The 66,666-nt window shown below is 42.1% G+C and overlaps 1 protein-coding gene and 2 pseudogenes across 2 annotated transcripts; 2 read left to right on the top strand and 1 right to left on the bottom strand.

Moving 5' to 3' along the window:
- Positions 1-30,469: 30,469 nt before the first annotated feature.
- ZFP62 (ZFP62 zinc finger protein) lies at positions 30,470-42,288 on the bottom strand. Of its 2 annotated transcripts, XM_025040669.1 has the most exons (3): positions 39,142-40,604; positions 35,447-35,590; positions 30,470-33,805 (listed from the first exon to the last, which is right to left on the bottom strand). In XM_025040669.1, exons 2-3 carry the CDS (start codon positions 35,502-35,504, stop codon positions 31,092-31,094), a joined length of 2,772 nt encoding a protein of 923 aa, XP_024896437.1. In that variant the 5' UTR covers positions 35,505-35,590; positions 39,142-40,604; the 3' UTR covers positions 30,470-31,091. The 2 variants fall into 2 exon arrangements, with proteins under 2 accessions (XP_024896437.1, XP_015453674.1); XM_015598188.2 differs by lacking the exons at positions 35,447-35,590; positions 39,142-40,604 and adding an exon at positions 42,177-42,288.
- A 17,821-nt stretch (positions 42,289-60,109) lies between these two features.
- On the top strand, positions 60,110-60,228 carry LOC112472000 (annotated as a pseudogene).
- A 5,410-nt stretch (positions 60,229-65,638) lies between these two features.
- LOC102881236 overlaps positions 65,639-66,666 on the top strand; it is a 22,653-nt pseudogene continuing 21,625 nt past the window's right edge.

Below are 66,666 nucleotides of genomic sequence, written 5' to 3'. Positions count from 1 at the left end.
AGCGTGGTGCTTGGACTGCCTGGCCCCGCGGGACTTCAGCGGGGAGAGGGCGGAGCGAGGAGCGCGGGTGTGGGGGCGGAGCCTGCGCCGGGCAGCCTGACCTAAGGCTCTGATCTAAGGTCGCCTAGCAACCGCCCGTCTTGACGGGTTCTGGAGGAGTCCGGCGCTGTCCCGTTTCCGATGGCCTCCTCTCGCGGAAAAACAATTCAGAAAGCACTAAAGCCTGTGTTCACCGATCAAGTGTTGGGAACTCTGTGGCAGTGCCAGAGGAGAGTTGTTATTTTTTGTCCATCGCTTACTTTTTCTTTCTTCACTTCTCGCGGTGGCAGGACCTTCCTTCAGTGTAAAAAGAGAAAAGGCAAGAGTACTTATAAAATGAGTGCCCCTCTCTCCCCAACGACAGCCCTTAGCTGTCCACGCGCTGTGCGAAGCACGGATACCGTCCCCTGAACAACAGACAAGTTTGCCCGCGTTTCCATGGCTAGAAAGCAGTAGGTATCTCCCATTCAGGGGTGGCATGGCAACCACATCTGAAACACACTAGTGCCACTATTGCATGCCACCTGAGATTCGTCTCTAAAGAAACTTTTGCTCTCCTTCAAACATTGGACTTCCGAGTTCCAATACAGTCCTGGTTGCTTTTTTCTAAATATATTGGGCTGACTTGCTCTTGACTTCAAGCTAAATCCAAGGGGAATTACTACTAATTTTTGCAGTTTCTATGTCATCCATGTAAGTGATTAGAACACTAAGAGCATCTTTTGTTCTAGTATTTGGTATTAAATGCCAGACCTGACATAGGGCTCCTGAAATCCTTGTAATTTCTGGGTGATAGGAGTGTCTTTTGTTGTAATGAGGCAACTGGGTGGGCTCCTGGATGGCTCCTGGACACTGGCAGGCGGATCACCAGAAAGACCAAGACTTATTTAAAAGCTTGGAGTTTTCGGCTCCCGCCACCCATTCTTTTAAGAAAGGAGAAAGGCTGAAAATGGAGGCGGTGATCAATCCTGTCTACTAAGAAGAAACCTCCATTAAAATCCCGATACTATGAGGTGTGGAGATGTTCAAAGTGGGCGAACACATCCATGTACAAGGAGGGTAATGCGCCCCCAACTCCACTGGGAAGGATGCTACAGACTTCTCCCTATGTACCTCTTCATCTGGCTATTCATCTGTATCCTTTATCTTTTGATAAACTGGTAATGTAAATATGTCCCTGAGTTTTGTAATCTGTTCTAGCAAATAACCAAGTCCAATGAGGAGGGGATCATAGGAACCTCTGATTTGTAGTCAAGTGGGACAGAAGTTGTAGGTAACCTGGGGACTTACTTGAGATTGGCATCTGAACGGGATGGGGAGGAGCAATCTCTTGGGACTGAGCTCTGCTCTTAACGCTGTGGATCTGATGCTAGCTGTCTCCAGGAAGATGGTGTCAGAATTGAGTTAAATTGTAGGACACCTAGCTGTGTCACAGAGAATTGATTGGTGGGGGAAAACCCCACATACTTGGTGTCAGAAGTGAAGTATTCTGCATGAATAGTAAAAGAGACACAGAAAGAAAGACTGGGTTTTTCTAGAACATGTATTGGGCTGACTTGCTCTTGACTTCAAGCTGTAACCAAGAGGATCTACTACTAATGTCTGGAGTTCTTATGTCATCCATTTAATGACATAGAATCTTACGAGGACTATGGATGGATTTGCATCCTCCATCCCCCTGACACACGCGTGCGCGCGCGTGCACACACATACACACACACACACAGCACCCCCTTTGAAAACTGGAGCCTAGGCTTTAGTCTTCTGGCATATCTTCTATGCCCATGATTTCTCCAGATTACTAGCAGTGACTAACTTGCATATTTTCAGCACTGGGAATGTAATAGTTGCTAGATCAGGAGTCTTGAAATTATTTTGTTATTTGGAAAGATGTCATCATTAGAAACTGTCAAACAAGCTCAGAGTCTGGAGGCTTGGCTAGAAATAAATGATAGATTTATTCAGGGGTCTTAAAGTTTGCACACTGGGACCGCTAGGCCAAAACCCAGAGGTGTTCCAAAGAAGAGAGAAAAAGCATTCTTACAGTAAAAGTGCATTCTTGAAAATAATCAGCCCTGCATTCTTAGCCCTAGGCTTGGTCCAGGACAGTTATCAGATGTTAGACTGGATAATGGAAAACAGGTGGTCTAGAGGATGAGTGCCAAGAGATCTGGTCACATCCAGTGGTCTGGATAATGGATGTCAGGTGGATGTCAGGTGGCCTGGATATTTGAGTCCTTCAAGGGGTTACCTGGAGGTCTGGTATGTGTCCAGATATGTATCCAGGCATTAACACAGGACTAGAAAGTTCAAAAAGTTTAAGTTCCCAGACTACTTAGAACAAGCATAGAGTCTCATTCTAAGCTTCATGCCTTGACTCATGCTAATAATTTTAGCAGCTTGGTTAAAGTGACTCCCTTTTATATATATTCTTTATCTTTACTTTTTTCTCAAAACATTTTGCAAACAAAATTTGTATTGCTACTACACTCAAACATAACAAGTCCACAGATATCTCATCCTAATTAATAGCAACTCCACTTAGGCCTAAACTCCCAAGAACCATCCCCATACTCCTCTTTCTCACACCCTCTACCTGATCTGTCTGGAAGTCCTGTTGACTCGACCTTCAAACTACATCTAAGATCCTACACCTTAGCATCCCCACAGCCACCTTCATCCCTCACCTGAACAACCAGATCTCTCTGCTTGCCATCCTCCCCCAGCCCCAACCTTAGTAGCCTAGTCTGTGTAGCAGCTAGAGGGATCCTGGCTTTTCTGTGCTCCCTACTTCACTTGGAATAAAAAGTCAAAGTTCTTACAGGAGCCTACAGAGCCCAACATTAATTAACTAGCCTCTTGACCTCTGAATTGCTCTCCCTTTGCTTACTCTGTCTTAGCCACACTGCTTTCATTGCTGTTTCTCGAACCCACCTCAGGGCCTTTGTACTGACTGTTCCCTCTGATTATAAAGCTCTTCCAGATATTTGCATAACTCACTCACTTCTTTCATATCTTTTCTCAAATATCACCTTTTCAATGAGGACTTCTCTGGCCAACCTATTTAACCCTGCCCTCACCCACAGCACTGCCAGTCACCCTTACCTGTCTCCATTTTTTCCTTAGCATTCATTTATCAACTAACATATTTATTATGTTTACTACTCATTGTCTATCTTCCCTTACTGGAATGTAAGTTTCATGAGGGGGAGGTATAGTTGGCTGTTTGATTTCTTACTGACTCATAAATACTTAGAACAGGGCCATGTGTGTGGCCCATAGTAGGTCCTCAACAAACATTTGTGGAATAAACAAACGAATGAACGAAAACGTGAACGACTATTTTCATGATAACATATTCCCATCCAGGCCTCTCTCACATGCAGATGCACGAACATAGTTATAAGCATAGTATACGTATTTTGCATGATGATTTTTATCATCCCACCATGGATACTGTCCATGTTTTTAAATATTTTCATAGTTATAACCATTATTGCTTTTTAAATGTACTTAGATTTTCACATATTTGTTATAATAAGTCCAACAATACAAAGTTGTGTAAAGAAAAAGTTATCTTCTCTCCTCTAATCCCACCTTGCTAAAGGGAACTACTTTTAAAATTAGCAGATATCCTCCCAAATATTTTCTATATACACACATACGTATATAACAAGTGCCATTGCACAACTCAAAGATAGGTATGCCTGAATTGTACCTTTATTTTATAATTCAAATCAGTTTCTATTTTCGGTCTCATTCTCTCTGATGGCAAAAACTAAATCTAGTTAGTTCACGTAAATGCTAGCACTTATGATTGCTTCTTTATTAGTGATCAGATACAATTTAATTCCAGTGAATTAAAAATTTACTAATGCCCGTTCTTTTCTTCTTTCACCTTCACATAATTATCAGTTTTTAAAATGTAAAAGAAATGGACATTCATTACAGAAAAATATTAAGCAATAAATAAGCAAAATGAAAAAATAAAAACCATCTGTAAATCCAGCAGCCAGAAATAATCAAGCCTTCCAGATTTATTCTGTTCATATATATGCGTTTTGGGGATCATATTATAACTAGCTTTTATTGCTTAATATATTGTGAACATTTTTCCATGTCACAAAATATACTTCTATAGCGTTTTTAATGACTGCGTGGTATCCCATTATGCAAATGCACCATAATTATTGTCCCTGTTTTTGTATATTTGGGTTGTGTCCAACTTTTCATTTGTGCAGAATTACTTGTAGTTAAATCTCTGTGCACATCCCTAATTATTTCCTCACGATAAAATTCTGGAACTAGTGTTCAAAGGTTCACTCATGGTTGAAGGCTTGTGATGCATGCTGTCAGCAGACCTACAGAGAGGTGGCAGTGCTTTGACACTGGTAGGGAGGAGGGTTCCCTTATCCACACCCTACCAGCTCTGTCTTATCATTCTTTGTCATCATTGTTAATCTGATAGGACAGGGGTTTTGCATTGTTGTTTTAAGTTATGTTAATTACTAGTAAAGATGAACCCGTTTTTAGGCATCGCTTTTGTGAATCACTTACTCATATCTTTCGGCCATTTATACATTCTCATTTATCTGCAAGAACTTTTTGTAGAATATAAAATAAAATATTATTACCTATGTTGCACATATTTTGCCAGTTTGTTACTGGCCTTTTGATTTTGTCTGTGTGTTCTTTTGACATTGCAGTTCACGCCACTAAGCCAGAAGTCTGGTCTTCTGCACATGCTCAGCCTTACAATAAACTTGAAATAAATAGAGATTTTTATATGAGTTACTCCACCTGGAGGATCAGCAGGCAGAGTCTCCTGGACCAACATTTAGATTCGGGGTGGCCAAAGGGGCTGTTTACACCAGGTAGATCCCTCCTCCTCATGGCTGTCAGAAGCAGCAGGAAAGTGGCCTTCTGCCTTTTAAAACTCACTTAATGGCCAAACCTAATTGTAAGGGAGTTAGATTTCCAACCTCTCCAACTAGACAGAAGGTAGCCAGAGACCAAAAAGCTGATCCACAGTCCCCACCAAACTAATATACTGGGGCTTTCCTTTCTGATTTGGCAGTTATCTATTCCAGCACCCGGCAGGAAGAATCTTTTCCCATCGCCTTGTTTTTCAATGTTTTCTTGGCCTTTTTCACAAACATTTTTTAGATACATATTTTTTTTTTCAGGCTTATTTTTCAGATGATAATTATTTTGAATTTGTTTTGAAAACTAGACAGTATTTTGTAATTTACTGGGCTTCTCCTTACCCTGGCAAGTATTCTTTGTACTGATTTTAGTTCAGAGTCTGTAAAAGTATAAGAGGCAGTTTGTGTATTGGCCTGGATTGCATTTTAAAATTCTGACCCATAAGAAAACGGCCCTATTTATTTTCTCCTTTTATCTTATTGTACCTCTTAGCAATTTCTGACACAGTTGTCTGTGTTCTCTCTTTCCAATAACTCTCCCCAGTGACCCCCATGCCACCACCTCCTGGGTGTCCTCCCTCTCTGACCACTCTGTCTCAGCCTTCCTCACTAGCTCTCCTTCCTCCCTCTTCTTCTCTACCCAAATTTCTTTCTAGGTGACCCCAAAGAAGTCACAAGGTCTCCACTGTCACCTCTGTGCCAGAGATACCCAAATAAGTCCCCCAAGACCCTTCTCTGTTCTCCAGGCCCATATACCCAGCTACCTGCTTGACTTCTCACCTTGTCCCCTCACAGATACCACAATTCAGGTGTCCACAACTGAACTCACAAGATGCCCCCCAGCTCCTCTCCCAGCTTTCTCCTTCTCATTGAGTGGCTCTATCATCCAACTAGTCGCTTGTGCCACAACCAGAAATCTTTCATGAAGTCCGCACATCCTGTCAATCAACACACCCCACAAAGTTTGCCTCCCAGTGATTTCATGACTCTGTGCTCTTCTGTCCATCTCTTCCCAAGCTGGCCAATCATGACATGTCTTGCCCGGTCGTGGGAATTGGGGGACAACCAGCTTCTTCCCATGATTTGCTGAACACGGAGAAAGTTTCTTTCAAATGCCAAACCTCAAGCACGAATGACAGTAGTTTCAGCCTCTCTACTTAAAGGACAACTGGGCCAGCCATAAAAGTCTTGAGTCACACTTCCTCAGGATTTGTTGGCCTTGCTCGACCTCCTCGCCTTCTGATACTTGTTGATACTGAGGAGAAATCTGAAACCAAGTTGATGTTTCCCTTCAAGAGAAACTTGGATTTTCTGTTCTGGATGCATATGAAGGTTTTCCGTTATCTACAAAGTTCCATAAACTTTACCAGAATGACTTAGTTACAGTAGTTTTTCCTGGACACATTGTACCCTTTAAACCTGCAGGTTTAAGTTATATTTTATTCCATTTCTGCCACTTATCGCAGCATTTCCTTTGGCAAGTTACTAATCTCTCTGTGCCTTAGTTTTCTCATGAGTACAGTAGGGATGATAATAGTATCTAACCTTATTTATTTATCGTAAGCATTAAATGAGGTCATGCACATCAAGTCCTTAAGATGATACGCAGCATATGTAGTAAGTGCTCAATAAATGTCAGTTACTATTCTCATGATTCATTCAGAAAAGTTTCAGTGTAGTACTTTTTTGACTTTCGCTTTTGTTTCATTTGTTCTGTTCTTTAGGAACACCAACATGTTGGGACCCATTTGACTATCTTCCAGCTCCCTCATTTTTATGTCCTAGTTCCCGGTGTTTTCAGGGAAATACAGGTTAATAAAATTCCACTCCCCCGTGTTTTCCTTAAATTTAAGCTAAAGCTATAACATTATGCAGCTATTTTCTTCTGCCCTTCTAAAGTATATGATTCAGTGGTTTTTAAACATATATTCACAGAGTAATACAACCATCATCACTAATTCCAGAACCTCATCATCCCAGAAAGAAACCCCATAACCGTTAGCAGTCACTGCTGATTCCTCCTTCCCCTCTCCCCGGTCAACTACTAATTGACTTTCTGTCTCTATCAGTTGGCCTGTTATGGATACTTTGTATGAATGGAATCATACATTATGCATCTGGCTTCCTTCACTTAGCATAGTTTTCAAAGTTCATTCTTGTAATAGCATATATCAGCACTTCATTCCTTTTTGTGGCCGAATAACATTCTCTTATATGGATAGACCACATTTAGTTTATTCATTCATCAACTGATGGGCATTTGAGTTGCTTCCACTGTGCATCTGTTTTTGCCAATGTGATATAAGAAGTGAATGAGAAGACAGGACCACAGTCTCCACATAAAAACCTACTGAATCCCCAGATGAAGGAGGAGGCATTTGCGGGGAAGTTAGATTTTCTGGAGGGTATAGGTCAGTGACGTCCAAGATTTTGGGAAATCCCACTTTTAAATAATATGTTATCCCTAGTAGTATACACATAATTATCACACCATGTTTCTTCTGTGTCAGGTGGAGACAGGCCCGACTATGAGCATGTTCTGACTTTCTCCTTGTCTTCTCACTTGCCTCTCCCTTTGGCTGGACCCATATGCTTTCCTGAAATGCCTTTTTCTCTTCATGTGTGATTCTTTAGTCATCGTACCATTTTCTAAAATCTACTCTCTTCAGCAATTCCAGGAGGTGAGGGTGAACTTTTCTGGAACACTGAAGACAGATATCTCCACCCCCTTTTTCATGTTTCTTGTGGCTTTAAAAATAATTTTTTTTTTTTTTTTTGCTGGAGTTACACTGCAAATATAGGACTGAAGAGGATGTGACAAGCTCAGACATCGCCATAGCTTAGGTATAAAGCTGAAGACTTTTTACAGGTGTCGTAAAGAATCTGAGTAAAACCCAAAATATTAAGCAGGGACTTAGGTTGAAGGTCGGATGATGGGTACAGAACATTTGGGAATTTTAGTTCAATCATGGAATGGAAGTTGTTTAAGTACACTTAAAATCGTAGTACCTTTTTGCCTCCTTTCACAATGCGTAGGGCTAGTATCTGGTCTCCTGTTATTTAATCCTGGTATTGTTACTTTAATCGTTTTAATTTGAGACATTTCTCCCCAACTATCTTATGAGCTTCTGAAAGGAAGAGACCCTGTTTACCTTAAAACACTCCTAATTCTGCATTGTCCAATTCAGTGAATATTTACCTGCAGGCTCAGATCCTGGCCCCTCTCATTTCTGTGGACTTGGGAGACTCAGTTTCCTCTGCCAAGGTGAGGGTAATAAAAGCTATACTTCACCCAGTCAAGTATTCACGAAGATCAAATTAAACTGAGAGTGTGGGAACCCTTTTAACACTGGAAAGAGCTATGTAAATATGGCATTTAGAAGTTTACAGATAGCAGTCAAAGGGCAAGCATGCTGGGTTGCATTGAGCTTTCAGAGGGTCACTCAGTGCCTCTCCATTTGAGAAGAGAGATGGTCCCAGCCCCCCTCAGAAAGCTGCCTCCAGTCTCACCTGGCCTCTCCCTTTTTCAGGGCTCTCAAAGTGCGATTATGCGATTATGCCGTAGAGAAAGCCAGTCTGCTTTTAAACACCTTTCTTTAACAGTATCATAAGTTGTGACTCTCACTGGGTTTGTGGGCTGGTTTTTAAATACAAATTTGCATTTAACCCTGGAGCATTTGCTCAGCTCAGTATTTCTGTAAATCACCTCCGTGGGTGAGGGTTGTCCAGTTACCTAGTGAGAATTTGAAACCTTAGATCCGATGTCAGGAGCCTGAGGTTGTCTTGTACTGGGCCTCCAGTGTTGGGGGTGGTAGGGAGAGGGGAGGAGAGGGAGAAGGGTGGGAGAAGGGAGCAGTCAAGGAAGCACAGTCCAAAATAGGAGCGTCTTTTGCCTTCAGGATATATCAGGTCACAGAAAGAGAGGAAACTCATCCTCAAGAAAGAACAAAGAAACTTCCAAAAAACTGTAAAACTAACAAGTAAAAACCTGAAGACAATTCAGAAACGCTGATATAAAGAAGTGTTTAGAGGATATAAAATTAATTAGAAATGCCTCCTGGGGGTAGGTGAGTCACCATTGTTAACCTAATAATAAAGTGACAGGCAACAAGCATTTATTTGAGATCACAGATTGCAACCTGTGGGCATAGATTCACGTAGAAACCCAAATTTTGTCCCAATATGAGGTGAAGTCAGGTTTTTTTGTGTGTGTGTTTTTTTAATTTTTTAATTTTTATGAGAATAGGAAGAAATAATTACATGAATAAAAGAATTCCTGTTGGTGCTGATAAGCTGAACTATTCTTTAGGTAGACATGGCTGGCTACCGATTCTATCTTTAGAAAGAGATTCCATAATCAACAGTCCTTGTGGTCAGGATGTCTGCTTTCCTGTTAGTTTTACAGTTTTTTGTAAGACAGTGTTGCTTTGGCCCAGTCCAAAGGTTATTTTTTCCATTTCAAACAGTCCAAAGTTTCAAGGAGCCAGACATGCAAGGAAACCCTCTGGAATGGCTGCCCTGGCTTTATCTTAAAATGGCTCCACTTATGTCAGCTTTTCACACCAGGAGGGTCTTTTCACACCAGAAGGGAAGCAGAGAAGAATGCCTGGTTTGGGGGTCATAAGTCCTTTACTTCAAGCAAAACCAAGCTTCAGTGGGCATGTTTGTACTTCTTATTCTCTGAGCTGGGTCTGGTGTCAGGTGCTTGGAAGCTGGACCTGCCATGACCGGCTTTCACGCACCCTGACTACACCCTCTAAAACAGTTCACCATACAGGAGCTGTTGAAAAGTACTTTGGAGAAAACAATTACAACTGTTACCCACCAAAGCATAATTATAATTTTATCATAATTTCTTTATCTTTTTCGAAATGAGTTTTAGCTAGAACAACCATTTTTAATTATTAGAAACATTTTAAATAATAACCTTTATTAATCATATAAAAGGAAACACATGTATTCATCTTTCAAAGTACCATCTCTGATCTTTTGCAAGCTTCACTGTTTTCTACCTTATTTGGGGACAAAGTCGTGGTTCACATGTGCCTCTCCTCAGAACCAACGTAAAACTCCTTCAGAAGAATGTAAGTTAAAGGCAATGCAACACCCCCAGTAAATAGTCTTTAGGTATTGTCTGGAAACTTTGCAAGGCAATCTGAAAAAGGGAGGGTGTGGGGAGAGGTTGTAGAGCGCCAGCTTTGGAAGTTAATAATCCTTCCTGTGCCTGCCACTTCCAACCTGTGTCACTGCTGTGTGGTGGTCACCTCTGTGTTATGTCAAACACTGATTCATTCCTAATGACCATTAAGGGACTGTCCTCTTCAAGTGATTGACTCTTCTAAGTAAATCAGACCCATTTGTGATCACATCTGGGGGAATATCAAGCTTACTTGCTTGCACTGCGACATGCCTTCTTGAGTGGGTGCAAAACTATTGGAATTTCAGCAGAGAATTGGGTGTGTTCTATGAAATGGATCAGATTACTCAGCTGCAACCCAGAGTGAGGAGACTTCTAAGAAAAAAATTTTGATTTATGTTTTTTCTGGGCTTTGTCAATGCCTGGAACACCACAGGCACTCCGTTTCAGGGAAGAGATCTGGGGTGGGGGAGTCTGAGGAACACAGAGACCCCAGATTCCTTTCCCCTCTCTTGGCCTGGGTGCCACCTCTTCCTTCTCCCCCTTCAAAGTCGTCTGAAGTCTTTATACCAGCCCAGATGCCACTTCCTCCTTGAAACCTCTCTAGCTGTCAGGGCTGCTGCTGCTTCGCCTCGTATTGGGATTCACCATGGTACAGCTGGCCCCGGTCATCCTTCACCCCTGCAGCATCTTGAGAGACTCACTCAAGTGGACTAACAGCTGCAGGATGTAGGGGGCAGAGCAACCACGGAGGGAAATTAAGTTTTAGTGAAGCACTATATGAAAATCCTCCTGGGAGGCTATAAAATCACAATTAGGAAAGAGGTAGAAAAGAGAGATATAAAATGTCAAAGATTTAACCTGATAAATTTTGAGACAACAAAGAAAATTATGTGATACAGTAGAGGTAGGACTTCGGGCTAAAATCTGAGTGAAATTGATAGATTCTAGTAAAACATATCCCTGGAGAAGGGATACAGCCAAGAAAATGTGAGAAACTTGGTTGCGTGGGGTAATTGGAAACAGAATAGGCATTCCAAGAACGATTTTATTGTTTTCCTGTTTGAAAAAAGAAGGCAGTACAATCTGAAAATAAGTGTGGGATTGCAGGAGCTTAGGCCTGCATAGAGACACGGTGGCACAGCGCTAGGCACATATGGAGATCCTGCCACCTTGGGTTCACATGCCAGATCCACCACAAAGCTCTGTGCCCATAGGCAATTCTTAACCTGTCTGTGCCTGTTTCCTCACCTGCCAAGTGGGGAGTGAATAAAGGCCACCTTATGGTATTCTCGTGAAGACTGTAGGAATTGCTCGCATGACACCTGGCACATAGCAAATCCCGTGTTCTATAAAATTTGAAAGACCTGGTTGGTCATTACTTTGGAACAAATAAGGAGACTTTAGAGATAACCTGATTAAGTTCTGTGTGATTCCACAGGTGATGAAACAATGTCATTACGTGACCTTTATAAGACACTTCAAACCCATTCTTAAATGGCTTTTTATGCTTTTAACTCATCTTCCAGTATGACTCGGGAATGGAGGAACTTGTGCCTTAATCTTATGTGACCCTAACAACGTTCAGCACACATTGCAGAGCTTAATAAATACCTGTTCATTTTTTGTTCAATACAAAATTTTGAGTTTATCCTAACATCAACCGTTTACACATTAGCAATGATTAATTTTTTAACGCCACTTTGGAAGACCCAGATGGCCCTGGGAGAAAGGTCTGGATAAATCAGTATTAACAAAGGGAGAGAAGGCCGCAGTGGGGATTGGGGCCTGGGCTTCAGGTCTTGACCGGTCTTGGCAGTCAGAGGGAACAAGGTGTATTTTCCAGAAAAGTTTGATGAAAGCAAAAGGAAAGGAGGCCCTGCAAGGCCCCAGAGTTCAGAACCCAGACCAGAGGACGTGGCTGCTAGGGGACATTAAGGGAACAGTCTGAATAACAAAGAAGCAGGGAAGATCATCACTAGACCATCCATCCAGTCAAAGACCAACTTCCTGTTGGGAGTGAGGAGGGGGGCGGGGCAAGAAGGGAGAGTGAGAAGACAAACCAAGTCCAAAGGTCCTAACTCTGAGGAGATGGACAGACATGGCGTGTGTGGACAGAGTGTGCTCTGATGGAAAGGCAAGACTGTTCTTTGGAGTGTGTAGAATTGGAGGCAGGAGGAAGAGACTGGGGTTCTGTTCAACAGCTGAGTAGAGCTGGCCACTGTGCTTTTGCCTCTGAGCTAGGGGTGGCAGTGGAACAGCACGCATCCCCAAGGTTTACATGCCAAAGTTCCAGGAGGACCCAAGGGTCAAGTGGACACAGCAGGAGCAGGGACACAGCAGTCCGATGTCCTGTCTGAGAGGGTGCCCACCACCAGATGAGGGAACCCTGCAGGGGGCTGCAGGTGTGTAACCAGTAGTGAAAATTGAGGGGATCAGAAAGAGGCCAAGCCAGATGACCCTCTTCCTACCAGCAGCAGTGCCCATATCCTGTCCAGCCTAGTCGCATTTGTAAGATTTAAGACCTTCAAAGAAAAGGGACAGGGTGTGTAACCAGTTGGGTTGCCAGATTAAATACGGGACACGCTGTTAAATTTGAACTTCAGATAAATGAGGAATTGTCATTATTGCAGGGCACATACTTACACTAAAAAAAAAAAAAAATTATTGTTTATCTGAAATTCAAATGTAACTGGGCATCCTGGTTTTGTTTGCTTTGCTAAATCTGGCAATCCTAACCAGCTGACATGCTAAGTGAACTTCAGAACGTTTGAAGATAGTATTAAAGCATTAAAGATAGTATTATAGCAACTTCCACAAATGGCTCTGAGTCCTCCAGGCTCTAGGGTTTTGTTACTAATTCTCAGGTGACCTACCCTTTCTAAGGACTGAGTCTCTCTTACCTCTGGGCGGCATGGGACAAAAGGGGAAAGTAAATATTCTTCTCAGGCTGGTGTGATAGGCCAGTGTCAGCAATAAGCCATACAGAGCTCAGGGGTGTCAAACGGCCAGTCACAAACTCTTACATGTTGTGAATCCAGGTCAGGCCAGCATTCAGGGCAGAGGAGGAGAGCGTAGACTACAGTAGCGGGTTGGGAGTAGAGGAGGGGTCAGGATGTTTTGCCTGTAGTTTGTCTAATAAAACTTTTGTTTCTGTGAATGATTGTGTGTGTACATGGCTAACAACCTTTCTTACTGTCATCTGCATCCAAAAATGTTTGAAAGCCCTGATAGGACATTGAGACCTGTGGGGCATTACTGTGAAAAACAAATTGGATCAGCAGCCAGGATGAGTTAACCGTCACACTCACAGGCGAGGGTGAGCTTTGCATTCTAGAAAAATCACCTGCTGGAATCACCTCACCTTTTCATGGAGTCTGCAGTCCCTGCCGGTAGACGGCCAGCCCTTCACTGAAATTCGAGTTCCCTGTTTTCTCATTTTGTTCATTTTGCTGTAACCACTTGCTAAAGGCATACATTGGAATCTAATATTGTTGGGCTAGATCTTAAGCAATAAATATAGGTGATAATGTGGGACTAGATGCTCTGTCCATATGTGTCCACAGGGCTTTGAAGATTTATTTTATTTTCTCCTCCAACTGGAAGGCTTTTCAATGTTGAAATATTTGGAGATTACTTGCCTTAATTCCTCAGAGCTATTTCAATTGAAAGAGTCATTACTTCTCTCATGCTTTTCCTTAGGAAGAGGAAGAAAAACTGTTTACAGTTTCACTTTGAACTTTAAAGATTCCTATAACAATTAGCTCTTGATTCAGAAATTGTAAATAAAGCTTTTTTTTTTTTTTAAGTTTTATTAGGAGGGAAAGTACACTTCCAGAAGTGGAAGCGGGCCTGAGCAAGAGAAGCGTGGCTCAGAAGGCCTAAATAAAGCTGTTTTGCCATACAATGTTACTGAAACATTGTGTCCTGTGATGGTTTAGTCTTTATTGTTCTAGCCATTTAAGTCTTATCTTTCAGTCTTTTGTAGGAAACAGCTTATGAATCTTAAGCCTAAATATTTACTGTCTTGTTCCAGTTGCTCTGATTGTCACTGTTTCTCCTGATTTTGCATTTTGCATGGATGGAATGAATTTACCATGATTTTTATTGGACAGTGCTTGTTGGCCATGGAACATGATGAGGGTACAGGCTTCGCAGGCGGGTGCCCCTGGATTTGAAACTAATCTCGACCTACAGGAACATTCTGACCTTGAAAGGCGTGTGAAGGCTTAACGTCCTTGGCAGTAAGATGAGAATAATGAGAGTACCCACCGTGTAGGGCTGTTGTGGGGTTTAGATGAGAAAATAAATGGAAAGCCTGGTGTGGCAGAGAGAGCGCCATACGTTCACCAAATTTCATTTCCGTTTCTTCTCCATGAGCATGAGACCGCATTTTCAACCTCCCCAGTAGTTGGTTTGGGACCACGTGACTGGGCTCTGGTGTGGGCTATTTATACCCAGCCTGGCCACCCCGCCTGGCTACCACGGGGGACACAAATTCCAGGTCACATGGCTACAAGACCAATGAAGATTGCCCAACCCACATGGAGTTTATGTGAGCAAAAAATTAACCTTTATTTTTAAGGCCACTGGGATTTGGGAGTTTGTTTCTGCAGCATTGCCTCGCTCACCCTGAATAATACACTTGACAGTATAGTAAAAAGTTAATGAATTTCAGCATTTAAGGTATCTGTGAACTGGTATGGAAGAATTCCATGGATATATATTATTAAGAGAGAGGGACAAAAAGGACCCAGTTGCCCTGATTCCTGGTTTGTTTTTTTTTTTTAAAGGAAGCTACAAAACAATATATTGTGTGCTGCATTTTTTTTGTAGGAAAGTCGGGGAAATTAAAATGTACATATGTATTTGCTTGTTTTTGCAAAGGGAAATATAGGAAAGGAGAAACCAGAAACTAATGAAAATGGTAACCTATGAAAGGTAGATTGGAACAGGGTGGAGAGGATATGCTTGGGAGGGAGACTTCTCTGAGTAAATGTGTTTATACAGTGTTGGTTTTTGAATCATATATTTTACATACCCAAATAAAAGTAAATCATAAAGAAAAAAATGCCTTAAAATAGGACCATAAATAAAACAAATGTCCTAATAACTATATAACCAAACCAAAAGTGACAGAGGATGTTGTTTTGGGCAACCTGAACACGCCACTCTCATGATACATGTGTTAATATTGGGAACCAGAGATTTCTTGTATAAGAGGAAAAATAAATATGAAGAGAATTTAAGATGATGTTATGCTGAATGCCAGTAACAATATGAACTCATGCTACTTCGTGTATATATAATCTCCTAGGTGTTTTCCTGCAGATGCCAAGCAAGAAGCAATGACACTCTGGTAGCAAAGGGTACTGACACCATTACACGAAAGGCACTTGGGCAGTAGGTTATTCCCACAGATCATGAATAGTCCAGTGGGAAAGATTTTTCTTTTTGTACCAGATCCCACATACGCCCCACCCTGTGCCTAGCCTACCCCTCAGGATCCAGTTGCCCTGATTCCTGGGCTGTAAAGCTCCAGCCTCGGTCTTGTCACTTCACCCTCTACAACGACAGACTTCTCTCCCTCTGGCAAGGGAGTCCTTATATCCCTTAGGGAAGGGGCTGAAGCAGTTCCCATGGCCAGGCCCAATGCAGCAGGACCCATGGAGGTTCTGGCTTTCCCAGTGGCTGGCCACAATCCAGAAGTACAGGGGCATTCGAAAGAGACTCCTTCAGGGTGTGATGGTACCACATGGTGCCTCGGAAGATGTCCCACATGACCAAGCACCCAGCAAACTGCTTTCAAAGTCACAGCCAGCTCAGCAACTAGCCCCCCTTGTATTCACCTCAATTCTTACCGCCGCCCCCCCTTTTTTTTGCTTTCATAGGATTGCACTCATCATAAAATATTAGCTTGTACACTTTATCTCAGTCTCTGTTTCCAGGCAGATTCTTCTCCATGGAGATATGCCAATACTTTCCCAACCAAGTCATCAATCACCGTTAGCATCATTAGTAGTGGAGACACCCAACATATAAACCTCCTCATGAGATGCCTCTGAAGTTTTCTTGCAAAAAAATGTTTAACCCACACATAGGCAAGCCTCCAGACCTAACTTCCATTTTAAGGGAAATACAGGCTTAAAAGTAAAACTTAAAGGACACCACTGGGAAACCATCGGGTGAACGAAAGACGTGCAACTTTCTCTAAGTCGTCTGGCCTGGACTCTTCCAAAGTCAATGTCATACATTAAAACCAAACAGAAGTTAAAGTGGGGAGATTTTCCAGACTGACCCTCCAGATAGAATCCACAAACCTTGATTAGATCCTGGCAGAAATTGCACTGAAATCTTTAGGGGACAGCCAGGAAAATGTAAATATGTCTTGAATATTAATTGTGATTGTAGAAAGACTGTTAACTTTCACAGGTGTGATAGTGGCATTGTGGTTGTATAGGAGATTGTCATCCTTAGGAGATTCGTGCTGAAGTATTTAGGGATCGTGATGTCATATTGACAACTAATTTTGAAAACTGTTGTGTGTCGTCGGTGTATGTCTGGAATGGGGGTGAAGGGTGAGAGAGAAGTGAGAAGGCAAATATAATAAAACATGTGAGTCCATTCTTTCAATATTTTTAAGTGTTTTAAAATCTTCAAAATTAAAAGGGACATAAAAAGTCTCCCAAAAAACCCTAGGTAAAATTTAGAATATATTGTATTTTAACTATTGGAAATTAGTTCAATACTTTATCAAGGACTAATTTCTTCACTTCATAATGGGTATTCACCCAAATTGCTATGCTTGCAAAAGAGTTTTACCTTTTGCATGTCTCTAGCAACTTCCCAGGTGGAAACAACTTGACATCATTTCTGCACAAATTCTGGTTAGCAGAATAATCAGCAAGTAGTACAGAGAGCTGCTTCCTTTAAAGAAGCTGCATTCATTGCACAAACTGAGCCAACAGGCCCCGAGGCACTGTGGGAAATGACTGATCTGACAGAGGCATTATTTATCTTTTCCATGCATTTCAAATCTTGTATCCAGATTGTAAGGGCAGCATTCTCTACAGATGAATTGGCAACAGGTAGACACTGATTAACTATTTAATGTGGTAAAATGCACTGTTATTTCAGGCTTCTGTTAATACCACCTCTTGACTCACCAGGAAAACTTCTCAAACTCTTCTTATTAATGAGACAGGTTTACTTGTTCTGACACCGTTTTCCATTATCACCATTTCTCCCACCTCTGACTTGCCCTCCCTTCCCAAGGTGCCTAAGACAGCCGTGCTCTGGTCTGCGCTCACCATCCTGGCTGGTCCCAGGTGGGCCCATCTCCAGCGCCTCCACCCACCACAGTCCCAGGCAAGCAGGCAATATACTTTGTTATATTCATATTAACTAAGCTGACTGGGCCGTGCTCTGGATTCCTGAAGGAGTCTCCCATGGGTGGGGTTGTCTCTGCCCTGTGCATGGAGAGGTCCCTCTCACGCCCACAGCGTGCTTGTAGTGCACCAGTATTCGTTCTTCCCTCTCATTGAGGGTGGCAGCTGTGCCAGTGGGGCGAGCAGGAACACAATGGGTCACTTAAGGCCTAAGCTCAGAACTCACACACTGTCACTTCTGCCCACCCCCCAGTGGCCAAAGCCCGATATCAATGGGGGCGCGGGGGCGGGGGGAGTTCTCTCCACCTTGGTAAACCTTGCCAAGGGCAAGGAGGGGAGGAAGAATTGCAGGCAGATAATACATTAACTCACCAAGATATGGTATATATTTGTCCCCTCCACTAGGCTATTCGGTCCTGACAAAGGCAGCGTCTATTAGCCTCTATATTGGTTAGAAGAGGATAGGCTGCCATCACAAAGAAAGTCAACAACACAATGGCTTAAAAATAGAGTGACCAACTGATCTGTTTACACGAGCTGTGCCAGCGTAATTATTTTCACAGGTGTCTCAGTGTGGATGATAAATTATATGGACACCCTACTTAAAAAGCAAAGGACTTTATATCTCTTTCACTTCTTATTCCAAAGTGAGCATTCCAGCCTGGTAGCTCTGCCCTTGGATCTTTTACATAATTGCTCTGCAGACTTCAAGGCATTGTCTTCTGGAACCTGAAGCCGGGCTGCCCCAGGCAGAGGTTATCATCAGTGATTTCTTTGGCTTTTTAATCTTCTGATTCCCACTGTTAAAGAAAAACCAAAATGGGAGCCACGGTTTGAACATTGCCCTAAACCAAACACTCACAGTTATGGAACCAAAACTTAAAATTGTCCTGATTTCCCCGAAATGCTGTCTCTCTGACCTTAAACAAAGCTTAAGTTTTGTTCATGTCAGCACAACCTTGCAGCTTCCCAGGAAGGAAGTAGAAGCTTATGTTGTGCTTCTACCCTAAAAAGAATGTCAGTGTCTAGTAAGCAATCAAAATAGACATCAATGTATTTCCTCAACCTCCCTTGCAGCTTGGTGTGTCCTCGCAACTAAGTCTGGTTAGTGGGATTCTATGAGTGCAACATCCAGGCCTTGCCCTTGTAAGGAATGGGTATGCCCTGCCTTTCCCCTGCCCATTAGCTGGGGACATGGTAGGACTGCAGCTGTCATCTGGACCAGAGGCAGATGGCACAGCTGTTATGCCAGTCCTGCCTCTGGACTGTTAGGTGTATCTCATTGACATGGCTGGTTTTGGCATCTTAGAACCTGAGCTAGTACACAATGTCACTCATTCATTCATTCAACAAATATTTACTATCTTTGTGACAGGCATTGAGCTGGGCCTTGGGGGAAGTGGCAATGAGCAAAAACAAACTTGGCCATTCTGTATCTTGACTGTGGTGGTGGTTACACAATTCTACATGTTATAAAATTGCATAGAACTAAATATACACACACACAAGTACAAATAAAACTGGAGAAATCTGTACAAGATCTTTGGGTTGTATCAATGTCAACATCCTAGTGATGATGATATTGCATTATAGTTTTGCAAGATATTATTTTTGAGTGGAGACTGGGTAAAGGATCTCTATATTCCTACAACTGAATCTAAATTATCTCAAAATATAAAGTTAAAAAAAATAAAAACATGGACCCTTGGTCTCTTTGTGCTTACAGTCTAGAATGGCATCAAAAGGAAATCCAGAGAACTTTACTCGATGGGAATATTTTATCGAACGAGAAAAAAACTGTGAACAGACTTCAAACTGAAAGTGGTTAGAAGCTGGGCTCTCAGTGTTACAGCTCAGTTTATAAAGCATGATGAGGAAATACATTGATGTCTATTTTGATTGCTTACTAGACACTGACATTCTTTTTAGGGTAGAAGCACAACATAAGCTTCTACTTCCTTCCTGGGAAGCTGCAAGGTTGTGCTGACATGAACAAAACTTAAGCTTTGTTTAAGGTCAGAGAGACAGCATTTCGGGGAAATCAGGACAATTTTAAGTTTTGGTTCCATAACTGTGAGTGTTTGGTTTAGGGCAATGTTCAAACCGTGGCTCCCATTTTGGTTTTTCTTTAACAGTGGGAATCAGAAGATTAAAAAGCCAAAGAAATCACTGATGATAACCTCTGCCTGGGGCAGCCCGGCTTCAGGTTCCAGAAGACAATGCCTTGAAGTCTGCAGAGCAATTATGTAAAAGATCCAAGGGCAGAGCTACCAGGCTGGAATGCTCACTTTGGAATAAGAAGTGAAAGAGATATAAAGTCCTTTGCTTTTTAAGTAGGGTGTCCATATAATTTATCATCCACACTGAGACACCTGTGAAAATAATTACGCTGGCACAGCTCGTGTAAACAGATCAGTTGGTCACTCTATTTTTAAGCCATTGTGTTGTTGACTTTCTTTGTGATGGCAGCCTATCCTCTTCTAACCAATATAGAGGCTAATAGACACTGCCTTTGTCAGGACCGAATAGCCTAGTGGAGGGGACAAATATATACTATATCTTGGTGAGTTAATGTGATTAAAGGTTTATTTGTTGCTCATGCAAAGTCTAATATGGTACTGGAGGCCCTTCTCTATCTTCTAGTCCATTTGTTTTGAATATGAACTTCCCAGGTTGTTGGAATGCAAAAGAGAGAGCTGGAGGATTACAGGTTTTATGGGCCAACCCAGAAAGTAGCTTACATTATACAACCCACATTTCACTGGCCAGAATTCAGTCATATGACCACTCCTAACTGCAAAGGAGACTAGGAATAGTAGTCTTCCTATAAACCCAAAAGAGGAACTCTGCCACAGACTCATACTTACAAACTTGGCTTCAGCCTCTTTAGATTGGCTCATTTACCATTGCGTGTGTGTGTGGCTGTGCCATTCACAGAGAAATCCCTGAAAGTGAGCGTTTCAGAACAGCGTATTGCATTGAATCAGCTTACTTCACTTCCTATCTGCTTCTTTTAAGTTGCAATCTCCCACCATTCACCTCCAGGAACATGGTTTTGTTTACTCCTTTTTATAAGTCTCTCTCCTCCTCTTTATTAGTTGGGATTCTTCAGAGAAACAGAACAATAGGATGTATATACATATATGTAAGGAGAGAGGAATTATTTTAAGGAACTGGCTCATGTAATTATGGAGGCTGTTCAAGTCCAAAATCTGCAGGGCGGGCCAGCAGGCTGGAGACTCAATGAAGAGTGCTGATTCTACAGTTCAAGTCCAAAGGCCAACTGCTGGCAGAAATCCTCCTTACTCAGGGGAGGTCAGTTTTTCTCTCCTATGCATGTCTTCAACTGATTGGATGAGGCCCACTAATATTATGAAAAGCAATCTGCTTTACCCAAAGTCCATCCATTTAAATGTTAATCTCATTCAAAAACACACTCACGGAAACATCCAGAATGATGTAGGGCCACATATCTGGGCGCCACGGCCCCACTAATTTGACATAAAATTAATCATCACAACCTCCAAGGCCAGTTTTTAACACAATATTTCTTGTCTAAAGTGTCTAAACGCAGGTGGTATGGGGGAAAATCAACCAAAGCTGGCTTCAAACCCCAAATTTCACTCCTCTGAACTCCAGTTTCCTCATTTGTAAATGGGAATAGAATGTTTACCTTGAGTCATTCTGTAAAGATTAGAAATCATGTACATGAGACACCTAGACCTGAGCCTGACAAATGGTGACAATTATTGTTTTCAGTGTGAAAAGAGGATTCATTGAACGCTTTACATTTCTGTCTTTTTACTGATGCTTTTTCTTTGCAGGTGGCTCTTGACCTTTTTCATTTCACTCTGAAGTTTAGCAGTGTCTAAACAAGAGGCTGGTTCCCTGCCACAGTGTATAGCTCTCACATAGTGTCGCCATGTCTCAGTGCTTGAGTTGCCAGCAGCCAGCTGTGTCCTAGGTGCTTTACCTTCCTACTTTTCCATGAGCCATCATTGATGCCCCATGGAATGTCACATGTTTAAATAACTTATTTAGGCACTTGAGAGAAAATCCAAGGAGAAGGAGGAGCGAGGAAGAGTGATGAGAATAGAGAAAAGGTGGGAGTTGGCAGGAGATGATGCAAGGAGAAAAGGGAATGGAAATCAGATCTTCTACTAATTTGCTTGGTGTTCCTACACCAATTTATAAATTAGCATTTACGTTCATGACTGGATAAACCAGCTCTTCTGATCTTCTCATTTGACAAAGCTACAGGCTTCTTTATTGAGATGGAACCAAGGAAGCTTTACAAGTGGGACAAAGCCACGTGGGGATGTGTCATAATAAGTGAAATGGTCTTCTATAAGTTGTTTTGCTGAAGGCTTGGAGTAGGTAATGCAGAGGTTATCAAACTGCTTCTCTGAGCCTCAGTTTCCTAGTTAGCAACCGGCTAAGCCACTGTACATAAAGACCCCCAAACACACTGGCTTTAACAAGACAGACCTCTGGTTCTCTTTACAGAGGTGGGTAAGTGGGTGGTCCAGAGATCAATAGTTGCCCTGCTCCACAAGGTCACCAAGGCTGGCATGTGGTTTTGCCATCTCAATAACATGGTATCTACCTGTGGGTTCAAGATGCCATTCCAGTTGTCCCATTCCTCAGCCAGGTGGAAGAGGCAGAGAAAGCAAAGGACTAAGAGCTTTCTTTTTAAGGATATCACCTTTTGCTTCTGCTCACATCCCATTGTCCAGAAGCTTGAAGGAAGCTGGGTACGTGCCCTGCCAAAACTCTGCTAGGGTCTTATTACTAAATGAAAGAAGCTGAGACCGGGTTCCTTGAAGTAGTTAGTAGTCTCTGTCATCCTAAATTCTTTGGAGGTGGTTCAAATTCCTCAACGGAGTTTCTGAGATCCAGTGGGCAACACCCCAATTCCCTACTCTCTACCAAGAAGCTGCACTCTCATCTGTTTTGGGGTTCTATCTAAATTTCTATCTGAAGAATAAGTTTCTCTGTATTAAAAATTTTTTAAAGACTATGTTATGTACGATTAGTTTGCCAGCATGGAAAGAGAAGCTCAAATCAGTGAGGTGACTTAGCCCAAAGCACTTGTTACACTTCGGGGCTATATCTGGACTTTGGCCACTACGTTCTGACTCGAGGAGGGGAGCCAGAGGTGACAGGTGGCGCTGCTGTCCAGCGCCTGGCCCCACCTTCTTGCACACCGGCTCGTTTGCTTTCCCACCCTCCCTCGACCCAATCTGCCTCCCACATTCACCAAACAGTTCTCAGTCTCAGGAGAAAAATTTCATCTTGCTTCATGTGTGGTCATGGGTTATCCTCATGAAATGTCTTCACAATGGATGTGCTTTATCTTCACTCTCCACCATTAACTACCACCCAAGTCCCCCCGTCGGCCAGGTAAGAGGATGGGGTGAGGTGGGGTGGGGTGAGTGAAGGATAGTTGTCCCCCTATTCAGTCAGCCTCCTCTTCTGACACAAGAACAGTGTTTGATGGGTCTCATTGTTGCTCCACTCCATTTCCAAAATTCCCCTGAAGCCAAGTTCTGGTCAGTGGTATGTGACAAGCAAAGTATGCTCCCTCCTTCTTCAGGAAGTTGGATCAAATAGAATGTCGATCAAATGGCTGGATCTCAGGCAGCCTTCTGGGACCACAGAAAGGAAGCAGGGCAGGAGCCTCGCATTCGTAAACACCAGTTAGCAAACCCCGCTTTGTGTAAATTTAGGAAGTAGCACAAGGAGAGGAGTGGGTAACAAGATAATGTGAGCCTGAGTCTCTGATGATTGCAGAGCCACCATGGCAGCCTTGGGCTGCAGCTCCAGATCTTCATCTTGTCTAAGCCACTGTCATTTAGGGTCTCACTTAAAGCACCAGTCATCATCCTAATTGATGGAGGTAGGCTGGGATGGAACACTGCTTTCTAGCTGTCAAAGAAAAACGTAGCCGGACACTAGTTAAAGCAGTAAGAACAGGTTTTATTAAGTAACCACTGCAACAGGGGAAAAGGGTCACATGTGAACTGTCTTCAACTTCCATTTATGGAGTGGGAGAGAGAGGGAGTGGTGAGAGGGGAATGAGGGAGGGGGCGAACAGAATCAGGGGAGTGTAAATTTACACAAAGCTGGGTTTGCTAACTGGTGTTTAGGAATGCGAGGCCCCTGCCCTCCTTCAGAGACTGGGAGACAGGGACACCATCTTTAAGCGTTGGCTGGAACAAACAGCAAATTCTTTCATCAGCCTTGAGTTTTCCCAGGCAAGAACTTCAGAGGGCTGGAGTAGTCATCCTGGGGACATGGCCTTGAGCCGTTAGAAACTCTGCTAGCCTTTTAATCCCTTGACGCCGGGTTTGCGTGGTCTTTAGGTGCCAAGAGCCCTTCTGCGGTGGTCACAGCCCACCGCACTCCCACATCTGGGATTTCTTGGGGGCGGACCCAGAACAGCTCGACCCTTAGGATGGCGGGAGAGGCCACCGATCCAGGGCTTCCCGGCTCGCAGAGCCGTACACCCCAGCCCTCTCCACACACCAGAGACCTAGGTCCCCACTGTCTTTTCTCAGCTAACTGGTCCTCAGGTGACTCTCTATTGTTTTTGAATTCCATGAGGAAAAATTTCCTTGCATTGCATGACTGGTCCTCAGTGCCATTTCACACCTGTACGCAAACCCAGAGTCTCTGTACGCAAACCCAGATGAAATTATTTTTCAGGCTTTCACTTTCAAACCAATTCGCCAGTAGAAATGGAGAGTGCACGCTTTTCTGTCCTCAATGTTAAGTTTTCCCTTCCTGATTTCTCTCCTGCTTTCTCTTGTTCCTCCTTTTCAGTTGCGTAAGGACTGAACCACAGACTCCCCACACTCCCCGCATCCGTAAGACCCGAGATCTTTAGTAAGTTTGGGTAAGTTATAGTTTTCTAGGAATTTTTCTCGTTTCACCTAACATTTCTAATTTATTGGCATTAAATTGTAAAATAGCATCAAACTTTAGAAAATCTCTGAGATTTCAACTACAATGGAATGGGTGATTTTTTTCATTGTTGCAACAGGGAAAGTTCTTGAAGAGAATGACCCCACAAACATGAGAGATGTGAGGAGTTTTACACAGGAACTAAACAAGATCAGCAGTGCCTACTGCAGTTTTGGTGGGCTTTGGTCTGGTAGGTATTGCGGTCTTACAGAAATGAATTGTTTCTTTGTGATTTGGCTTGTTTTATGGCTCGTGGAATTGTTGACTCAAGGAATTTAGAGGGAGTGAGTTACTCTCTCAGGAATTCAGTGTATGTCCAGAGGAAAAAAATTTTACAGTGCTCCATATTCCTTTTTATTCTTTTATTTGTGCTTTCTTTTTTTCTGGATTAATCCCGCCAGTTTTGTTGATTTTATTAGTCTTTTGCAACACACACACACACACACACACACACACACACACACACACACACACACGGCTTAATTGATCCTCTATATTGTATGTTTGCTTTTCTATTTTATAAATGTCTGCATTTTATTACTTCCTTATTTTAACTTTTTGGGGTATTCATTTTGATCTAACTTTTTGAGATGGTGCTTAGGTGATTAATTACTAGGCTTTCTGATTTTCTAAAATATCTTCTTAGGCTATAAATTTCTCTCTAAACACTGCTGTACCCCACTGGTCCTGACATGTAGTATTTTCATTATCATTCCATTCAAAATATCTTCTTTAAACTATGATCAAGATGTGATCATTTGCAAATTTCTGGGTCTAATGGGGATGTTCAAGGTATCTTTTCATTACTAATTTCTAATCTAATTGCATAGAGAACGTACTCTGTATGTTTTCAATTTTTAAAAGTTGGTTGAGATTTACTTTTCGGGCAAACATATGATCAATTTCTTCCTTTAGCTTTACTGAGATATAATTGACATGTAACATTGTGTAGGTCAGTGTTTGAAAATGTTTCATGTGTGCTTGAAAAAAAATTATCCATGATACATTGGTGCAGTGTCCAATACACATATCTGTTAGATTGCTTATTAATCATATTGTTTCAATCTGTATGTTTACTAATTTTTATACTGCTTGTCCTATTAATTCTGAGAGAGAGGTGTCAAAAATCTCCCATCATGATCACGGATTTTATATATGTCCTTTGAGTTTGCATATTATTTGCCAACTCTTAAACTATGTTAGTAGGTAAATACTAACTTAAAACTGTTATATCTTCCCACTGTCTTCTCTTCTCTGAACTTTTTGTCTTAATATAATGATACCCTTTATCTCTAGGAGTGGTTTGTGCCTTAAAGTCTCTATTTCATCTAGTATTAGTAGAGCTACACACACCAATTCTCTGCTGATTACTATTCACTTTGTGCTTTTTTTTTTTTTTTAAGGTGAGTCTCTTGGATGCAGCTGTAGTGGGGTTTTTCACTTTTGTCCTGTCATGGTCAGAATATTTGTGTCCCGTCCCCCGCCTCCCCCCGCAAGTTGCATGTTGGAATCCTAATGCCCAGTGTGATGGTGTTACGGGGTGAGACCTTTGGGAAGTGATTAGGTCACGAGAGTGGCACCCTCACGAATGGGAATAGTGGTCTTATAAGAGACCCCACAAAATTTCTCAGCCCTTTCCACCATGTGAGGATATAATTAACAATCCAAGACCCAGAAGACAGAGTGATCTCCAAACACTCTGACCGTGGGGTTCCAGCCTCCAGAACACATTTTTGTTGTTTATAAGCCACCCAGTGGCATTTTGTTATAGTGGCCTGAACAGACTAAGATATTGTCTGATAATCTTTGTCATTTAATGAAATTAAATAGAATGTAAATACTAATACTTTTGGCTTAAGATCAACCATCTTTTTATTTTTTAGCTCTGTCCCATCCTTCTCTTTTACTTGTCCTTTTATTTTTAAAGATTCTTTTTTTCTCTACTAGTATTGAAATTACACACCCTATTTTATGATTCTCCTAGATTTTACAATATGCATATTAACCAAAACCTTTATCCTTATATATAATACTTCAATCTTTTTTACTCTTGACTTAATGTTATTGCTGTCTGATAAAAATTTTAAGTTTTAACTTGATTTTATTGTTTTACATAATGTTCATTGACATTTGCCTATGTATTTACTTTCTTGGCTCTTTATTTTTTTTTGTAACTCAAAACACCATCTGGAAACACTTTCCTTCTGTATTAAAATGCATTTGTTAGAACTTCCTTTAGTGGGGGTCAGTAGTGGATAATGAAAACAAATTTTTGTCTTAAAATCTGCTTGTTTTGTCCCTTTTCTTAAAGATCTTTTCACTGGGTATAAAATTCTAGGTTGACAGTTATCTTCTCTTTATACAGATGTTTTCATTCCATTGTTTTGGCTTCCATTGTTGCTATTGAGAAGTCTATTGTTCCCTTAAAGGGAAATTTTTTTGCCTTTAGCTGTCATTTTTTTTTTCTTTTTACACTGTGGTATGTGTAGATGTTTTTTATAAATATATCTTTGTATGCTTTAGGCTTTTGTATCTATAGGCTTATAATTCTCAATCCCATTCTCTTTGTCCTTTTTGTTCTGTCCTTGCCTGCTGAGACTAAGATTAAATATGTATTAAACTTCCAATGAAACCTTCCCTTCTCTGTGTTATCCCATATTTTTCCATATCCAAGCTGCATTCTTGATTTCTTCACCCATCTTTCATATTTTTCACCAACTCTTTTTTCCCGTGTCACAATCTGTTGCCAAATACATCTTTAACTATTTTAAAGACAATTATTTCCCACAAATGTATCCAATAATTCAATATGTGAAGTCTATGTGAGTCTCTTTTTTCCTTCTGGTTTTGTCATGTTGCCTTTTTCCCTTATGAGCCTAATTATCTTTGATCATTAGTTGCCCCTCGAAAATCATCTGTAAGATTCACTTGAGGTCTGGATTGAAGAAGTCATCTTCCAAAGCAGTTTTGTGTTGCTTCTGCCAGGTCTCAGGTTTTCTCTGGGTTGTAAGGGTTGGCCAGTAACCACAGGGTGTCAAGGATGTCCCCCACCCCCAACCCCACCTACTCTGCTTACTAATAAGGCCACTGTCTCCACAGTCCCCTGGGGCTGGGGGATGGGTTCAGACCTGGTTTTTCTTACCCCAAGGAGCAGGTCAGGAACCTAGCTTAACTTTGGAAAGGTCTATAAGATTCATTCTCAGAAGGGCCTGGCCATAACCTTCTCTTTCACTTCCTGTGGCTGAATTGGTGCCCAACTGTGTAACACCAGCAAACAGTCTGGGGCATAAACTGCTTTGGTGTTCCCCTCTGATGACAGGATCCCATTTTTAAACTGCTATGCCTGTTTAAATTGCACTCTCTTTTCACTCTCACTGCTCTCTTGAAGAGGAGGGAATACTATCTACATTTTTAAGAATGCAGGCATTTTTACATTGTTTTTGGTGGGAAATTGACCCACACAACCCAGCCTGCCTTTACCAGAAAGTATGATCCACCTTTTCAATATCGCCTTTCTTTTTTCTAGACTGAGGTTTTCCGGTCCAGGTTTTTATATATTTCTATCCTTCTAGTGCTTGCTCATAACATTTTATCAAAATAGTCAACAAAATCTAGACTTTAACACATCTTTACCCTCCTCCCAAATACAAGCACTGCAGACCACTTTTATGCAGATCTTCCAGCTTTTGGAAGATTTACCCATTGCCCAACATTTCAGTTTTACCTATCTTTAGCCCTATGAATTAGACACTGCTTTTACATGTTCGCATTTTTTTCTTCCTGAATATCAAGCATTTTCTCTGAAAAGAGGTAGGGGGTGGTGGTCCCTAAACCAGCTCAAGTCCTGAAGTGGCCTGCACAGGTGCAGTGGCACCTCACTGGATCTGCACCATAAAGTCCACCTGGAATGGCTGCAGACTCAAGTCCCCTCCTCGCCTGGAATTTAGCCCACGCTGAATGTATCTGTCCCTATGTAGGCTGAGACCAAGAGGCCTGTTGCCTGTGGGTCAGAGGCCTCAGTGGGAGCATGTCCCAGCGCTCAGCAGGCCGGGGCACTCCATAGCCCCAACTGAGCGATGGCCATCTTCTTCCTTATTAAATGTGTGTCTCTCCTGAAGGTAGGTAGTGCATTAGGTACAGGTGGAGCTCAAGCAGGGGTAGGGGTGTGTGTGTGCACGAGGAAGGGTGAAGGCCTCAAGCCCTGGCCACACAGAAACCTCAAGTAGCCCAATCATCTAAAATAGTGCTGATCTTTAATAAACAAAAGACCAGTAGATAACCAGTGACTCCAAGCAATTGATAATTCCATGGCTTTCCTCCTTTCTGCCAAACGGGTACCAGCCCTGTCAGGGACTGGCCACTCTAGAGGACGTGTGAGCTTTTCTGATGCTGCCTTTGATCAGGCGAACTCATTTCTCATGCCTCCCTCTTAAAAAAAAAAAAACTGAATTGTTTCACCAGATGTCACTGCTGCCTCTTCCCAGCTAGTGGTGGGCACTTTCCTCTGAATGCTGTGTCATTCAGCATCCATTAGGGTGGCTCTGCTTGTGGACTTTCCTTTGTCCTTTATTTATTCCTGTGCCTAGCGCTTGGGACAGTGGACTGTGCCCAGCGGATCCTCAGCAAGTATTAGCTGAATTAAGTTAATTAAATGGAAAGGATCATATTTGCCAGTGCTGCTTGTAGAGGGCAAGGAGCAAGTGCGGCAGTAACATTCCAAAGTGGAGTTGTGTGGCAGAAATGCTTTTCCTCTCCCTTTCCTAGTCCCATCCCTTCCCCCTCCATCAAAACTTACTGCTGAGGGCTTGGAGACAAAATGAAAAAATTATAGTCCTAGAGAGGTATGGAAACTTTGTGGCTAGAGACACAGAATCCTAGAGAGCAAGGACACTACCTGCCTAGATTGTTCTCTTGTAAAAAGTGAATTCTGGAGCCGCAGAGACCTGAGTTAGAATTCAGCCTCCAGAGATGGGGCCCACCCAGAGCATGTTTGGACTTGTCTTGGAAGCCTCTCCTTTCACCCTCTGAGTTACACAGTTAAGAGCATTATACAAAGTGCATATTTTGTTAAATTCTATCTGTTCCCAACAGAACTGTTTCTGTGTGGTGATGATCACTCACAGAGCCTGCCCACTCCCTGGAGTTAGGATCGAGCCCCAGCATGTGATGCTCAATCCATTCTGTGCTTCTCCTGGTGGATGCACCATCTAACTTCTAGTGACACCTGAGCTGCTGGCCCTGAGGGATTAGCCCCTGCTGCCCTCCTTTGTTTGTATCTGGCATAACTTACCCCACAAAGATGTGACATGAATGGCTTTCTCACATGCTGCTCCATCTACTCAGGCACGGCCTGTTCACTTTGGAGGAATTTCTTTATTGGAGTTCCACCTACCTCATCACAACTACCTGGCTCTCTTCATGGCCTAAAGTGAGTGAGCTCTGGACAAAGTATTCATAACATTTTACAACAGACAATACACACATGTAGTGCATGAACTCTACAATAACACAGACCAAAACAATCAACCATTTAACAGGATTACTAAGAAACATGAATTTCCTCCTGTTGATTATTGGTAGCTAGTTTTTTTAGCTCCTGCAATAAAATGCCCTCCTTCTCAGCCCTCCTATTCCTAGGAATCCCTGAATCAATTCTTTTGGTGTAAGGTGCAAATTCATGAAGACATGTTCCATTAATTAGTTAATGTGCTGAATTTCTCTCCACGGAAGAACACTTTATGTGTAGTGTAATGTGTGAGGTTTTCATTTATCACATATTCATCATTCATTGAGGGAGTTCACTCAAAATTTTTCAAGTTTCACTCACTCAACTAGTATAACGCAAAATTACAACAGTATAGTCCAATTAACTTGCTTTTTTTTTTTTTTTTTTTTTGGTTGGTAGGGGGAGTTAGCCAAGAACAATCATTAAAGAAATAATTTCTAAATGCAAAACGCTCTACGCAGGGAGCCGGAAATTAAGTTCAAATCTTATTTGTACCACCATTTTTGTGTTTTTTTTTTGAGCGACTCTCCTGTCTCATTTTAGATTTGGTAGTTATTTTTCCTACAAAATTCAAATTGTTTCACTTTGTCATCACTCCCCTCAAATCAATTATATGAAGTTTATACTTCATGATCACTGTTAAATAAATTTATATTCCCTGAAGCCTATCTCTCCCTGAATTTGCCTGTTGGAGACCCTTCTTGGGATTTTTCCACTGACCAATGTATAACTGGGATCCAAAACTATACCTGAATGTTTCACATTTTGACTGACAGAATTTACCCAAATATGAACTTTCTAATGGTGACACTATGACTTCGAATTGAAATCTTTTCCTCATCTGTTTTCTTTCATGTCCAGAAATGTCTGCTTATTTGAAGGTTTTAACATTCCATCACTCTGATAGGTTTTATCCCTAGTATAAACCATTTTACATTCCATAAGGGCTCAACTACCTTGACACTGGAGGCTTCCTTGCTGGGTATGATTGAAGATCACATAGAAAAGATGACTCATGGTTTCATTTGTACTATGTAAATTATAAGCCATGAACAAGGACCTCTGATATTCTTACATTCATAAGTTTTTTCTTCCACTTGAGTTCTCTGAGACTTGGTAAGCTCTGCCTCTTACAGAGACAAGCTCATCCTGGTCCCATCCAGAACATTCCCACACTCTTGAGTTCTCTTTTGTGGTGGGCCCCTATGACTTCCCATCATTGTCACATTTAAAGATCCTTCTCCAGTATGGATTCTTTTATGCTTGGTGAGATTTGATCTGATATTAAAAGCCTTCCCACACTCATTACATCGGTATGGCTTCTTTCCAGTGTGAATCCTTTTGTGTTGGTCAAGAACCGATCTGTAATTGAAGGATTTCCCACATTCACAATTATAGGGCTGCTGCCCACGGTGGACGCTTTTATGGTTGATAAGACTTGAGTGCGAGATGTATGCCTTCCCACACTCATCACATTCATAGGGTTTCTCACCTGTGTGGATCCTTTTATGAACTGTGAGGCCCGAGCTGTTTCTGAAGGCCTTCCCACACCTATCGCATACATAGGGTTTCTCCCCAGTGTGGATCCTCTTATGTTGAGAAAGGAGTGAGCTGTAACTGAAAGACTTCCCACACTCGACACATTTGAAAGGTTTCTCCCCAAGATGGACTCTTTTATGACTTATAAGAGTTCTGCTTGAGAAAAAAGCTTTTCCACATTCATCACATGTATAGGGTGTCTTGCCAGGGTGAGTACTTTTATGGTTAATAAGGCTTGAGTGCGAGATATAGGCTTTTCCACACACGTCGCATTCATAGGGTTTCTCCCCAGTATGGATTCTTTTATGCACTTTAAGGCTTGAGTTGTTTCTGAAGACCTTCTCACACCTGTCACATTCATAGGGCTTCTCTCTAGTGTGGACTCTTTTGTGTTGAGAAAGAAGTGAAGTGTAATTAAAAGATTTATCACACACATCGCATTTGTAGGGCTTCTCCCCAAGATGAATTTTTTTGTGGTTTATAAGGGTTCGGTATGTGATGAAAGCTTTTTCACACTCGTCACACTTATAAGGCTTTTCCCCAGGGTGTACACTTCTATGATTTATAAGGCTTGAGAGTGAGATGTAGGCTTTCCCACATTCTTCACATTTGTAAGGTCTCTCCCCAGTGTGGATTCGTTTATGTACTTTAAGGCCTGAATTATTTCTGAAGGCTTTTCCACACTCATCACATCCAAAAGGTTTCTCCCTCGTATGGATCCTTTTATGTTGCTCAAGGGCAGAGCTGTAATTGAAGGATTTCTCGCAATAGCTACATTTATAGGGCTTCTCCCCAAGATGGATTCCTTTGTGGTTTTTAAGGCTAGAGCGTGAGATATACGCTTTCCCACACACATCACACTTATATGGTTTTTCCCCAGTGTGGAGCCTCCTGTGAACTTTGAGGCCTGAATTGTTTCTGAAGGTTTTCCCACACACATCACACACATAAGGTCTCTCTCCAGTGTGAATGGTTTTATGCTGAAGGAGAAGTGAGTTATAGCTAAAGGATTTCCCACAGTCCTTACATTCATGAGCTTTCTTCCCAGGGTGAATGCTTTTATGGACTGCGAGGCCTGAGCTATAGCTGAATGCTTTGCCACAGACATCACACTTGTAAGGTTTCTCTCCTGTGTGGATTCTTTTATGCACAATTAGGCCTGAGCTATTCCGGAAGGCCTTCCCACATTCATCACATTCGTAAGGCTTCTCTCCAGTGTGGATAACTTTATGCTGAATGAGGAGAGAGCTATAATTAAATGATTTTTCACACTCATCACATTTGTAAGGTTTATCTCCAAAGTGGATGCTTTTATGGTTTAAAAGTGTTCTGCAAGTAATGAAGGCCTTCCCACACTCATCGCATTCATAGGGTTTTTCACCTGTGTGGATCCTTTTGTGGACCCTAAGGCCAGAGCTATTACTGAAGGTTTTCCCACAGATGTCGCATTCGTAGGGCTTCTCCCCTGTGTGGATCCTTTTGTGGACTCTGAGACCAGAGCTGTTCCTGAAGGCCTTTCCACATTCGCCACATTCATAAGGCTTCTCCCCAGTGTGGATTCGCTTATGCTGGTCCAAAACAGAGCTATAATTGAAAGATTTTCCACATTCATCACACTTACAGTTCTTTTCCCCAGAATGGGTGCTTTTGTGGTTTATAAGGCTGGAGTAGGACATGTAGGCTTTCCCACATTCCTCACACTTGTACGGCTTCTCCCCAGTATGGATCCGCTTGTGGACTCGAAGGCTCGAGCTACTCCGGAAAGTCCCTCCACAGTCATCGCACTCATAGCGTTTTTCCCCAGTGTGCATAATTTTATGTTGAACAAGGCGGGAATTATATTTGAAAGATTTCCCACACTCATCACATTTATGGGATTTCTTAACAGCATTGCTTTTCTGCTGCAGATGAGGGTGAGAATTTCCATTAATGTTCTCCTCACACTTGCCTTGTTCAATGCTTTTCCGTTCTACAAGAATGGTCTGGTGTGTAACATGTTTTGAGCTCAGATGCAAACTTTTCTCAGATGCCTCATCTTCCTGTTCTGTCTTTATATTTGCTGTGTTCTTGGCTTTTCCAACCTTTTCCCTGATGCCACTTTTAACTTCCTTCATCTTTTTTCCCTCGGGCTTTTCCAACCGATTTTCTACCTTACTGTCCCAATCATGAGTTTCAGCAACCTTAGATTCTTGCATGTGATCCTTGTGATGACCTTCTACTCTTAGCCACAGAGATTCTGCATTTCCAACATTTTCGCACTTTCCAGGTGATTCGTCCTCAGTGCCCCTCGTCTTAAAATGTGACACTAAACCAAGAAAATGAAAATGATACTTGTTCATTTTGTTTAGAAGAATCTAGAAGAATTACTCCAAATTCACCCATTCATTCAACAAGTGTATAACTGACTGCATACTGCGTACCATTTTTAACCACTGGGACATGCCAAAATTTCTGCCCCTATGGAACTAATGTTAAAATGCTAGAGCTCTGGATTTTCAATGAAACAAAGAGCTTTTCTATTCTCGCATACAGCTCAGCATGAGGGCAAGTTGGAATGGGCTGAAATATTGGACAGAACCAAGGGAAATGTTGGTCAGTTTTTGAAAAAGGTCACCAAGTCATGGAAAAACAAACAGAGGAGAGAAGAAATCTCTGAAAAAGAGGAGACAAAAAGATTAATAAGACAAAAGAAGACAAGACAAGCAAAACTAAAGAAGTGGAGAAATCAGTACCTGGGTGGAAGTATTGGGGAGGTGCTTATAAAATCATGAAGATAGTTATGTCAGAGATGAAACAGAAACAAGCCTGCTGGTATGGCCTTCTGGATCTCCCCTCCAAGGAAGACACTGATCCTGGAAAGTGGGTAAACATGGGAGTATATGGAGGAACACTCCGGCCTGCTAGACAAAGAGGCTTTCACTCCTACTTGATGAACAGGCTAACTGCAGTCAGAGAATATCAAATATCAGAAGCAAAAGCACAAACTGTTAAACACACACACACACAAAATAATTCTGCCTAGGCTCAAATACCTAGCTGTGTGACCTTGACAAAGGTATTTAATCTCTTTGTGCCACAGTTTCCTCATCTGAAGACAACAGAGTTGGTGTGAATGTTAGAGAACATATGTAAAATGTTGAAAACAATGCATATCTCTTGTTGAGTGCTATATGCTATTATTATTTATTTTGTTATTTATTTGAAGTCAGGTTATTGGATCAGGGTTGGAACCCGAGGATAAAGTACAGGACTCAGGAAAGGTAAACTCCCTTCCAGAGGAGTTTAAGAGGACGCTTTCTCCCCCTGAAGACACTCTACACACAGCTGGCACTCCATCAGCATCTACCTACTGACAGACTGACTCCTGAGAAGAAAAGAAACAGTTATAAGTCCCTTATCACCCAACTTTAGACAATTAGATATTTGTAATTAGACTTAGTTAAAATTTGAATCTCCCCTCTTACCCTGGGTATCAGAATCTCTTGGGTCAGTACTTTGGAATTCTGTCAGTCCTACTTAGAAATCCTATACGTAAACGTGAGGAGAAAGCAGGAGCAGTACAAGGAAAGTAAAATACATATTCTGGGGTAGACATGTATAAAGAACTACATTCACGATCCAACTTATGCTTATAGGACTAGAATGATGGACCGAAATAAAATTTACAGAAAAAGAGAAGCTAGGAATTCAGAATATCACTAAGACAATAAAACAAAGCACCACTCACTACACATTAAACCAAAAGGGGGTTCAGTGGAGAAAGCTTCACAAAATGACTATTAAGTGATATTAGGTAAGAGATCTTCAGAGGTCACTGAGGAATGACAGCACGGCCTAGTTCCTTGCTCCCTTTCTTTAATACGTAGGGCAGAGCAGTCCATGTCACTTAACGTGTGAGGGCTACTGGGTGAGTAGTGGAATTCCAAAACCATTGGCAACAACATACCTTTTATCTGTGCTTTGAATCCTGCTTCCACACACATCAGGGACCCTGCTCCATCCATTCCCTTTGGCCTTGGACCCTCCACCTCAACCTCTGCCCTCAGGAGAGAAAGATGTTCAAGTTCCTATAGATATGAAATCGAATCTCCTAAAATAAACACACAAAAAACGCTGGAGAAATAACAGACAAGGAAGAGCTATGAGGGGAGACTAGCCATACTAGATATTAAAGTGTATCACAAAGGCCCTATAACCGTACCAGTTTAGTACTAGTGTACAAATGGAATAGAATGGAAAGTCCAGAAATAGTCCTAATTACACACAGAAATTAAACATATGATAAAGATGGTGTGTCAAATTATTGGGGCAAAGATGGTCTTTTTAATGATGTTAGAACTATAAAGCTGTTTGAAAAAAGATAAAATTAGAACCATTCTTTACATCACACAAAGGAATAAACTGCAGAGTTCTAACATAAAAAAGCAACACTATACAAATACTAGAACAAAATATGGATGAATGCCTCTATAACCTGAGTATAGAGAAATTGTTCTAACTAGGATCCAGATGCAGTAAAAGATTGATATTTTTGACTACACGAAAATAAAATAAATTGCATGTCAAAAATACCATAAGCAAAATCAAGAAAGATATGACAAAGCAGAAGAAAATATTTACAACATGCATCCTATATAAAGGCTAACATCCTTACCATACAATTTTCAAAATGGAAGAAAAAAAAGACTGAAAATCCTACAGAAAAATGGGCAAAAGACATGAACAGACAATTCATAGAAATATTAAAATGATATTAATACTAATGATGGTCCTTAAACTTGTTTTCAATCTCATTCATAAGAGAAATACAAATAAGAACTAGACTAAGATACCGATTCTAGCCTATCAGATTGGCAACTATTCAAATGCTTGACAATCTACTCTGTTGAAGAGGCTGTGGGGAAAACAGGCACTCTCATACACTGCCGAGAATGCAAACTTGCATAACCTCTCTTGAGGGGTATTTGCCAATATCGAATACAAGTATGTATGCATTTATACTTCAATCCAGAAATCCTATCTAGGAATTTATATGGAAGATACACTTCCAACAATACAAAAGTATGTATGTACAAAATTATCCATGTAGCATTATTTGCAACTACAAAATCTGGAAAACTACATGTTCTCTGCCTACAAGTCCAAGCGCAGATGGGTGGTTATTAAACTACAGCACACATACACAATCAGTACTAAAGGAGAATGAGGAACATCTTTATAAACTGACTGATGGGGAGCAGTTTCCAGAACATATTGTAAAGTAAAAGAGAGTATATATGCTACATTTTGTGTAAGAAAGAAGAAAATTAAGACAAGAAACATATATCTGCTTATGTTTACAGTAATGAGAGAAACCACAAAACAGTGAACCCTGTTACCTGTAAGGGGTGGGGTAGGAGGGACAGGGGAGAGAGACACTATGAGTACAGCTTTTTGTATAGTTTTAACTTATTGAACGTTCTGCAAAGAATAAAAATGAAATCAATGTATATATACACATGCACACATATGTACATACATGTGCACATTCAGATGTATGTATATTCGTATATATATGTATAAATATTCTCTAGCTCTGTCTACTGAAAAGCTAAGAAGCAAGAACACCTGAGTGGCAATGAGCCCACCCAGCACCGTTCTCAGTCTGTACTACTACCGCGTACCAACGGGAAACTGGTGGTTTCCAGACTGGGGGCAAGACACGGACAGGATCAGCCTGGGCATCCTGTTACACTAGTAGGTAAGAAGATGGGGCACGCCAACATACAAGAGCACAAGAGCCAGCTAGAACGCCCAACTCAGGATCTGTAATAATTAAGTACAGTAATGAATTATAAATCATTGGAAATAGGATTTCACAAGTCCATACAGATACAAATGGGGGAGAAAGGGAGGCCTTTTGCTTACAGTAGAATGCCAGGGCTGGTTGGCAAACATGGAGAGAGTAGTAGAGTTGGAAAAAATAAAATTAGTGTTCTACAACTCCTGGAATAAAGAATGAATTGGGAGAATTAGCAATGGATTCTAAATCTAGGGAGACACTTTGACAAGGAGCAGTATATCTGCATGGTCTTAAAATATGTCCCCAGACTGCAAGGGGAAAATAGTAATTACACAGTGGAGAAATGAGACGATGCTTTGGCTGAGTGTTGTAATTTAATATCACTAGGGGAGGCAGATGGACATCATGTGTTTCCAAAAGTGACACTCTGAGGACATCTATAAGAATGCACAACCTGAATTGACTCACAAGGAAACATCACGTAAATCCAAAAATGAAGAACATTCCAATAAAAGGTATTTGTATTCTTCAAAAATATCATTTTCATAAAAAACAAAGAAAGGCTATAGAAATGTTCCAGATTAAAGAAGGCTAAAGAGACTTGGCCACTCAATACATAACGGAGCGGACCTGTACTGCAGGGAAAAACTGTTATAAAAAATTGTGTTGATTGACAAAATTGGAATATGGACAGTAAGTTAGGTAAAATATGCTTATCCTTACTAAATATACACTGAAGTACTTAGGGGTAAAAGGCCATGATGTATGTGAGTTACCTTCAAATGGTTTAGAAAAATAATTACATGTATGAAAGAGCAAGAGAGAGAGAGAGAGAGAAATGAAAAATGTTAACTACAGGTGAATATGAGTTGAGTATCTTTTTATTATTCTTATTCTTGAAATTATTTACTATTCTTATTCTTGAAATTCTTATTCTTATAATTAAATTTATTTCCACATAAAAAGTTTAAAAAAATGTCAAAAAGTAGACTTAAAATTCCTTCAACTATATCTTTCCTTCCAGGTCCTCCTTTCATATCCTGCCTCCTGTTCATTTGTGTCTTAAAAAAGTGGTCCTCACATTCCCATGTCCCTTCATGCCTCATCTACTCAATCTGATTTCTTCTACTCACGGTATACTGATGCCCCAGTCCATTGCCCCGTAGATGTTCTTGGGCCCATTCTATCTGGAACCTTTCCTCTTCTGACTCTACATATGGCCCCTGGGCAGCTCCACCTACACACATGGCTCCCATCACCCCTACAAGCTGTCTCATGGAGCCTCACTGAGGGATTAGATCAACTACAAATCCTCATATCCACTGCTGTTCTCTCCTTGGACTAAATCTGAAGTAGGATCTTTTCTTTCCCTCACCCCTCCACATCTAAAAGAGCTTAAGACATAGCTGATTCTACTGCCTAAACAGTTCTAGAGTTCCCACTTCCAACTCCAACCCCATCGCCAAGGCCTTAGTTTAAGCCTGCCTAAATTCTCTTCTGAACTTCTGTCAGTCTCCCTACCTTCATTCTTACTCCTGTCCAATTCTTCCTCAGATAGGTGGCAAGAGTTTTGGAAAACACACACCTGGTCATTCCTCAATGCCAAATCTTCCCAGGCTACCTGGTGTGCACTTGAAGCCTTCTGCATCCAACCACCTGAAGTGACTTGCTGACATCAAATGGGCCATGTTAATTATTCCCTTACTGCCACTGCGATTACTCATCCTAGGCTCTGGCGGACCCTTTCCCTTGATACCTTGTCAAGCTAATTCTTAGTTTCCTCATGTCCTCTGAGATCTCCCATTTGATTGGCTGCTGACTATTCTGATCTGCATGATCACAAATACTTCATTGCTTACCCCTCCGACTTAGGTAGATGCCAGCAGTCTTCTGTTTGGGTGGGGGCACAGCGTCCCATCACCCAATGGATTTCACTCAATCTTCCTAATGACTGAAATCAAAACATCAATACAAATGGACATTTTCATTTAAAATAGATAGTTTACAATGAGACTCATATTAATTAATATTGAGTTTAAGAAAAGGTCAGTCGAAACATAGGCAGAAAAGCACCAAGACGTATAGGATTTCAACATAGGAATTTGGGTGGGACACAAACATTCAAGCAATAGCAGCATTTTACCCTAGTGCTGATTTGTGTGCCTTGGTACTTTTGTCTAGAATTTCCTTTAAAATAGTTCACGAAATCACAAATAAAAAGAGAAAGGTGAAATAAACGTAGCAGAATCTCGATAACTGTTGAATATGAGTTATGAGTGTATGGAGTTAATTGTATTTTCCTATATGTTTAAATTTTTTCATAATAAAGAATTAAAGGAAAAAAAGATCACTCATACTAGTTGCAGTAGGAGAACTGAGGGGAGGGAGAACTGAGTCCTGGAGTCTGAGAGGAGGTTATTAGAATCCAACAAAATGACTGATGTGGTGCCGAGTCATGTGTCCATCATGACACAAGAGGAATCGCTCCAAAAGCACAACTTCTGCACAGAGAGGGCCAAAAGTTTTAATTCCTTAAAAGTTCTAATGGCTGGATTGGAAACTTAAAATTTCTAATGGCCGGATGGAAACTGATTTGGCATATTTCTATCAATAACGTGACCTAGTACCCTGAATGTACTGGTCAAAAGTCTCAGCCACAAAAAGCCATCCACCCCTTCCAAATTACATGACTCTCAACCTCTGGGTACCTCTGTGCTTGTTGTTCATGTTCTGACACCAATGCCTAGAAAAGCTTGTGTAGATAGTATAAACCTGCCCATAATTGTTGCCCCAGTGTCAGGAGATATTTTTCAAGAGCCAAGACAACAATCAGAGAGCAATTATGGCTCCCTCTGACAGAAAATTCCTGCCTTTTAACAACTTCTTGCAGCAAGCAACAGGTACAACACACCAGCAGCTCCTCCGAATTTCCAGAGTACCAACCATATTCTACAAGTCACTCTATCATCAAAGTTACATCTGGATTCTGTATCTTAAATACTTAGATATTGTATTTGACTTGGAGATAACCAAATCATCTTCTCTTTCTTCAGAGAGAAAAGAAAAACAAGAATTGTGAACACAAAATGCTTATCAACTCAGAAGAGTATCTAGAGATAATGTGATAAATGAAAAATGGAACCAAGTGAGAAATGATATGCAGATGGGAAGAGGGAGAATATGGTTTCTGCTTTAGTTACTGAATTTATAGTTTATGAGTATCAGGAGAGTAACTGGTTAAATGAATCAGTTCTATTGCTTAAAAGTAGAAAAAAGGATTAAAGGTGATTTTTTTTCTCAAAGTAAAAAATGTAATAGAACACTGTCATACCTGGTAGTGGAGAAGAAATTTCTAGTCATCCTTGGGAATAAGTTAAGCAAAGGAGATTCTGAAAGAGATGCTGAAAGATTTTCTGAAGCTAAAGAGGTGGAGACTGGCTTGAAGAGAGTCACTAACTGAATTAGTTTATTAGGCTACTGTAGGACTAAACCAAGAAAAGCTACTTGGTTTTATTTGTTCTTTGAACAAATAACTCTCTACATGAGTTATTATAATAATCTGGCCTATTTAACAATCTACCAATAACTGGCTGAACTGATGTAAAAACAAAAATTATTTTAATGCCTTCTTTAAAAACCTTTGCTCAGATATGCTCTAGTACGCCACTGTGTGCAACACTATTTGAAGTAACAAAAAGTAGAAACCCCAATGTCCCTGACTAGGTCTAAAAAATTATAGGACATCCAAAACATCCAAACAATGGCTAATTCAATACCAGAGCGCTGTAAAAACAAAAAACAATCAAAAAGCTCTTTGTGTTCTGATGATCTCTAAGATAAAATGAAAGAAGCAAAAGGCAGAACCCTGAAGAGTGACCTACCACCTGTGTGGAAAAAAAAGGGGAACTAACTCTATGCTTATCTGTCAGTATTTGCATAAACTCTGGAAGGATACGCTCAAATAAACCAAATGTAGTTATCTAAGGGGCTAGGCCCTAGGAAGATGGCTGAGCGGAAGGAAACCTTTTCGCTGACTTCTTATATTTTAAAAATCTGAACCATATAAAATATTATATAACATTTAAAAAAAAAAAAAAAAGTAAAAGCCGTGCTTTCAAAAAGAAAACATGCCTGGTGGCTACCTAGTCCAAACCTCTAAAGCAGCACATCTCCTACGCCTGTGTTTCCGTACGCTGTCCCCGGATCTAGGAGCCCCCTCGACCTTCCTTCTCTCAATCTACTCAACTCAGCTTGAAGAGCCCCCGGTCGCCTCCCCCAGGTCGCCCCCGCCAGGAGCACCCCTGTCTGTATGCAGGTAAGCTTCCGCAGGAAAAGTGCCGGGAAGTGCCTCCCGCGGGCTCGGTCCGCACCAGCGCCAGGAGCCCCAACATCACCCTCCATTAAAGAAAAAGGGGGGGGGGCGGGAGGTCAAACCAGATCACCCCTAGGGGTCTCTCTAACGCTCCTATTCACTCTCAAGTCCAAGCCCAAACTTAACTGCAACGGGGTCCCAATAAGGGGAACATTTTAAAGCGCTATTTTCACGGTTCCCCTCCCGCCCGAGACAGCATTGACTAGTTAGCTGGGAAACACAGGAGCGGGGCCTTTCCCTGGGCACGGGGCAGCCCCAACCCAACCCTGGACGCTCGGACGGCCGGAGTTGGCGCCCTTAGGGAGTCTGGTCTGATCCAGGGGCGCGCCCAACACCCCTCGCTGTGCCCGCCGTCTTCCCTCCACTCCTCCGGACGCGCCTCCTGAGGTGTATAGGAAGGGGGCACGTTTCTTCCCAGAGCCCGCCCGCGACCCAAGGAGCAGCCAGGACCAGACCAAGAAGGGAAGGGCGTGGCAGGCGAGGGCCGGGGGCGGGAGCGCGGGCGGCTGCGGACTCACGTACTGGCTGAGGGGACGCCGCGGGAGCCCGGCCACCGGCGGGACAAAAGCGCGGACGGCCCTGCCGGAAAAACCCGCGCCGACTCCAGGACACTTCCGAATCCTCTCTGGAAGGCTGGAGGACCGACTCGATGATATTCCTCCGTTGGAGCACGTGACCCATGTTGCGCTTGGAGGGCGGGTCTTTACTATATTTAGTGCAGGCTGCACTAGGCGCTGGGGCGAGGTGTGGGCGGGGCTGTTAGTGTGCGTGCGATTCCGGGGTGGGGCAGACAATAACGCAAGTAAGTGGCTGGATAGAATAAACACTTAACGACGTCTGCACATGAACACACGGCTCTTTACAAAGTGAGGCCATAGGGGTGCCACCCTACCCTCAGGAGAGGCGGAGCGGAGCTCAAGGTTGGAGGATGCCGCCTTGGAGAGCCAGGCGGGGTCCCCAGCGTGCAGGCTGAGCTGCCGGGCCCCAGGCAGGACCGTTCCTGCGGCCGCGCCAGCAGGCCAGTGACCCCTGATTTTGGCTCCCGAGCCTTCGGCCTAAAATGACTTAGAAAACCTATCCTTTCTTTACAGTAACATCTAAATATCTTTTGGCATACTTCTGATGTTGACATCGAAAAAACAAGAGCTTATTCTTTCAAACTCATCTAATGAAACAAGTCCACAATGATTTAACTATCATCCCCTTTTAAAAATTGAGATGCAATTGACCTATACCAGTTTTGGGTGTACAAAATATTCAATATATATTGTGAAGTGATCACCACAATTAGTAGTTAACATCCATCACCACACAGTTATATATTTTTGTGTGTGCGATGAGAACTTTTGAGATTTACTCCCTTAGCAACTTTAAAATGTACAATACAATATTATTCACTATAGTTGCCACACACATTCCAACCTTGGGACTCCTGGCAACCACCAACCACCAATCTGTTTTCTGTATCCATTTTCTTGGTTTTTTTGTTTTGTTTAAGATTCTACCTATAACTGAAATCATAAAGTATTTGTCTTTCTCTGACTTATTTCACTTAACGTAATGCCCTCAAGGTCCATCCATGTCATCACAAATGGCAGGGTTGCCTTCTTTTATATAGCTAAGTAACATTCCATTATCTATCTATCTATCTATCTATCTATCTATCTATCTATCTATCTATCAATCACATCTTTATCCATTCATCCATCCATAGACACAGGTTGTGTCCCTGTCTTGGCTATTGTAGATAATGCTCACCACCCACTTTAATGGTCATTTTACTTTTTAATTTTTTTTTCTTGAACCTATATTTCATTTTTATTTTATGTCTGTCATAGGATTTTTTTTAACCCAAATATAAAAATAATTTCATTCTATGTGCATCCCTGGGCTTTATCCTAATGTAAAATTGTTTTATGCTTTACGTTTTATTGTTCACCTTAGCATACATCTTTGTAAAGAAATGAGGTTGCAATTTTTTTTCCCTCACTCTTGGATGTTAATTGTTTTCTGAGTTATTAGCCAAATAATGTAAATATACTTCAAAATTTTACTATCAGTTGTTACACAAAACATGAATGTTTCAGAAGCACAACTTTTAATGAGATAGATTTTTTTAACAGGTCAAGTAATGTAAATTTGTTGAATGAATTTTACTTATTACTGGAGTGAGCCAGTGTTCAACATCAACTCTGTGGATTTTTTTATTTTTTTTATAGATGCAGTTGTTACTGATCGCAGGTTTGGCTGGTTACTGTCCATGAGCCAGTAAGCAAGAGACAAGAGTTTGATAGAGGAAAACAGGTTTTTTCAAGAGCCATCACCTGGAGAATACGGTAGACTGCTGTCACAAAGGCTGTCTATATAATTTATTATGATTATTTTGAACATTCTGTGAGAAACTAATATTAAACTAATACAGTTAAGCCTAATTTTACAATTCCTCCTAGGACAGATTTTATTCCTGGTGGTATCCAAGAAAATAAATTATAAAAATAATTTCCTATGTCTTGGAATGAGGGAGTAGGCACAAAAGGGTGGAAAGATAAGGGTAGAAAAAGTAAGTGAATTACAGTGCTGTTGTATTAGGTAAAGTCTGCTTGAATTAGAGAGGAAAATCTATATCAAAGAAATGGAGCCTGGGTGCTGTTAGTATGTAGTTACACAGGTGCTGGGTAAACAGAGGGAATAAGAGGAGTTTCCTTGTAGCCATGTGTTCTTGACCTGGTTTGGCCCAGTGCACATCTGAGAAAGTCTGGGCCAGTGCCAGGTGTGTTCTGTGTTAGAACAGGCACAGGGCAGCTGTGAACCTCAGAGGAACCAGGCCCTTCTCAGGTCACCGTTTTAGGCAAAAGCACATGCACGCATTGCAGATGGGGAGTAGATTCCCTTAGAGCTGCCCCTCCAACAGCAAAGGTGCACGCAGCTATTGAGCACTTGAAAATTGGCTAGTGTGCTGAGTGTCTGAATTTTTAATTACATTTCACTTTAATGGTCACCTTTTTGGACAACACAGCCCAAGTTGCTGCAAACAGTCCTCACAGACCTCCAGAAGAATTGACGCCCCAGACTGAAGGTTGTTGTGTTAGGCCAATCTGGCACCCATGGCAGGAGAAGACAGGGTTTTTCCCTCTTGGCAGCAAGGTGGACAAATATTTATGTCCAGGTTAGGAAGCTTTGCTCCTTCATGAAAGGTAGTGTGTGTGGCAGAGGGGTCATTGGGGAACCCATGTAAATAATCTCAACTCATTTGATTTTTATTTTGCATGATGTTTTTTTCCTCCATGAACTTTTCTATACTCCAAGCACCTTTTGTTTGCCCTTGTGCCTACACACACACACACACACACACACACACACACACACACCCCTTTTTCAACACCAGTCTCTTCTGGAAATCTACAATTTGGAGCAGGGTCTAGACCTGCGCTCTCTGATATGGCAGCCTCTGTTCACATATGGCTATGAAGCATATGAAATACGGCTACTCTGAATTGAGATATGCTATAAATGTAAAATCCACATTGGATTTCTAAGGTTTAGTGGGAAAAGAAAATAAAACATTAAAAGTTATGTTGATTTTTATGTTGATAATATTTTGGCTCTTTTGGGTTAAATAAAATATATTGTCAAGATGAATTTCACCTGTTTCTTTTTACTTTGTGTCAACCACAAAGTCAGAAATCACGTCTATGGCTGGAATTACATTTCTCAGCTCAGAGTGGACTGAGGAATGTATACACTGAAGAATTACATTCCTCAGTCCACTCTGGCTGTGGGGGTTATCTGCCCCCTTTGGGGCGGTTCCAGTGCAGATTAATGAGCCATGCCCAAAGGGGCTGCATTCCAACTCCACTTTAACTTGTTGAATTTGGTCATAAATTTAAAAAATAAATGTCGCTCTCCCACTATAGCATAATATCAGATCATGATGTAAAATTTGGAAAAAAAAAGAAAAATTAGGAAAAGGAATCACTCGTAATCCTGTTACCTAGTGACAACTACTGTTAACATCTTAGCAAACTTTCTTTTCTACTGCCAATTTGCAGATGTTTTTCAGATGGTTGTAATCCTGCTATATTTGCAATTTTTATATAGTGATTTTTTTTTACAAATAATATTATATACGATTATTTTTCATGTTATTACATTTGTGATATGCCATGGAATCTTTTTAACTGAAATCTTTGTAACTCTTCTGTTGTTAATCTTTGAAGTCATTTATTATTATTATTAATCAGTGCTATAATAAATAATGGTGCGTGAAAGCTTTTTTTGTGTTTTCCTTGGAATAGTTGACAAGAAGAGTCAAGAAACGTTGGAAGCAATCAGAGTAGAGAACTAGACAAGGATGTTTCCCATCACTACCATTATTTCCTATTGCAGGTGGATAAAGAAAAAGAATCCAGAATATAAACACGGGAAAGCCAGGGTCTCATTATCCTATTTATAGATGAAAAGATTTTATTTCTGAAAATCTCAAGAGAGTCAGATAAAAAACAAACAAACAAACAAACAAAAAAACCTAGAGAATTCTGTAAGGGGTGTGGTTTCAAAATTACCATACAGAAATAAACAGTTTTCTTATGTATACACTGTAATTAGAATAATCGTTACATTTACAACAGAAATAAATGAGAAAAAGACCAAAGACCCAGGAATTAAGAAGACATGTGAAAGACCCATGTGAAGATAAGTTACAGTGCTCCTGGGGTCACAAAAGACAAACTAAATTTATGGAAAGATTCTTGGATGCACCATTCACACAAATGGAAAGACTCAGCATCAGAACCATGTCATTTCTCTAAATTAATCTATAACTGTAATAATCCCAATGAAAAATAGCAGCAGAATCTTTTTTAGCAACACGCAATTGATTCTAAATTTCATGTGAAAAATGAAAAGGCTCTTATTTGTTTCCAACTAGAAAAATGCCTGAAAAAAAAGTACAAGTTGTGGGGGACAATATTACAGCATATTAATAATTAAGCCAGTATAATTCTGAGACATAGTCATGGGTATTTCGTATCTGATAAAGGCAGCATTTCAGATCAGTGGGGAAAAAATGGTGTGGGTACAACTGGGAAGCTTTAGGAAAATATAAGGCTGCATTCAAACCTCTGCCCTTATATCAGGATAAACTCTAGATGTGCCGAAAACTTAAATGTAAAACGTGCCCACACTAACCATCAATCACCGCTACTACCACCTCCACGAACACATTAGGAAAAAACACAGGAGATTTCTTTGATCATACTAGAGTGGAGAACATTTTTTTAAATTCTTTATTTGCCAACAAAAAAATCCAGAAATCATAAAAGTAGAGAGTAATCAATTCCAATACATAAAATATTATTGTGTGGCAAAACCATCAAAAGAAAAGTAAAAACTCAAATGTCTAACTGGGAAAAATATTTGCATCTAATATCACAAAGGGTAAATTTCCCCAGTACACAAAAAGCTCCTCCAAACAAATAGATAAGAAAAACCAACAACCTAATAAGAAATATGGGTTCACAGAAAAGTATACAAATGAGGTATAATTAAAAAATGTAAACCTAAACTGCAAAAAGGGTGTCATTTTCTTCTTTGAATGGCCATGATCCAAAAGTTTGATTACAGGTAGTGGTGAATACAGGGTAAGGCCCTGCTGTCCTACTGGAGGAAATGCAGTCCCCTCACCTCCACCCCTCACCTCCAGGAAGCACTGGGCAGCAGGAACACCTAGCACATGTCCTTTGCTGCGGCTGTTCCGCTCTTGAAATTCCCCGTGCTGGTGTAGTCGTGCATTCATGGAATGCTACATAAAAAGGTTATTCCCTGCAGTATTTTTTTTTTTTTTAAAGTAAAAGATTAGAAAAAACCCTAAAGCCTGAAGTAGGGAAGCAATTAAATAAATTATTGTACATCCGTGTGAATTAGTCTGCTGGGGCAGCCATAACAAAGTACCCCAAACTGGGTGGCTTGAAAAACAGAATTGTCTCACAGTTCTGGAGGCTGGAAATCCAAGTTCAAGGTGGCAGCAGAGTTCCTTCTGCGGTCTATGAGAGAGGTATTCCATGCCTCTCGCCTAGCTTCTGGTGGTCTGCTGGCAGTTTCTGGCATTCCTTGGCTTGTAGAAGCATCACCCCATCTCTTCCTTCATCTTCACACAGCATTCTCCCTGTCTGTGTGTCTATGTTTAAATTTCTCCTTTTTATAAAGAAACCAGTAATATTGAATTAGGGGCCCATCCTTTTCCAAATATGACCTCATCTTAACCAGTTGTGTCTGCAATTAACCTATTTTGAAATAAGGTCACTTTCTGAAGTACATGGGGTTTGGACTTCAACATATGAATATTTGGAACACACAATACAACCTATAATGCCGTGTGAAAGACTAATATTCAGCCATAAAAAAGAAAGAGGGAATTCTTTATGAAATGGTATGGGAAACTCTTTAAGATGCAAAGAATCAACATTCCAAGTTATAACATGCTCTACTTTATATAAGAAAGGATGAAAAGCACGTGTACGTATTTGTGTTTGCTCATAACAATATCCTCGAACATTTGCCTCCAAAACCACTAACATTGGCTCTCTGTAGGGAGGTGCCTGGGTGGCTGAGTATAGGAGTGGGAAGGAGAATTTTCATAACATTTTCATATCTCCTTGCATTTTGAACCATGAGACTGTACTATTTGTTCAAAAATTAAACCTAGACATAATAAAACTTAAATTGAATCAAACTGATAAACTACTCTCCAGAGTTGTATGAGTTGATGAGGCTTTAACCACACATAGAGAATCCTTTACACACTCACCTCACCAGGACTGGGGTTTTAGCAGTTTTGATTTTTCTCTAAATTTCAGGCAAAAATATATCTGGTTGTTTAATTTGCTTCCCCCTACGGTGATCTCTAGGAACTGCCTTGCCCTGTCCTTAGATCAAGTATCTTTTTAACATCTCTTGTGGAGTTTTTGTTCATTGCAGGAACGCATCCTGTGTTAAAGAAACTCACCTTTTGAATTTGCCATAAATGCTTTTCTTTTTGTTGCTCGCCCTCTAATGTCCATGGATTTCCTTTCACACATGGAAGCGTTGAATGGATGCATAAATTCGTGTGTGGCAGGTGGCGCTGTTGAGCTGTAAGGGAGGCAGGGATCAACCTGGAGAACCCTGAGTTACCAGTGGCTCTTAATAACTCAAAAATCCCTGGAAAAAGATTTACAAGGAACAGCAGCCCTCCTACCCTTCTCATTTTGGGGCCCTGTTTAAGAGAGGAGAAGTCCTGGCTGAAACTTGCATTTGCAATGTAATCAACACTAGTAAGCACTTTTATGGTGCTTGTTTTGTGCCAGGTTCTGTTGTAAGGGCTTTATATATATTGATATATCAAATTTTCTCAACAACTCTATGATGAAGGCACTTTATATACATCCGCATTCTATAGATGGGGAACAGAGAGGGTAAGCAAATCACCCAAGGACACTCAACTGGGCAGTTTTGAAGCTGAGATCTTTGACAGTTTTGAAATGCTCTGTCGTGAAAATGTCTTTGACACCTGCTGGTCTAAGCCCGGCTGCCTGGTCTCCTCCTGGAAGTGCAATTCTTCTCCAGACATCCTTCACAGACTGCAGGGCACCAAGGCCAAGTTGGAGGCTGCTGAGATGCCATGCGGGCCTCTGCCAACTTGGCGGGAGGAGTGAAAATTTCTAAAAAGAGAGAGAATGGGGCCTCCTCTAACACGCATTGATGAATTGACAGTTACATAAGACTTTGGGGAAGCTGAACATCAAAGGAGCTGTTCTTCATTTCCCTAATTTGAAGGACAAGCTCTTGGAAATGACACCCACTCCAGGGTACTTCTGTTGAGTCAACGCTGGGCTCTAGGTTTCTTATGGGACTAGGTGACTGTGTAACCCTGGGCTGGTACTTACCTTACCTGGGTCTCAGCTTCCCCATCTGGCAAATAGGTAATAATAGTACTTACTCATAGGGTTGTTGTGAAAATTAAATTAGTATACATTAGCACCTAGAACAGGGCCTGCCATATAATGAGAACTATGTCAATATTAACTGTTGTTGTTGCTGTGATCACAACACTGGGTTCTGAGGGGAGTGGATTGTCCCTCTCAGTCCCCCAGGGAAGAGAACGGCATTGGGACAGGACTCGAGGACTTGGAATTGCACCCTCCTCTTCCTGGGTCTGGCTCTCTTGGATCCCAGAGAAGCACACAGGGAAGGAGACTAGGAGCTAGGAGGGGAGTATCCTGTAGGGACTCCAGGAGATGGCCCGGGGTCTGCAGGTGTCAGGTGTAGCTACTAGTGGGTTGTTCTTGTTGCAAGATTCTCAACGGAGAGATGGGACACTGAGGCTATAAGCAGGAAGCAGCATTTATTGATGCCGGCACCAGCTCAGCGGATTCTTGTCCAAAGGCTGAGCCCTGATTGTAACATAATGAGAAGTTTTATATGGTCATTCCTACACAGCTACAGATATAAGGAAAAACATTGATTGGTTGGCAATCTATGAGAAAATTGATGTTAGCCAGAGAGTCCTGGGGTGGAGGGGGGGTGGGATTCAGGAACAAATTTATTCAAGCAGAAAATGGCCAGCAGGGTCAGGCTGCCACATTCCCCTCTTTGATGCTTGAACCAGGACTGGGTTATAGAGTATCATCTCCTTCTTCTAATTTTCGATTTACAGGCTGGTACCTCCATAGCATGAGGACTTTTGCTGCAGTTTTTCTTTCTACTATAGCCTCTATGAGGGAGGTGGTTGACTGGATAACAGGAGGCAACAGGCATGGGAGGAGGAGGCAGGTCTTGAGGAGGAGTATTATCCCAACTCAGGTCTTAAAGCCACCAAAAGTGGAGAACCAGCCTCCAAACTAGAGTCCCATCCTTTCCAATGTTGAACAGGCACATGAGCTTATTTTCCTATTATTAGTAGCTATAGCAGTCACATCTTTTCTATTGTCATCTATTTTGAGGCAACAATCAGTCTGGTTAAACTTTCCGCACATTCCTCCTTCTTTTGCTAATAGATAATCTAAGGCTAGGCAGTTTTGGTAGATAGCTGGCTGCATCTGGGATTGTTGCCTGGCTAGAAGTTCTAAGGCAGTTGCAGTCTCATTGGTTATGATCTCAAGAACTTCTTGTAATCTAATGATCCGGTTAAGCTTATATATAGGGGTCCGTTAGCCCCAGCTCCCCATCTTGGGCCCAATTTGCAGGGCCATAGTATTGGATAATATTCTTGGATGGCCACTTATCTTTCCCCCACATTTTTTTGTCCCACTATTTCAAGTGACCTCTTAGCTCTGGCCTTTAAATCTTGATATAGAACACCTAGCTCATTTCCTCCTTGGTTAGGTAGAAGGAATAAGCCAGGCTGAATGCTCCCAATGGAGCAACTTCCTTTCCAGTTCATCGGGAGTTGAGTATAAGCCCACTTTCCACAAATCCAGAAGAGCCCATTGGACACTTTCTTGCTTTGGGGGCTGGTGGAATTGAGGTTTTCCCAGAATGTGCCAACAGCTGGGATGACATGGAAGGGGTTAGGGACCATGCCATTCTCTATAGCACAGTTTTTGACGATCGAGTTTTGGTTGAGAGAGTGGCACAATGAGGAATTAGCTGCAGTATTATTGGCCCAATACCAGGAAGGAGACTTGGGCTACCAGTTTAGGTCTGTGTGATTTAAAGCTAGCATTCTTTTACATGGAGTTTATCCAATCTACTGAGTGTATTCTGGACCCATCTGGCCAAGACATTCTTCCCCTACCACTTCTGAGGAGAGGACCCAGCTTTGGGGTCAACCCTCTTTGCGGCAAGCCACCATGTGGTTCCACTGGAGGAGGTAAAAGGTGTCTAGGCGAGTTCCCTTCTAAAGCCAATGTTCACTCGTGAGTGCTCCTCTACAAACCCAGCATTTAGTGACACCAAGTTCATGGGCTATCCTCTCAGCTAGGTCAACAAAGAGGTTCTTCCCTAGGTTTTGGCCCAAGGCAGCCTTTACCTGATCATACATTTGTGGGCTTTGGGGCCTAGGAGACAGTGTAGGCTTAGGTGTGGTTGAATTATGCAGCCATTGGACAATTTCTCTGACTGCTGGGCCCTCTGCGTGGTTATGGACCTTTTCCCTGCTTGAGTTCCATTGCCAACATGCTCAAGTTTACCCTAATTTTTCAGGTTCTTGGCAGGATTGGCCACTCTCAAATTTAACCTTTATGTACTCCATCTAATATTAGAATCCCTAATGAGTGCAGAGTGTGGCGTTTAGGGCACACCCTTTGGGTAGGCCGGTTACAGAAGTGAAGCCAGTGGCAGTGTTGGACCATATCCTGTAACTTTGCATGCAATGAGTACAAGGGGAAGAAGAAGTGGAGAGACTGGCGCCACACACATGGCAGAGTAGGAGGAGAAGGAAAAGTCTTTAGGTCTGCCATCCTGATGAGACGTCATCCTCAGGCTTCTGCTGCATGTAGATTGGTAAGCTTGACCAAATTGGGGCCAATGACTTACCTTTGGTCTGCCAGCGCAGTCAGTGTTTTCTTCCAGAGGGTTGCCTTGAGAGGCTCAGAAGAGTCTGGAACACATTCCTACTCTGCAGCTATGGGTTTAAGTCTGCTGTGATGTATCCAGGGTCTTATTTCAGCAACCTTAACTGCAGTGAGGGTAGACAAAATGATAGTAAAGGGACCTCTCCACAGGGGTTTTAAGGGCTGAATGTTCCATTCTTTTACCCAGATGGAGCCTCCTGGCTTAAAGGGATGAACTCCAGTGGTTAAACTGACAGGGAGCCTTTCTCTAACCCATTGGTTGAGAGTCTAAAAGGTGATCCCTAGAGCCTGAAGCTGTTGTCTCAGAGTCTATTCACCTATTTTCTTGAGGTCTCCTCGTAATCCTTTGTTGAGTGGTGGTAGCTGCCCATACAGGATCTCGTAGGGGGAGAACCCAGTCTTCTTGGTTGAGGCCAACCTAATTTTTAATAATGCCATGGGGAGGACTTTGTCACAGTGTAGATGCATCTTCTGACATAGTTTTCTCAACTGAGTCTTAAGGGTCTTGTTCATACATTCTACCTGTCCTGAACTCTGTGCTCGATAGGCGGTATACATTTTCCATTTAATATTTAAATTCCTGGCTTGTAGCTGCACTATTTCTGCTACAAAGGCTGACCTGTTATCTGAGCCAATGGTAATTGGAAGGCCAAATCGTGGAACAATTTCTCAGAGGAGCAGTCTGGCTACTTCCTGGGCCTTCTCAGTCCAGGTGGGATAAGCCTCTACCCAACCAGAATAGGTGCATACAAAGACCAAGAGATAGTTGAGGCCCCATGATCAAGGCATTTCAGTGAAGTCTACTTTGAGTTCCTCAGAGGGGGTGCTACCAACACTCTGGACCCACAGTGGGGCACATGGCCCTTGCCCAGAGTTGTTGCGGGCACAGACTTTGCACTGTTCACATACCACTTGGGAGATGCTAGAGAGCTGGGGGACATAGAAGTACTGGCCCAGAGTGGTTTCTAGGGCAGTGAGACCAAGGTGAGTCCTTTGGTGAAACTTCTTGGCAAAAGCTGGGGCTAGGGTCCCAGGGACTGCAATTCGCCCATCCTTGAACTTCCACCATCTACTGGGGAGGAGGCTCCCCTCTTCAGTCTTAAACCAGGCTTTTTCTTGAGGGGAGTACTTGGGGTCCCATTCAGCTAAGGGACTTGGAAACAGGGAAGCAGTTAGAGCTGTGGGGCTAGCCACCTCCTTGGCTGCTGCCAGTTTGGCAACATGGTCTGCCCTGCGGTTGCCCCAGGCCATTATGGTGTCCCCTTCTTGATGTCCTCTGCAGTGCATGACTGCTACTTTCATGGGGGCCCACACAGCATCTAAGAGTTCTAGAATTTTCTTTCCATATTTTATGTCTTTTCCCCCTGAATTGATTAGACCTTTCTCTTTGTACAGGGCTCCATGTACATGGAGGGTGGTGAAGGCATACTTAGAGTCAGTGTATATGTTAGCACACACTCCTGCTGCCAGCTGAAGGGTGGGGGTCAAGGTGGTGAGCTCTGCCTTCTGTGCTGAAGTTCCCCTAGGCACAGCATATCCTGCAAGGTGTTCTCCTCCCTTCATAAAGCTGTTACTATCAGTGTAATATTCTACATCAGGGTCCTTGAGGGGCTTGTCTGTCAAGTCGGGTTGGCTGGAAAACACTTCATCCATGATTTCAATGCAATTGTGGTCTGGCTGGCTGGGCCCAATGGGTAGCAAAGTGGCTGGGTTCAAGTTTCGTACTACCTCTAGGCAGATGCATAGATTCTTGCACAACATTCCTTGGTATCTGACCATCCGGACATTAGTTAGCCAATATTGTCCCTTATACTCTAATAATGTTATTACTGAATGTGGTACTTGAACTGTCAGTTCTTGCTCCATAGTCAATTTGTTGGCCTCTGACACAATGAGGGCCATGGCTGCAAGTGCTTGTAAGAAGGGTGGCCAGTCCTGGGCAATAGAATCAAACTGTTTGATCCTATCAGTTGGGTTAAGACCCCTACTGCTACATCCGTGCACTTGTGTACATACAAAAAGAAAGATTTGGCTAAGTCTGGGATTCCTAGTCTGGGGGCGTTAGTGAGTGCCCGTTTGATTTCTTCAAAGGCTTTCTGTTGAGTAGATTCCCAGAGCAGGGGCTCCTGTTCTCCCCCACTTTGTGGCTTCATAGAGGGGTTTGGCCAGGATAGAGAAATTAGGTATCCAGATTCTGCAGAAGCCAACTGCTCCAAGGAATTTGAGGACTTGTCATCAGGTGGTAGGGACGGGAATTGAGCAAACTGTTTGTTTCCTTTCTGGGCTGAGTTGGCATTGTCCCTGCGACAGGTGAAAGCCAAAGTATTTGACTCTTTCTTGGCAGATTTGAGCCTTCCTTTAAGAAATCTTGTAACCCATTTCACAGAGGAGGTTGAGAAGTAGATGTGTTTCTTCCATGCATTCCTCATATGTCTTCCCTGCTAAGAGGAGGTCATCTACATACTGGAGTAATGTATGGCTGTGTTGGTTTGCCGAGAAGTCCTTTAAATACAAGGCTAGAGTGGTCCCAAAGGTGGTCGGGGAGTTTTTAACCCCCTGAGGCAGTCATGTCCATATCAACTGGCCCTTGTCTCCACATTTAAGGCTTTCCCATTGGAAGGCAAAGATTGGTTTACTCTGAGGAGCCAGGCAAATGCAGAAGAAGGCATCCTTGAGATCCAGACAGGTGAAATAGGCTGCCTCAGTGGAGATGAGGCCTAGGAGGGTATATGGTTTGAGTGCAGAGTGACAGTCATCTGTTTGACTGCTTGTAAATCTTGGAATGGCCGGTATTCATTGGTCCCTGGCTTCTGAACCAGCAGGAGAGGCACATTCCAGGATGATTGGCAGGGGTGAAGAATTCCATACTTCAGAAGTCTCTCTAAATGTTTTTGGATCCATCACTTGTGCCTTATGGGGAATGAAATACTGTTTTTGGTGGGCTGGCTCAGTTTCTTGTTTTAACTCTACCATCACTGGAGGAATGTGTTAGGCCAGTCCTGGAGGGCTGTCTTCAGCCCACACTCTGGGCACCTTGAAGGGGAGTTCAGGTCTCTGTTGGGACCCTTCTATGAGACTATAGAGGCACCGCGCTTCTCCTTGGGGAACTCTGAGCAACATGATCCTTGCTTCTGGCCTCCCCAAGATTAGGGCTGCTTGGCCACGTGAGTCAAAAGTAATTTGAGCCTGTAGTTTTCCTAAAGAGTCTCGTCCCATCAGTGCCACGGAGCAGTCGGGTAGATATAGGAGTTCATGAACAACTTCTTGTCCTCCTAGGTTGCACTAGCGGGGCTACAGGATGGGGCGATGGACTTGTCCCCTGGTTGCTTCTGTAATGGTAGCTTGTCTTTGAGAAAGGGGGCCCATAGGCTGAGTTACAACTGAGTGTTCAGTTCTGGTGTCAACCATAAAATCAATAGATCAGCTTCTGACTATCATTTGGACCATGGGCTCCTGGGGTCCTAGCAAAATGGAGCCCGGTCTGGCCTAGTCATCTTTGAACTCTTCCAGAACAGCAAGATCAACAAAGCCATCCCTAGGAGAACCCTACAGTTCTCTTTTAGGCAGACTCTCAACCAACGGAGTCAGGTGTGAACTATTGTTTCCTAAGAATCTATATAAGGGAATTGGTCTGTGTGGCCAGGTTGACCTGTAATGACTAAAGAGACCTTTGCAATGACTCCCCTGTCAAGAGCCCCCTCTGCTGGCCACCCAATGCCAAAACAGGGCTAATCGATCTCACAAAAGGTGTGGAGTTTCTGTGGGATGAGTTTAACTCCATAATCTCCTGAATAACCCCTTTTGAAATTCTTAAGCATACAACCGAAAGGTGTCTGTTTACTGTGTTGTCCACCCATCCTTCCACCCATGGTCTGTGACGCACATGCACTTAGAGATTCGCTTCGCCCGTCTCTAGCCATTCCCCTCACGGGGATCTTTCAGGCACCTCTTAGCAATTTGTGGGTCGGTATAAACCTTGACATGAATCACTGGAGTAGACTCCTCATGGAGATGCAATGACACCACCCTAAGCCATATGAGGTTAATCGTGGAACTATGGATAGAGGCTCAACTCTCGCTTCGTAGCAAGGACACGTCTCAGTCACACACAATCACACACCAAACACACTCTGCTCTCCTCCTTATGTACCTGAAAGGTCACAGTTTCCTCTAACAAATTGGGGTAATTGGGTGACCTCAGGTGCTGATCAGAGACTCCTTTTCTGTCTTCTAATGGACAGGCTGTTTCTGGCAGCCAAGTCCTTGCCATTCAGTCAGGCGGTGCTCCTGGGCTGGTTCCTGTGCCTCTCCAGGTTCCATTGTGCTCTCTGAGCCGCTGTCCAGTCATGGAAGAGTTTTTCCCTACAGACAATAGGTCTGCTGGTGCTCCGGGTGAAGTCCATTTCTCTCAGTGTTCCAAGGGCCAGACCCAGAAGACAAGGGAGGTGAAAAATCACTGTCTCTTGATCCTGGACGAGCCCCCAGAAATGTTACAGATTCTCTAATGGAGAGACGGAACACCAAGGCTATACGCAGAAAGCAGCATTTATCGATGCCGGCACCAGCTCAGCGGATTCTTATCCAAAGGCCAAGCCACAATTGTAACATAATGGGAAGTTTTATATAGTCTTGTCATTCCTACACAGCTACAGATCTAAAGGATAATATTGATTGGTTGGCAAGCTATGAGAAAACTGATGTTAGCTAGAGAGTTCTTGGAAGGGAGGAGGCAGTCAGAAACGAACTTGTTCAAGCAGGCAGTCAGGCTGTCACATTCTCTCAATAGTGAAGTTTTGTGTAAGATGATGGTCTGGTCTTGGCTGGGCTAGGAAAAATTATGAAAGGCTCAGGTCCATATTTGGGCCTGCATGGTGGACACCTGGGTCCCTAGAACTTTGGAGGTGACCTGTCTGTACAAAGCGCTCTAATTAAGCTGGAGGGGCAGCAATGTAGACACACATACAACCTGGACTGGCCCTGGAGAATACATGGAATGCTCTGAAGATCTAAAAAATAATACCAGAAAGAGGCAATGATTTAGTCAGGATGGGCCAAATTAAGCTGCAGTAATAAATAAACCCTCCATCCCAGTGGCTTCACACAAATAGGTTTATTTCTTGCTCATGTAAAGTTCAATACCAGTTAGCCTGTCCTCCTCCATCTTGCACCCATAATATCTGGAACATGTGGCCTATGGAGCTGTCACTGCAGGAGAAGAGAGGGCTGGAAGATGCCACAATGTTTTTAACGAGTAATCTCTGAAGTGCCTCTTATCACTGACACCCACATCTCTTTGGCCAGAAGCCACACAGCTCCATTCTAATTGTCAAGGAAGCTGAGAAGCAGAGGAATTTATGAATCTTGGGTGAACTCTAATAGTCTTGTCACCACCAAGGAACCTTAAAAAGGCAAAAAGAAAGAGGCCCTATGGCACACACTGAACTCTGCACTGTGAGCTGTCATCATCCAATTATGTGATCGATGAGGCAAGATTTGTTATGCGGCTGGTGAAACCTGTATTCAGGTAACCCAGGAATCTTTCCTTGATGTTTAGAGGGTCTTTTTCCCTCCAAGGTCTACTCTTGTTTTCTTCTAACTTATTTTATATTTTGCTTTTTCATTTTTGTATTAGTGACTTATTGCTGAATAACAAATTGCCCCCCAAATCTGGTGACTTCAAACAACAAACATTATCTCACAGTTGCTTTGGGTAAAAATTTGAAAGTATCGTCACTGAGTGGTTCTGTCTCAAGGCCTCTCCTGAGATTGTTGGTAAGACGTTGACTGGGGCTGCAGCCATTCGAAGGTGTGCCTGGAGAGAATCTTCTTCTAAGGTGGCTCTCAGACATGGCTGTTTGCAGGAGGCCTCAGGTCCCCACCACGTGGGCCTCTCCGCATGCTTACTCAACTGTCCTCATGCTGCGGCAGCACGCGATCAATAGAGACAGCCAGGCAGAAGCCACAGTGCTTTATGCCCTAGTCTCTGAAGCTAAATTGTACTATTCATCTAGCCCACACTCAAGGAGAGGAGAATTAAACTCCATTGCTTGAAAGGAGGAATATAAAGGATGTGTGGACATATTTTAAAACTACAACAATCGAAATAAAATTTATTTTACAGTAGAATTTCCCTCTCCTGCAAAGAACCGATTGCCTCATTACCATTTGCTCATTATTTACTTTCTCTTTTGATTTATAATACTTTATCATATAACTTATTATATAGAAAAGGGTCTGTTATGGACAAACTATTTAGTTGTAGTGACCGGTCTGCTCTTTTCATGTCCAAGTAGTCACTTTATTACAGTGGTCATAAAATTAAGCGAGACCACAAATTTCCTAGTGGTCTAGCCTTTAGACATATAGTGATTACACTATAGCAGACTAAATGTAATAATGAAGTGGTAGCGTGATTGGTGGGGAAGTGGATAGGAAAGTCTCCCTAGAGAGGATATGGATACCGTCTTGAGGGCAGCAGCAATGAGGGTGATAGAGGTCCAGCCTCTGGCCAGGTCGTAATCATGCTGAGGGTGAGGTAAACCAGGAGTGTGTGCGTGCATGTGCATGCATGTGTGTGAGTGTATGTGTGTTTGGAAGGGCAAGTTCAACACACAGGACTTGGTGAGAGATCAGACTGGAGGGGACGTGGCAGGAAAAACTGTAGCTGGACTCATTTTCTGTTAGAAGTACCAAACTCTCAAGTCCTGGGACTTCATTCTGCAGGTGCGGGACACCATCTGCTATAAGCTGTGAATCATGAAAGCAGTGACATCTCACCTGCATCCTGTAGAGAAGGCCCCTGGCCTAGCCCAAGAGAGGGCACAGTGTGGGGCCCTGGGTCAGAGGGTGGGCTGCTGGCCAAAGGGAGGGGCACAGGCTACACATAGGGGCACATCCATAACATTTGCCAGGAACAGCAAGGAAGGAAAGGCTTCTGACTGTGGCAAGGAGGGGAGGTGCTCTGAAGCTGAGCAATTTGCCCCTGAGATTTGCAGAGTCACAGAGCCACCAAGTCTGATGATCAGTGCCATGACCTCCACCTTCCACCCTGAGAAGTTTCAATTTGGCTATCCATGGGGTCCACAATAAGCCACTCTCCCCTAACCCCTGTGAGACAGGAAAAAGAAGGCTAGTCATCTGGGAAGTAAAGTATTAAACTTCAGGGATACTAAAGAGAATAAGCTTTGAGAATAAAAGGCATGAAGTTGTCTATACAAATGTGATTGAGCTTAGAAACCCAAACCCCAAAGCTGCCAAGAGTGCAATCTCAGAGTGGTGTAGGGCTGGAATGGGATTTCAGCTTGTAAACTGTTGCTACCACTGGATGCCTCCCCAGTAGCCAGTCCCATCTCCCTTCTTCTTGGCTAACCGAGCTCCCCAATTGTGAGTGGCAGAAATATGTCCAGATCACTCAGGGTTGTTGTAAGATGGCCAAGCACAATGATTTTTACTCTCCTTTTTCAGATACTCAATTTCCCAGGCAGGCCCCCTTGCAGCGAAAAGAAGCCAGGTGACCAATTTGAGCCATTGAGGTGTGCAGGGAAATCTGCTGTGAGCTTTAGGAAAGATTTTGTTTTAAATTAAACAAACAAACAAACAAACAAACAAACAAACAAACAAACAAACACAGCAAAGAAGAGAGCCGGGTGTTCCTTCTTTCTGCTTAAAAGTCCACATGACGCCTGGAGTTCTTCTTGTCTCTTTGAAACCACAAAGTGGCACACAGGGGGACCTGTGAGGTAAATATTGTTGGCCGTGGAAATGTTAAAGCTACAGAAATAAAGTGTTGAGAGAATGGATAGAGGTTTTCAAGGAAAATGCAACCTGAGACTTTGCAGATACAGGGATAGCTTCCCAGCAGTCCAAAAGGGACAGAGTTAGCCTGTAAGCTTTAAAAAGGATTTAGACTACGGCCATGCTACCCTGAACAACCCCGATCCAGTCTGATCTCGGAAACTAAGCAGGATTGGGCCTGGTTAGTACTTGGATGGGAGATCATCTAGGAAGACCAGGTGCTGTAAGTGTAAAAAATTTAAAAAATAAAGGATCGTAAGCTGACAAGGTCCTTGCAATGTGTGAGGTCAATCAAGGGTTGGCTCACCTAAAATAAATAAAAAATAAAAATAAAAAAGACAAACTCACTTTGAACTGGTATTTATCCTTTCCAGGTTGACAGGGAGGAAAAACTTTCCCTCTACCAGCTTAGATTCAGTCTGGGGCATGTGAATTTAACCCATGGAAGAAAGATTAACAGGAGAAAAAGGTATACAGTTTTATTGAAATTTAACACGTACAGGAATTCACAGAAAGGAAATGAAATTGAAAGAAGCCATCACATTCAGGAGCCTCATATCCTTTCGACAAAGGAACGAGGGTTTGGGATTTAAGGGATGATTTCTGCGGAAGTGATTAGGAAATATATGGAGGAACTAAGGGAAGATAAGAGTTGTTTTCGTAAGCATGTTTGTGCAGACTTATCTGGAGTGCTGACTCTGTCTCTGGTGATAAGGAACTGCTCTCCTCTTTCTAGTGCAGGAGCAGGAAGCAGACCTTCACACGAGAAATTTATGCCCTGCTCCCAAGCGGATAAGGGGAGGGCAGAAAACTCTTTCTATATCTGGTGATTCTCAATTGCTTTCAGCTCAAAATAATGCTCATGTCAAAATGGCATATTTCGGGGTGGTATATTCTGGTCCCCTGCAGAGGCAGGAATGGCTGCACAAAGAAGGTGAAAGTCAACAATCTCTTCTGCAGTTTACCTCCATTTAAATCACTCGACTTTCCAGGAAAAAAAAGAAAATCCCAGCTTGCCACTTGGAAATTTTTCTTCTCTGAAAAGGACTTGGTGGAACTCACACTGCAGGTATGACTTCCCAGATCCCTACCAGAAGCCATTGGGTGGAGTCTGCATCTCAGGCAAACTCCATTCCTCACCTCCGACTCTTCTGGTTTGCTCTAGGAGGCCAGGAGGACTTTGTCTCACAGGTTCTAGCTGCCCTGCTGCCCTTTGGCCCATAGAGTTTAAGTTTTTAGTCTCAGATCTAGGTTAGAATGTTTCACACTTAAACCTAAAAACCAGAGGGGCTGTGGAGTGTTAGGAATGAACTGAAATTTCTGCAGAATGAGGACAAGCACTTTCTGAGCTTCTGCAGTCTTGGCATAGAAATGTAAAAATATAAATTCCAGTGGCCACACAAAGGAACTAGAGGTCCTTGGAGAAACAGTGGATTGAGTGAGCCTGACACACTTGGGCCAGGCAAGAGGAATCGGGGCCACCCTGAGGCAGCTCCCTTTGGCCAAACCGATTTGAGCTTAAGTGAGAATTACATCCGCAGTGGGCTGAACCACATCTAATCTATTTAAATCCACAATTCATAATGGCACCAAAAATCACCCCAAACCTCACTTGGTGGGTCAACTTACGGTCATAGGTGCCAATTCAATGCCAACAGGAATCCCCTGTTTGGGGCATGCTGAAGAAGGAAACAGTACCAACAACTCAATTGCAATCAAGCACAGCTATGGAACAGCTCAGTAGCGAGGCAACCCTTTAGTGTGGCCCCTTTCCAGCTAGACAGGTCTGGATCTCCTGGAAGACATCTTCAATGTTTCAGCTTCAGCCAGGGAAACAAGCTCCCACTCTTTAGTGTAAAGGGAAAGTGTGCGCCCAGAATTAGAGGGGAGCTGACTTATATATTGAGAAAGCCCATCCCTGATCCCTGATTGGTTTGTCCTCATGCTAATGAGGACTCCAAATCATCACATTTTGATTGATACAGCAAATCACTGTCCTGACTGGTCAAAATGGGGCTGTTCTGATTGGTCAGTGAAGATGCTGATGAGGCTATGGCTGGACGCTCTGATTGGCCAGGAAAGTCTCAGTCTTATTGGTTGAAATAGAATTACAGGGTTTCTTTTGTAAGAGTTGGCTCAGTCAGAAGAAACACAGGTGCAGGAGATAAGCAGTTGAGTGCAGGAGGCTGGGAGCTTTGTGCAGGTGCGCAGGCTTCTTCCTGACGCATGGCTTGTGTGAGAGACCTTGTTTAGAAATGACTGCTAGGCTCTGTTTTTAAATTTCAGTCTAGTTAGCCATCAGGAGTCCTTCTTGGTAGATATTGTGTTTTTTTGTGTGGGAGGGGGGTCAACAGGTGCCAAGGACCCACCTCATTATTTTGAAAACTGGTAAATAAAAGGGGGGCGGGAATCAAACATTTATCTTATATGTAAGTATAACCAAATACTTAATGAGAAGTTTCCTTATAAAAATTTTCCTGATAATCCGTGGGGTATTGAGGGAATCCTAATGTCATTGCCATCCCTAATAGATGTATGTAGGCAAAACAAACAAAAAATATAGGAACAGAGAAACATGTTAAAAGAGATTCAGTCAGCAACTGAGTAGGAAATTACCAGCAAAATGACTCAGTTTTTTAAAGAAAAAACAGCAAGGAAAAATAAAAGGAGAGAGAGATGACAGCTTAAAAGATAGTAAAGAAAAAATCAACTAATTATAATATTTGGAATTTATTTGGGTGCTGACTAAACACACAGACTAAATATATCTACATAATGTCTGTGTAAAACAATTAGGGAAGTGAGAACAATAACTTTATATTGATGGTATGAAATAAGTTATTGATCTTTTAAAGAGATAACAGTATTATAGTTATTTTTTAAAAGTATCCTCTTTTAGAGATATACACTGAAATATTTATGGGTGAAATAATATAGTGTCTGATTTTTCTTCAAAATTACATGGAGGGTTGGGAGGAAGTTGGTGGGAATTTAGATGGCAGAAGGTGACCAGGAGAGGGTAATTTTTGAAGCTAGTGATAGAGACATCTGGGTTCATGACGTTTTACTCTATATATGTTTAAATGTTTCCAAATTGAAAGTTAAAAAGAAGCAGAGAGAAGGCATGGTTGAGGGAGCAGCATACCCTTGGACCTTGTCACAGCAATCACTCCTCAATCAGCTAAGGGATGGTATACAGTTCAGGTCGCTCTCAGTATAAAGATGAAGGCAGACTTTCCTAAGTTCAGGAAACTTAGAAGTCATGTTAAGTGAGAAAGGCTTTGATCATGTTTTGGAGAGAAGGAGAGAGAAAGTGAGGGCATTTGCTGGATGCACAGACAGGTTCTGCAGGTTCGCCCTCCTGGGTTGGCCTCCGGGTCTCTGCAAACTCACAGCCAGGTGTGTTCCTCTGGGCCTCTGCTGGGAGATGGTGACACATCTAGGCAGGAAGGAAAACATCAGAAGATGGCATGAGAGACCATAGGGGTTCGCAGAGCAGAGTCTCATGCGCCAGGATGTGGGGACCTTGGAGGACCAATAGCCTTCTTCAGTCTATACCAGCATCCCCTAGAACACTATTTCCAAGGGGAACTCATGACCGCAAGAGTCTAGCCTTTATATGTTTTGTTCCCCCTCTTGGATTTACAATGTCATTAGATGATTCATGGTTCTGAGAAGTCCTGCTGTAATTTCAATTTTATCTAAGCTACTGTTTCCCAATTTTTTTTTTGCCCATGGACACCCCGCTTTGACATGGGGCATCTATTAATGCCTCTTCAGCTCTATGAGCATCTTATCTAAAATCACCAGTGCTCAGCTCTCCAACCCAGCTTTGGCACAATCAGCCTCTGATCTTGCTTCAGTTCCTCTTTTGCATGTAGTACCACCACCTAACATCATATTAGACATTTGTTTGCTTTGCTCCAGTCTTCAGTTAACAACACCGCTGTTGAACCAGTTGCTTTAAATGCATGGATGCCAGAAAGAATTTTAAAATATCTTTTAAATATAGTTTTTCTTTCAGCATTAAGTATATTTATGTTGTTGAACGACCAATCTTTCTGCTTTGTTTTATCATTGTCCTGAATGGGCCTTTTAAAGTTTCTTTTATCTACGTACTCTTTTGAATTTTCTACACTCAAAATAATATCATCTGAAAATAATGGCGGCATTAATTTTAAATTTTCTGTTTTTATTCATTTTTTTTGTTACTTTAATATGCTAGTTTCAACTTTCATTAAAAAGTTGGATATCATGCGAGCAGGCGACACTGTCTTGCTCCTGATCTCAGTGGGAGAGACTTCAGTGTGACTCTTCTTGGGGGGTTTGTTGTAGGGTCTCTTCTCATCTCTTTCCTATAAAACTCACATTGCTTACACTTTATTGGCAAAGCAATGCTTTTAAATGCCAATCACAGCCCTTCCTCTTCCTAAAATTTGTTAGAGGCTCTTCATAAGCGTCAAGGTAAAACTGAATGTGTTGCATAGGAATGAAGACATTTTATTACTGCCCCCCCCTTCTTGTCTTTTTTTCCTGATCCTCCCTTAAATGAAGCTTTTGTTACACTCCTGGAATTTCTTTACTGTTTTCCAAATATATACTAATGCTGCATTCCTTATTATTGTTATCCATAAGAACCTTCAGCTTGGAAAACCATTTCCTACTTAAAGCTTCTTAGTCTTGAGGATCCGCTTGACTGTTTGCTCTGCTGGGATCTTCCCAGAACCTGGTCCCTGTGGATACTTCTCTTCTGTGTCTCCCCCAGCCAGCACTCTTACCTCTTGGGCACTTACTCCATTTACTCAGTGGAAGCTATCAATTTACTGCTCATCTCCGCTTCCATTCTGTTAAGAATAGGGAGCAGGGACTCCCACCCACAGCTATCATCTCACTGTGGAGCACCATTTGCCTTTTTGGCTTTTGAGTTAGATGCTTTGCTCAGGTAATTTTCAGACTATCCTTTTGACTATAAAGATTTCTGTCTAAGAACTGCTTTACATGCATCATGTAAATGTTGCATGGAATGTAGTATTCTTTTCATTTTTAAAGATTAATGAACTTTAAGAGAGCAGCTTGAGTTTACAGAAAAGTTGGGTAGAAGTACAGGGAGTTCTCACATGCTCATTATTAACATTGTGCACTGTGCTATACCTGATGAGCCAATGATAATACATTATTATTAAAGAAATGTCATAGTTTATATTAGGGTTCACTCTCTCTGTTGTGCATTCCATGGGTTTTGATAAATATCTAATATCATGTTTCCTTCATTATAGTATCATACAAAATAGTTTCACTGCCTTAAAATTCTCATGTGCTTCTATTCATTCCTCCCTTTCAACTAACCTTGGACAACTGATCTTTTTACTGTCTCCAAAGTTTTGTCTTTTCCAGAATGTCATATAATCAGAACCATACAGTATGTAGCCTTTTCACATTGGCTTCTCTTATGCTTTTAAGATTTTTTTCATAACTTTTCATGGCTTGATATTTGATTTCTTTTTAATCTCTGAATACTATGCATTGCATGGATGTACCAGTTTGATTATACACTTGCCTTTTGATGGACATCACTTCTAAGTTTGGGCAATTATGAATATAGCTGCCATAAACATCTGTGTGCAGGGGAGTTTTATACAAATGGGTTCTCAGCTTGTTAAATTAAATACCAAAGAGACAATTGCTAGATCACACGGTAAGATTGTTTAGTTTTGTAAGAAGCTATCAAACTGCCTTCCAAAGTGGCTGTACCATTTTGCATTCTCACCAGCAATGATGAGAGTTCCTATTGCTTCACATCCTCTTCAACATTTGGAGTTGTCTGTGTTATTATTTTCACTATTGTTCTATTCTATTTTCTAGCTTTTATTATGATTTTGTTGTCACCCATGAGTTATTTTAAATTATGTTATTAACAATTTCTAGAGTTCCCATGGTTTTAAATTGCTTTATACCTTAATTGCATTATGGTTATAGAATGTGTATTCGTAGTGGTATCTGTGGAAGCTGGTTTTCTGATCTAGTTAGTGAGCCATCACTCTTTGTCAGTTTCTCCATGCCTGACAAGACTACACACTCTCTAACCGTGGGTGCCATGTATCTAATGAATGACAAGTGAATGGGTCTTTGCCTTTCCCCCATACCTAATCTGAGCTGCCAATTTTTCTAATACTTTGTGTTCTTGGAAACCAATGTCTTATATTTTTCTAGCAAGTTCTTTTCCTTATGGCTTCATAATCAGAGTCTTGGTCCTGAACTCAAGACAAGGGAGGGGACACAGTATTACCTCCGCTGTGCCAGGAAGCGTTCACCTCACCTGCCCTCGGTTACTACTTATAAAATGACACCTATCTGACACCCTCTGCTGGAACAACCTCTTTTTAAAGACTAGATTCCCCCACCTCCCAAACAGTTCTACCTCCAAGGTTGGACCTTAAAATATCCCTGTATCTGACATTTCCGTGCCACCCACCAGGGCATAGTTTTGACCGAAGACAAACACCCCTCCCAGGGTGCCTTGCCCCACCTTTTTTATCACTGCTTCCTTGGTCTGAGACAGATATTTATAGCCTGACAATAAATGCAGTGATTCAAAGTCCAGAGTCCTCTCTCTGCTAACACATCAGCCATGTCTCTGCCTGGTGACTCTAAGAAGAATGGTGCGGTTC

The sequence above is a fragment of the Pteropus alecto genome, unplaced genomic scaffold, assembly GCF_000325575.1.
Source record: "Pteropus alecto unplaced genomic scaffold, ASM32557v1 scaffold78, whole genome shotgun sequence".
Lineage (NCBI taxonomy): Eukaryota > Metazoa > Chordata > Mammalia > Chiroptera > Pteropodidae > Pteropus > Pteropus alecto.
This window is presented reverse-complemented; position numbering and strand designations above follow the sequence as displayed.

Excerpts from the sequence above, each read along its gene's own strand:
- ZFP62 (XM_025040669.1), bottom strand. The coding sequence starts at position 35,504 with ATGGATGGAGCAGGGTCCCTGATGTGTGTGGAAGCAGGATTCAAAGCA. Across the intron at positions 33,806-35,446 it reads ATTCAAAGCACAGATAAAAG|TGTCACATTTTAAGACGAGG; the intron begins GTATGTTGTTGC and ends TTCTTGGTTTAG.